The sequence below is a fragment of the Tachysurus vachellii genome, chromosome 26 (assembly GCF_030014155.1).
Source record: "Tachysurus vachellii isolate PV-2020 chromosome 26, HZAU_Pvac_v1, whole genome shotgun sequence".
Lineage (NCBI taxonomy): Eukaryota > Metazoa > Chordata > Actinopteri > Siluriformes > Bagridae > Tachysurus > Tachysurus vachellii.
The window spans coordinates 9,352,192-9,413,139 of NC_083485.1; the positions used below are offsets into that span (position 1 = coordinate 9,352,192).

At 37.4% G+C, this 60,948-nt stretch overlaps 4 protein-coding genes across 6 annotated transcripts; 2 read left to right on the top strand and 2 right to left on the bottom strand.

The window, feature by feature from the left end:
• Positions 1-23,277: 23,277 nt before the first annotated feature.
• gig2o (grass carp reovirus (GCRV)-induced gene 2o) lies at positions 23,278-24,248 on the bottom strand. Its single transcript, XM_060863129.1, is given in 3 exon segments — positions 23,278-23,740; positions 23,742-23,827; positions 23,830-24,248. Coding segments are annotated over 3 exon segments (639 nt in total). The 5' UTR covers positions 24,184-24,248; the 3' UTR covers positions 23,278-23,541.
• Positions 24,249-25,910: 1,662 nt separating this feature from the next.
• pou2af2 (POU class 2 homeobox associating factor 2) lies at positions 25,911-33,049 on the top strand. Its single transcript, XM_060862929.1, has 5 exons — positions 25,911-26,066; positions 28,617-28,717; positions 30,000-30,042; positions 30,193-30,494; positions 31,775-33,049. The coding sequence occupies exons 1-5, from the start codon at positions 26,054-26,056 to the stop codon at positions 32,192-32,194; spliced, it is 879 nt and encodes a 292-aa protein (XP_060718912.1). The 5' UTR covers positions 25,911-26,053; the 3' UTR covers positions 32,195-33,049.
• A 257-nt stretch (positions 33,050-33,306) lies between these two features.
• stk36 (serine/threonine kinase 36 (fused homolog, Drosophila)) lies at positions 33,307-46,350 on the top strand. Of its 2 annotated transcripts, none has more exons than XM_060863333.1 (20): positions 33,307-34,473; positions 34,575-34,715; positions 35,145-35,222; positions 36,410-36,540; positions 36,837-37,086; positions 37,614-37,707; positions 37,843-38,009; positions 39,150-39,322; positions 39,520-39,661; positions 40,881-41,006; positions 41,213-41,380; positions 42,210-42,301; positions 42,578-42,641; positions 42,765-42,875; positions 42,982-43,056; positions 43,164-43,281; positions 43,392-43,518; positions 43,616-43,790; positions 43,896-45,356; positions 45,700-46,350. In XM_060863333.1, the coding sequence occupies exons 1-20, from the start codon at positions 34,387-34,389 to the stop codon at positions 45,823-45,825; spliced, it is 3,906 nt and encodes a 1,301-aa protein (XP_060719316.1). In that variant the 5' UTR covers positions 33,307-34,386; the 3' UTR covers positions 45,826-46,350. The 2 variants fall into 2 exon arrangements, with proteins under 2 accessions (XP_060719316.1, XP_060719317.1); XM_060863334.1 differs by having other exon boundaries at positions 43,619-43,790.
• A 1,700-nt stretch (positions 46,351-48,050) lies between these two features.
• atf5a (activating transcription factor 5a) lies at positions 48,051-57,923 on the bottom strand. Of its 2 annotated transcripts, none has more exons than XM_060863302.1 (4): positions 57,596-57,923; positions 51,917-52,162; positions 50,351-51,569; positions 48,051-50,036 (listed from the first exon to the last, which is right to left on the bottom strand). In XM_060863302.1, the coding sequence occupies exons 2-4, from the start codon at positions 52,056-52,058 to the stop codon at positions 49,850-49,852; spliced, it is 1,548 nt and encodes a 515-aa protein (XP_060719285.1). In that variant the 5' UTR covers positions 52,059-52,162; positions 57,596-57,923; the 3' UTR covers positions 48,051-49,849. The 2 variants fall into 2 exon arrangements, with proteins under 2 accessions (XP_060719285.1, XP_060719284.1); XM_060863301.1 differs by lacking the exon at positions 57,596-57,923 and adding an exon at positions 53,774-54,090.
• Between the last annotated feature and the right edge of the window lie 3,025 nt (positions 57,924-60,948).

Consider the following 60,948-nt stretch of genomic DNA (forward strand, 5'->3'; position numbering starts at 1 on the left):
AAAACGTGATCTTCTGCAGATGTAGCCCAACCATCTCAAGGTTTGACATGTTGTAAGTTCTGAGATTCCTTTCTGTATATTGTGTTTGTAAAGAGTAGTTATTTAAGCTACCATAGCCTTGATCTTAACTAAGAACAATTCTGGGCATTTCTGCACAAAGAACCACCACTCAATGGACATTTATTCCTTCTGTGTAATCTCTAGAGACTGTTGTGTATGAAAATACCAAGAAATCAACAGGTTACATTACATTACATTAATCATGCTATGATTAAAGTCACTGAGATCATATTTTTTGATCATATGTGAAGATTAACTGACCTGCATCTGCATGATTTTATTCATCAGCTGAATTAATAATTGTATGAATAAGGTGTACAGGTGTTCCTATTAAACTGGCTGGTATGTACATGTGCCAACTGTGATATCATTTTGGTTGAAGCTAAAAAAAACTATAGTCTCCTCTGAAGGAATGGGAGACCAAAGGTGGGAGACCAACAAAAGTATTTGAATAGATTTGGTTTCATATGCCTTGTTTGCAATAAGGGGGGCACGGTGGCTCAGTGGTTAGCACGTTCACCTCACGCATCCGGGATCGGGGTTCAATTCCAGCCTCCACCTTGTGTGTGTGGAGTTTGCATGTTCTCCCCGTGCCTCTGGGGTTTCCTCCGGGTACTCTGGTTTCCTTCCCCGGTCCAAAGACATGCATGGTAGGTTGATTGGCATCTCTGGAAAATTTTCCATAGTGTGTGATTGCGTGAGTGAATGAGAGTGTGTGTGCCCTGCGATGGGTTGGCACTCCGTCCAGGGTGTATCCTGCCTTGATGCCTGATGACGCCTGAGATAGGCACAGGCTCCCCGTGACCCGAGGTAGTTCAGATAAGCGATAGAAAATGAATGAATGAATGAATGTTTGCAATAAATGCATCAAGCCAGAGAGTCACTTTCATCACCAAACTACTGCATTCTTCTTACATAATGCCTTTCCCAGACGGCAAGCTTCATTTAGTTCTTCCTTAAGTTCCCTCTTCAGGATGTTAAATGCTGCTCAGCTGTGTTATGGTCTAGTGATTGACTTGGTCAGTAAAATACCTTCCACCGATGATGTTCTTTGTTGTGTTGGCAGTGTTTTTGAATCACTGTCTTGCTGCACTGGCTTAGGGTCTTCTATTTCTTCTATTTCCGTTCTTTCAATTCTCACTGCTGATGAGTGGTTTGCATCTTGTTGTATCTGGTTGTAGTCTTAAAACTGTAGATTGTGATACCTTCACCGCTGTCCAGTTGATGACATCAGTAACAATTGTTTTTTGGCTTTTCTTTACAGCTCTTATAATGTTTCTGTCATTAATTGTTGCAGCTGTTCTCCGTCTGCCTGTTAGTACACCAGTGGTTTCTTTATTTTTCCGGAGAGTCAAGATTCCTTTTTGTGCAATGGCTCTGATAGATTTTCCTTCTTTTCTCAGCTTCAAAATGCTTTACTTTCATGCTTTGCTTCATGTTTGATTATTCTTTTAACACCTAACAGGGCACACCGTGTGAACAAGGAATAGCTGTCAGTCACATGTTACACATATTTGATGACTTGCAAAATGTCTGTGTTAAAAGAAAATACGCTATGTCCTAAATTGCTGAATACATCTAGACATAAATATCAGGAAATAAGGCTGAACTACTATTTTTCATATAATATTAAACTTTTGAAACAACAACCACATATAGCAAAAACAAAATCATTGACCTTGCTGACCTGTACCGTGTTTGTGGTTTTGTTCTATGCGATTTTTTTAGCTACGATGAACAGGTTTTCCATAAGGCTTTGAAACACATTCAAACAAGATCTATCCTATCCACAATCATAATAACGTGACACTGCCAATAAGCATTACTGATTTACATTTACTGAAGTGACCTTGGAAACTTTATGCTTTGTCTTCCAAGTCTACAACACAGAACTAAAGTCATAAAAATAGGCCATGCTGTTCGAAGGGTCCTAAAACATGCTGTATCACTAATGGGAAACACTGATTTTCAGTTCTTCAGAAACTCAGGGTTTCTGGGAAGCAAAACTTGAAAGCAGCCAGACTGGAATCAAAACAGTTGATGTTAATACAGTGCATAAAATGATATACTGATATATAGTAACAGTGTGTAGTAACAGTAACTAGCAAATATATTACTGTTATTATGAATATGAATATACATATATACAGTATATACAGTCCGTAATGTATTCAGTTACATATTTTTGTAACATAAAATACATTTAGAATACATTTCAGAAAGCAAATATAAAAAAAAATATATAAAATATAAATAAAAATATATATTATATAAAACACTGTATCAGTATAAATTACTGTTATTGGCAATGATACCAAGGGGCAGTTATATTACTGAATACATTTATGTGGATTCTGAATAAAAGATAAAACACTAAAACATTTACCAAATATCACTACACAATAAGTTTCCCATTTAACAGCAACAGTTACTTGGAGTGATAACACAAAATATATATATTCTTTAAAGGCTGTAGTTCTTTATAAAACTGGGTCCAGGCCTTTCATTTTAAACGTAAGCAAACACATACTACATAAAACGTAAAAGTAAAAGTCAAGCATTTAAAAGTAAACTTAAGACTGTATACAAAAAAAATGAATGACTAATTCGAATTGTCCAAATATGGACTTCATTTTAATTTTAAGGACCCGTATGGTGATATTTATCAAAGTATCTGTATACTATGTTTGGGGATTATTACGGTATAAATTAAATCCACTATTACTAGTGTTCTGTATTAAAATGAGCCTAATAAATGCAGTATATGTTCTGTAAGGGGGAAGGCAGGACTAGGCACTTAATATTTAAATGTTAAATAGATACTATGTCAAGCTTTATATATAAATTATAAAAGAAAATTAAAAGATGTTGCCACTGGTGGTAGCAATTATGGTAAAAGCGAAGAAGCGTCCATAAACTAATGAAAATTAATGTAACCGTGAAACCAAAAATCACATGAAGCGTTGCAGGATGACCTAAAAGCAGCGTGAACACTTGCATTCCTACAGCAAACAAAAATGCTGCTGCAAAAGAAATAAGCATAAAACAAATAAGACCTCTTTGCAACAATATAATCTGATGAGATGGAATAAAACCTAATAGACCTCTTAAGTATTTGAAAAAAAGTCATGAGATATCTATCTAGCAACTGTGGCTACATGGAGACTATAAGAACTCTCCTGTTGGGCTGTGACATATTAGGCAGATCAATGCTGGGCCACATGGCCTCCTGTAGCAGACGAATATAAATCACTCTGTACAGTGTGCTCGACAGGTACCAACCTCTTGCCACCTGTGGAGCAAACGTTGAGGGACATGTGCCTGTGTAAATCGCACGTTGTATAACTTTACTATATAATAACTTTATATTTTTGAGTTAAATGGAATGTACAGTATAGCAAAATTCAAGTATACAATTTGTAATTACTAGAATAGTTTTAAAAAGTCTAAAAAGACTAGCGGTTGCTTTCTTTAAAGTAGGCCAGCATTTAATTTTTTTTTTAACCCTAGCATATTTCAGTAGACACACTGCAACTAAGACTGACATTATGAGATATTATTATCTATACCAGCAGTACTCATCTGGCAGACCGCAGCCCGGATGCCGACCCAGCAAAATCTGTTTCAGTGAACCAAACTATGTACCTAAAAAATACTGGAGCAGAGACGATAAAACTATGACAAACCAGCCAATGGTTCAGTGACTTTAATGTTCTATATATGACCCAGCACAGCTTCTGCACGAGATCTTAAAGACATTAGGTCAGACCAGGAGAATTCAACAAGTGCTTTTTTTTTTTTTTTACCTCTCTGGGTAAATGTGAAAAAATTGACAATAAAACCAGACTGTACAGTAAAGTTTTTAGTCCAAAACAAAGATGTCAACACTGGAAAGCAAAACATCAACACTTTCCATCCTCATGATTGTATCTATAAATTTTTAATGAGATTGAAATGCAATGCAACCTTTTAGCATTTATTCATGGTGGTTGCTTATCTGGACTTTTGTAAGCAAAGATTTCAGATAGAAGAATATCAGTTACATTTACATGTCCCAGCTTATTAGGAAGTTGAGGTCAGAGTGCAGGGTCGGTCATTCACCCCTGGAGCAAATAGGATTAACTGCCTTCCTCAAGGGCACAAAAGTGGCTGAGTAAATCACCAATCTTTCTTTGGAAAACAACTAAACACTAATGAAAAACCAGACAAATAATTTTTTTTATAGCTCTTAAATTTAAAAACTAGAAAATATATATCTCAGAAGACTTCAAAAATACTAAAAGGTATCATGGATATTTCATTCATTTGTCATCATTTCCTTTTCACGGAAAAATTATTAAAATTAATAATCGGTATGCCTCAGATCTGGATACTCAGATGTAATTATACATTAGGCCGGAAGTTGATGATTTAAACTTTTCTTTGGAATCTAGTCGTACAAACTGTCTAATTCTCTTGAAATGTAATGCTGGGAAATCTTTTGAATATTTAAACTTTCAGCCACAATTCCCCAAAGCACTAAGACAATGCAGAATACAGATTCAAAGCTAGTCATGACACACTAAGACACATGCATGTTGAGGAATACAAAGTTACTGCAATCATTTTAGTCACAGTACATTCTCATGCTGTGTTTAGGCTTTACTACTTTCTCAACCCATTTTTGGTTATATTTTCTATGATCCCCTGTTACAACTTGCAAATCTAAGGAAAGGACTTTATAAAAATGAAGTGGAGAACTAACTGTAAATTAGCACAGTATTGTCATTTCTGTCTAGTACAGGGTTACAAGATGATGCCAGCAATTTCTAGCCATGATTCTTTGGGTTAATGTGCAGCCACATTATACATTATATCATAATATTAAAACAGTTTGCGCTTTTTTCAGCATATAAATGGAACTACTGTGCAGTCCTCATGCAACTACCCCAACACGGAGGAAATATTGTGCAATTCAAATGACAGGCCAATATAGTGTCCAAAATGCAACTTAGAAAACACAGCAGGACATGTAATGTTCTGTAACAGTTAGAATGAGCACATACTTGTTTTATTTCCTAGTTTTCCACTGCATTATGAGTGTTTGTGTGTGTGTGTGTGTGTGACTGCCGGTCTGTCTGTCTGTCTGTCTGTCTGTCCGTCTGCCAAATAGGGTTCCAGGGTCGCGTGCCTTGTCTCCACAAATAGCATTCAGCATGGAAGGCATTTGTTTAAGTTAGCCACTCACATTATCAAAGACAGACACACAAACACACAGTTAACGAGACAGACGCACATTTTTATGTCTGTACTCATTTACTCACAAGAAAAACACAGACTTACTTTTTCCGTATACATTCATACATGTGCGCGCACACACACACACACAGACAAACACACACACTTGCATCTCCATATGCACATAAACAAACCTGCAGCCAGGAGCAGACAATATTTAACGAGAAGCAAAACAGGTCACCCCCTGTGTTTGACAGACATTTCCCTCTTTCCCAGAATTCTACTAGATATCAGGAAGAAGTTCCAGATTATGGCCTGTATTACCACACTTGACACACCTCTTATCATTCTTGAAATTTGATATATGGAGTATTTATGATTGCATGCACTACCAGGAAGTCTTTTTTTAGCTGTACAGGGAAAAGGTTTTATACTGTCCACACCCTTATTTTAAAGACTACTGTGGCCCTATATATTACATACAACAGTTTATTTCATTTAAATAAATATTTTGTGTTCATTTTGTGCAGTTCTGATATTATATGAAATGACATTAGACCTCTGTCTTATATCAAAGTCTTATACTGTAATTAATAAGGAATGATGTCATTTTGTGTCAGGAGTATAATTGGCAAAATATTTTATATTATTAATTTTATGTAACTGATTTAAATAATTTTCTTTTTTTTTTTTTTAAAGAAAGAAAGAAAAAACTTCTAGGTTATTAAAAGGGGACTCAGCCTTTTGTTGAAATGATGCACAAGTGTTTGGAAACATGAGAAAAGTATGTTAATTGGAGTAAAATTTAAAACCCGAACTCAAATAAACAAATATAAGGTCGCACTTAAAGGCAGAAATAGAAGTCCAAAATGCTTGATCACTAAAAGCAGATTTTATTTTCGGAATCTGGCAAGTGGTACATCTGTTTATTTTCCTCTAAGCACACTGAGGCACTGAACAATTTGTACAAAGTCACATCCTAGATATTTAAAATCAACGCAATTATTAAAGAAATTTTAAATATGCATACAAATTCATTTGTTTCACATGTACTTACCATCACTGGACACCTCTGCAACTACTTATTTACACAATCATTTCATTATCCAGACTGATGTTATTCCTATCCAGACTATTTAGTTTTGGTGAGCCTGAGCCTATTGTAGCCACAGGTTCCTGTTCTTGGCTGACAGGAGTGGAGCCAGAATTCTGCATTTGGAGCTCATCCACCTCAGAGTTATGCATATTGTGTTAAATGAGTTGCTTTTCTGCTCACCATGGTTGTTAAGAGTGATCAGTAGAGCTAACAACAGTTAGCAAATCTGCCTCTAACTGGATGTTTGGGTTTTTTTTTTGGTTTGGTGTGGTTTTTGCACCATTTTGTGTAAACACTATCGAGACTGCATGAAAATTCCAGTAATTTCCAACAGTTTCTGAAATACGCATCTTCAACAATCCCATCTTGCACCAACTACCAGGCAACTGGGGTGGGGGAGTTTTCCTTCATTCTGATGTTTGATGTGAATATTAACTGAAGCTCTTGGACTGTCTGCATGAACTGCCACATATTTGGCTGACTATATAAGTGCATTTCTAAGCAGGTTAATAGGTGTTCCTAATAATAAACTAGGTGGTGAGTGAATACTGATAGACGAAGCTTAGTCTATGATCTGGTCATCATCTTCCAAAATGCTTGCTTGTGCTAAGACATCATATACCATCCTTCAGCAGACCACTAGGAACAGCCTGACTGAAGAGTGATGGGGAAAATCAATTATCAGCTGTCTTTGTTGGATCCACATCACATGTAGCTGCCACGTCCTCTCATCTGTGCAATGGAAGCCAGCACATACCACAAGAAGTGATGTTCCACATATTATTTCTCTTTTTTCTCTTTGTCTGTGTCTTCTATTGCTGTCTTCTGCCACTAAAAATGAAACATTTTATTGAGTTTGATCCATGTTATAGCAATGTTGCCAGTACATAAAAAATGGCCTGTCTGAGTGTTATATAAGTCTGTCCTAGAACAAGCATCAACAGGGGAACACCAAAATGTGTCCTTAACATTTATTCACCTGGGATGCAGGAGTTCAGTCCTAAAAAGACTAATTGAAATCACCGTGATAGCTCAAAAAATGTGTGTGGTAAAAATAATAAAAGAGAGCTCGGTGCAATTTAGGGTTTGCAACCAAATGCTTTAATAATACCAAAATACAGTTTATGTCTTAATTCATATTTTAAATAATGGCATAAAAAACTAAAATGCAACAAGAAAAACTCATAAAAATGTCAATTAATTATCAGTATATAAACTTGCTTTGCCAAATCTGCTGTAAATATTTAGTTAAATCTGTAAATATCTTTCAAATATTTCTTTCTTGTTTATATATAAAGTAAAGACATCCGAATAAGAATGTCTTGTGCCCACTGTTCCAAAATGGTTTAAATCAATTCAGTTTTATTTGTGTAGCAACACCATTTTACAACAAAACACATGGTCGCAAAGCTGCTTTGCAGAAATATTGATGTATATTTAGATCCCTAATGAACAAAGCAGGAGTGAGAGTGGCAAGAAAAACTTCCTGTGATGACAAGTAAGAAATCTTGAGTGGAACCAAACTCAAAAGCAGTCTATCCATTTCTAGGTGACAGTGGATAGTGGGATTATATATATATATATATATATATATATATATATATATATATATATATATATATATATATATATATATATATATGTACACACACATACACACAGGTATATAAATATTCTTTATGATCCTGGCCACAGTACATATTTGTCCACTGAAGAAAGAATAACTCTTGGGCATAAACTGTTTTTTATTGGAAGTATTTTTTGAGACCATCCACAGCAGCAGATGGTGAATTTACTGACTACTAATTTAGCAATCTTCCAAAATACATACTGTAGACACCACAAATTTTGAACTGATAACTCCAGGTTGACCTAATTGTGTCTTCGTTATTGCTACAGCATGAAACGACGTTACTTATAATCTTGATGAACTTGACAATCCTACAATAAGAAGCAGTTTCTACTATTAATTCACTTTTTTAGTCTGGTTCCTCTCATGGTTTCTCCCTCAAGTGTTCCTACTGGCATCCCAAACCTCAGAGAGTTTAATCCCTTATGTAGCACATCTGAACATCTTTTCAGGAGCAGTATATGGCTGGTATAATAACTGGTTCCTTAAATCTAATAAACTAAATAAACTTGAAACCGTGCAGAAAGGCTCACAGGGAGATTCTAAAGAATAATAAGAACAGAAAAAGAGGGTTGAGGTCACTGTTGATTCCTGAGACATGATGTTTTTCTTCTTGCTTTTTCTTCTTGTTTTTTTTTTCAATTAGCCTTTCCAATAGGACCCTTTACAGCTGACTAACTCATAGAACCACATGACCTCATGCCATACACTTTGTAAAAGAACCAAAATGGGCTATTTAATATTGTATTGGTCAGTTAAATGCAAAAATAGAAAAGAAGAAAACCTGTCCACTATGCTGCATTTTGCAAAAAAGCAATTGTCTCAAACACTTTTTGAGACAAAACATTTTATAATTATTTATTTGTATAAGTATTTTATACAACTGAAAACCATGATGAATTCTGAAAACAAAAAGCCAAATGGCTTTATTGTTAAGTCTCCGAGCAGTGCCAGAGTACCACCTGCTGTCTGAACCAGACATCACACAACATGTGCACAGTACTTCAATCTCACGAGGCTGTAATAAAGTGCAAAGGTTTGCACACCTTGTTGTTTCTGGGTCAAAAAAAAATGGAAACATATCATTATTTAACAATTTTGCACCAAAGAAACTGAAGCCCAAAGTATAAAAATATGGTAAACCAAACAGAATATTTGATTTGAGTGTCATTCAAAATGGGAGACATAAGCTTTTAAACAACTTTTTTCCATGATTATTTATTAACAAACGCCACTTTTGGTCCTTGTAAGAATGAATGATTCTTGAACATGAACATGAAACCGAAAGAACGACTAAACAGACAAAACTGAAGCATAAACAAATCCAACATTTATGTAAACCCATCTGTCCGTTTTAAAGATAATCCTATTTTTGAGAGATTCTATCACAAATTTTCTGCTCAAATTTTCTGCTCATGCATCTGTGACAAATTACTTAAAATGCTGCAGCTCAAGATCATATCTGATCAAATGACTCAAAATGACTAATGCTAATGATCTAAATAAAAGTATCATTTCAAATGTGAGTCATTTCATGCACTAATAAAATATGTGTCCAGATATACTGGAAAGTTTCTGTTTACATGCTGTAAAACAGACCCACGGCACAAGATAATGTCATAGTGTACAAGAACATTCAGACATGAACACACAGAATACTAAGATGTTTTTGTGGTGAGATGAGGGCAGCAGCAGAAATATAGCTGTCCTTTGGGTGTCTATGCCACAGGATGGAATGGAGACCTCTTGATCCACTATTCAGAAGAAACCAGAGCTGTTCTGTAATTGAGCATTAAAAAAAGCCCACTGAGTGACCTTTCAGCAATGCCAGTTTACACGGCAGAATCATTTAGCACATTCCCCTATCTGGATTTGGATTTTGCATCCAATGGGACACGTATTCTTGAGAGTGTATCAGAGACTGCTGATAATCAGGAGACTAACATTATCTAAATAAGGTTCACTAACCTGTGACGTATGCCTTCGTGCATTCATCCTGGGAGTATAAGCCTGTTTTATTCTTAGCTAATGTAATCGGTCACCATTTATTCTCAGCAAGATCTGTGTATGTAATACACAAGCATTATTTGATGGACGACACCAGACAGGAACAGCATCGCTTAGTAAGAGCTAGGAGTAGTATGTCTGATCCCAAGTTAACTTGCAATTCACTTTAGATGCTCCATACACACTGAAGAAAGAAGTACTCCCAGTTAAATCTTGTGCTTGTTCTACATATGCTACAAAAACAAGAAGAGATTGCACCTTAAACACATACTAATATAGATCATGCCTATGAGTGTTTAGTCGATATTAGCATGCAAAAATATGAGTATTCTTTGGATTCTTGTGAAGAATTTTACTGACATAACTAATAGAAAATGTCATTTTGATTTGCATTTGTAGCATTTAGCAGACGTCCTCATCCAGAGCGACTTATACAGTATATATCTTATTTATACAATTAAGCAGATGATGGTTAAGGGCGTTGTTCAAGAGCCCAGAGAGAGCAGATTGGCAGAAGGGGGATTTAAACACATGTCCTTTTGATTCGTAATCCAAAAATCATATCCATTTCTTTACCTTCATCTACCTTATCCACTTAACTACCCATTCGTTTATTAATTAAGTAATTAATTATTCAATTGGTTGATTAATTTACTGATGTTATGACTACACCTAAAGCTAACCTCAATCTAGTGTTGGGCCATATGACAAATATGTCACATCATGACATTTAGTATGTATCATGGTATGCATATTAGCTAACAAAACGAAAGTAAAACATGGCATTTAAAGGGTTTTTGGACACAATGTAATCCAAGTTTAATACCAATAAAACTGAGTGCTGTGTGTGATTAGAAGTGGTGTGGAATAGAAGGTGGCTCCAAAGTCCCAGCAGATGATTGGTAGGGTGGTCAGGGATCTCTGTGCATCTTTTTATATACTTTTCAATATCTCTTTGCATTGTGTTCTGTCAGAATTTGTTTTCCACTAGGCTTTGGGTGCATGTGAGGGACCCCATAGATTACCTCCGTCTTTCTTGTGGATCTTGGTACAGATGTTTTATCCATTGGATATGCTGGCAGTGTGAGGTCAATATACTGTCCCCTCCATTATTAGGTTGCATAGGAGCAAAAAAAAAGACACATGTATAATTGATGCTGGTGCTTGGTGAAAGTGTGGATTTTGATAGATACACATAAAGGAGACAGCCTTGAAGTTCTTTGAAGCTGGTGGGTAAGTAATTGAAACGTTAAAAATGTTGTGTCAAGAAATTGGCCCACCGGCTTGGTGAAGGTTGAGTCTCTTGGCTGTCTACTCCATGATTTACACTGTTTTGTAATCAGTCATGATGACAAAGGGGTTGTTTGAGCCACCTAGCCAGTGTTTCACTCTTCAAGAAGCAATTTAATGATGAGTATATTTTGATTCCTAGATTGCCTTCTGTGTTGCACTTTTGAGGGTTAACTTGTCTTTGGGAAAGGATTGCCCCAATTCTGGCCCATCCACTTCAACCACAAACTTCTGCTCAGGATCAGATTAGTGGAAAATAAGGACCATAGTAAATCTTTGAGTGTCTGAGACATGAGACCTTTACCTAAACATGTTGAGTTAACCATTAAGCAGGGATGATGCCATGGATAGAGTGTTTTTAGAAGTTTGTGAAGCCCAGGAAGTGTTGTATTTCCTTTATCATCTCGAGTTGGGGCCAGGAAGTGACAGTTTCCACCTTATCCTGGTCCACTGTCACCCCACACTTAGGTACTTCACATAACTTAGGTACTTCACAGATGGTTGGTAAAACTACTAATGTTTTTTATAGTAGTTATTGAGCATGGTCCATACCTGGGTGATATGGCCCCCTCAGTCTTGAAGCAGATCAAAATGTAGTAATGACGTGTGTTCATAATGAATGTAGTCTTCCACTTTCTTTGCTTCTAGGGGGAGTCATACATGCCAGGAGTTCAATGTGTCTGTACTTTCTGCATGGTTGGATAGACATGGGATAAACAGATCATTTTAACAGGATTTCCAGGAGTTTCAGGTCATGAGCTCACCCCATTTTCCTGAGATCACTGGATCATGAGCAGACAAGGAGACCTTAGGGCTATGGAGTGAATGCGTGATTACATGATCATGAAAAAGTGTTTCCCTGTGGGGAGAGTGTTTACATTTGGAACATCACCAAATGCAGTTGGCTCTCACAGCCCAAAACTTCATGTTGAACTAGAGCAATTTCCATGGGCCCAATAACTGCGTTGATAGTCAGTGAGTGAGTGATAAGGTGGACATTGTGGACTGAGCAGATTCTCAGTTTAAATGATCAGTGGCATGAACTAGTTATGGGACAGTGTGTAGTCCCTGCATGCCAAATTCACTGAAGCCTTGCTTGAATACTGTTTTTTGCAACAAGGGAAGGCCTGGATGAAACATCATTTGAGCGTGCCGTTCCCCCGTTGGGGTGAAGAACTTCTGAGGTGGAAACCATTTGCTGAAGGTTAAGGATCCAATTATAAAGGGTTTATTGACACAATGTGCAAAGAAAATGAGTTCAAAACTAGGATGAGAGTGCCCTCTGGAGGTCTGGAGTGGGATTGTTCAGGTTGGATATTCTTCTTTTTCTTTCAGCTTGTCCCTTCAGGGGTCGCCACACCGAATCATCTCTCTCCACCTATCCCTATCTTCTGCATCCTCAACACTTGCACCCACTAGCTTCATATCCTCATTAATTACATCCATATACCTCCTCTTTGGCCTTCCTCTTTGCCTCCTGCCTGGCAGCTCCATGTCCAACATTCTCCTACCAATATTCCCTCCTCTGAACATGTCCAAACCATCTTATCTTATCTTATCATAACTTTGTCCCCCAAACGTCCAACATGAGCTGTCCCTCTGATGTACTAATCATGTTCAATCTTGTCACTCCCAAAGAGAACCTCAACATCTTTAGCTCGGCTACCTCTAGCTCTGACTCCTGTCTCTTCTTCAGTGACACTGTCTCTAAACCGTACAGCATGGCCGGTCTCACCACTGTCCTGTACACCTTCCCCTTTATTTTCCTATCACACAGAACTCCTGACACCTTTCTCCACCCACTCTGAAAATGGTGTCACCATATTCTTCAGTGCCTCCTAACAATAATCTCACTGACCAAAAGTAAATATAAAACCATTAAATAAATAACATGGAAAAAAATTGGAACTAATACTGAATAAAAGCTATAAGTAAAAAAATAGGTTTCTTCAAAGGGAGCAGTCAAAACTGGAAGATATCAACCATCAAGATGTAAAAACCCACAGATATGCACACACACAAACAAACACACACACATACACACAGTCACACACAAACACACACACAGTGTAAACGAAAATGACAGAAATCCCCAACCCTTTTAACAATGGAAGAAAATGGCCCACAAAAAAAGATCTTCCAGGAGATCCCACTGCAATGTTCTCAAACTTGATCTTATGAAAAATATCTGTTTAGGGACTAATGATTCAACAGGAAAGCAGACAGCTACAAACACATACTCATACAGACAATGTTTTAAAATCCTTTGCCAAATGGAATAAACAGATTATTGGCAACTCCATCAAGCTGTCATGCTCAATGATATACGTTTAGGAACACACATACAGATGCAGACTGTCCTGAAGCACTCTCAAATTGACCTGAAGTGGCCTATTAACATAGGTCAGGATGATTTAACAAGGCCAGTTTAATACCTCATTGAGAAATGGGCCAAAAAGTCCTGATTGCCTTTAACTACATAGGTACACATTTCATACTTAAACGTTTAATCCTGTTGGCCCAAGGGTTTTAGCACATCACTGCATTTGTGGTCAATATCAGCTGCCTGAGACATGCTAGAACAAAGATGAAAAGCAGAAAATGGTCAAGGTATTTTTGCCTGATTCTAGATTATATGAATGTATCTTCTTTTTCTTCACCTTTTTCTTCTTCCAGTTTCCAAGAGACTCTGCCTTTCTAAAGTACCGTACTGTGGCCCATGGCTCTGCCTGACATTCAAGCATTTACCGGATGCAGCTGGTGCAGAACTGACATCTGTCCTTGGCTGGCCACTCTGTAAAGCAAATACTAAAACTGAAAATCATGTGCATTTTATAACTAATAAATTTTCCACAGTTTATAGACAAAAGGCAAAATAAATTAAACTGACTGCTTCTTGTCATCAGGTACACAGAAGAAAGCACCTCTCCTGATGAGCCAAAAAATAGCAAAGCTTTATTTAATCTACAAGGAAAGAGTGTTGTTTAAAATCTAGTAGTGTTTAGGGCTTTATGTTGTACATCTTTAAGTAACACTTTACTTGCTTAATAGGGTTACAGAAAACCTACATAAGCTGCTCAGAGCAACTGACATTATTATACATTTCAATAAGTATCTCACACTGAAGCTTATTTATTTGATTTTTATGTCAAGGAGAATATCAAAATAAACTCCCAGTCCATTTTAATAAGAACGCCTGTATGTCTGCTCGTTTATGCCGTTATTTAATGAGCCAATCATGTGGCAGCATCACAATACATACAATCATTTGACACATATAAGTTTCTAGAGTTTACGCAGATTAGCGCAAAACACAAAACGCTGAATGAGCAATAGTTCTGTGGGTGGAAATCCCTTGTAGCCAAGATGTATTTTTGTTTTTCGCATTATTAAACCTCTAGAGCTTGTTGTGTCTGAAATTCTCAGAAAATGGGTTTTTGCTGAAATACACAAACCCACCCATCTGGTACCAACAATCATTCTGTGGTTAAAATTGCAGAGATCACAGATTTTCCCGATTCTGATCTGAACATCAAATGAAGCATTGTGCTGCTGCCACATGATTGGCTGATTGCACAAATGCACAAGTGTACAGCTGTTCCTATTAAAGTGGCTGGTGAGTATATAAGTGAGTCATTTTGAATCATATTATCATATAATTATTATCATATCATCATATAATGTTGGTCATGTGACATAGCATGCCAAGTGGGGGTTCAATTTGAAAAGTCAAGCACAGTTGATGTTTTTTATCATCATTCAGCCTGGGAAATGTTCTAACACAGTAACAGCTGTTTGGTGATATTAGATGAAAGGATAAAATGTAATATTTATCAATATTTCAGCAATGAAACTATTAACTTTGAGCAATGAATTACAACATGAGGTTTCATTGATGGCATTATGTAAATGATGTGGAGCAAAAAAGGACAGATAGACAATCGTTTCGAATTATTGTTTGAAGCTGTTTTGGTGTGCTTTCTCTGAATAACAATCATTGTAAACAGAAAAATCCTTTAATTCAACCAGAAACACTTAATGTACAATTATGTCATCTGTCCTTTTGAGTACTTTGATCAGACAATGCGTGGTTGAGCCTGCATTTTGTTTGTCCTCCAAAGGCATTTTGGGGATAAAAGGAATGATTAACCCTCCTCGTTCACATTCATTACCTCTTCATGACAATTCATGTGTGCCTTCTCAATCACTACTGATGGTGTGTTATGGATGTGTCAGTGTAGTGGCCTAAAAAATATTAGCTAAAAAGAAGACGAGAGCTATGCCCCCTTTCCACCAGAAAGACTGCGTGCTGGTTCAGAGTGCTGGTTCAAAGTTGGTTCTACTAGCGAGCCTTCTAAGAACCGGTTTGCCTTTCTGTTGGCTAGAGAGCCTTAGTAGAAAAGGGGCACTAGTGAGTGTGGTATAAAATTATATTTCTATCACTGATGAAGCTACAGCATGGACTAGCGTGAATTCAGCCCCAGCATTTCTTTGCCATTCTATTCCGTGTTTCTTTCCATGTTTCTATCTGTGTATTTGTCTTTCTTATGACCCTTGGTGGTGTTGATGTACTTGGTCTCACAAAGGTTCAAAATAATCAACCTTGAGACATTTGTTAACAGCAAATAATCTGATGCAGGAAGCCAAAAATGAAACATTATACTGATGTCTTTTTATCTTTGACAGACAGGGGGCTTAACCCTGCTGGTCCATTTATACCAGCTGCCTCTGTCATAACATAAGCTTTATGTCACCACAAGTCTATCTCACTTTACATGAGTGTTCTGCCAGCTTGATGTCAACATAAATCCGTCATTAAGACAGCTTATCAGCTGATGCCTGTTGAAAGGTTTCTAACTTTATAAAAAAAAAGTTTGTGTAATATTGTTAAAAGCAGCATGTACAGGTGACATAATCTTAGAAATATTACACTGAAGTAAAGTGGTATCGCTATATCCTGCTTTGGTTTGGTTTGGTTTGCCCGCAACCTCACATGCCAAAACCAAATACTGACCCAAGTGTAAAGGGTCAAAGGCCCAAAACCAGCTCCAGAACATTCTGAGCCCGGGACACCAACTTTAGCTGGCTGGGCTCCTTTAAAGATCATTTAAAGCCACACCCATGCTAACTATATTCACCATTCATTACCATTCTAAACCACAAACACATAAACAGCCCAGTGTTGGTGAATAAAAAAACACTAAAATTATTAGCAGGGATAACATCATGATTAAGAATAGAGCCATGGTGGACTGCCACACTCCTTCTGGTTTTGGCTCACATACATCCTGTTCTGTGCATGTCAAAGGAACAAGAGGTCATTTTATATATAGTAACACCACACAGACACACTAACAAATTATTGAACATTAAACCTTCAGGATTTCTAAATGATAGACATATGCAATACATAACATACAACTGTAAACATTTTTGTCACCAGGGTTGTCAGAGAACCTTTTTGCCCCTAATTGGGTTATTTTTGAACAAGGTTACAGGAAGAGTGAAAGGAAAAACTAATTAAAGAAATCAGGGACATCAGGAGGACATGAGGAAAGATTATAATATTGATTTTCAAGTCAGATGACTAAGATAATAACCTGTGTTTTTTTTTTTTCAACCAGGAAACAAACATGAAGTATACATTAACATTAAGCTTTTTATTGCTTAAGTATTTTTTTGCGGTTTTTGGCATGTATTTTTTCATTCAATGATGTGAATCAGTACATTCAATAGAAATGAACCTTTAAAGTTAAATTGTCCAGAATTTGGCTTAATTATGTCTTTATTTGTCCAGACTTGTACAGACAGCTATAGACAGAATATAGACAGCTAATCAAAAAACTGGTTGTCAAGGCCTGGATTAAATCTTTGTCAGCATTTTCTGAGACAAAACTTTTATTTAGCCTAGGCAATAAAAAGGCCCAGCAGGAGATATGCTACTCCCTCCAAATAATGGAATGAAAAAAGATTTATGTTACACACTGTTCTCATATTTATGCATAATTATGTTTGCTGCTGGCAAAAGCACAGGTTAATCCAAATCATAAAAAAATCACAGCATTTAGATTATCTTTATAGCATTGTTGCTTGCAAGTATTTGGCAATTAAGCAAGTTTCCTAAAAACATACGAGTTTTATTTTTTATGCCTGTTCATACTCAGTAAATGACTATGAAATATTCAAAAGCTGGAGCCTGGTGAAAAAAAGCTAAAAGAGCTGAAGAATTGCTCACTGTGCGTGCAAACAAATATTAATGTTGGCATCTTAAGTGGGCAACATTAGTACAGAGACAGAACATCCTGTAAAAATGCCATTATCCTAACCTAGAGTTGCATTTAGGGTACACTGTACTACCCTCACTAGCAAGACTTTATTTCGAGCTGTAGTAATATTCTCCGGGTTCCAGATCATATAAGGCCTGCGATTCTTCATCATCAAGAAATGATTAGATGCTTCTTCTAGACTGCGGAGCCAAAAGCATATTGTATACAAAGAAGCAATGTTTACAGCCTGGAGTTTATTAATGTCTAAATTTGGGAAAAATAGTGAATTGTGACATGAATTAACTGCTCTCTAAGTCCAGATCACCATTTAGTCTGTACTGATGCATGTTATTGGGGTGCCAGAGATTCGAGTCTAACACAGCAATATAATCATTCACAACACGTCATGTCAAGGTCATCTCATAAATGAAGATAAGTGATTACACAGACCAAAAGAAAATCTGGCAAACTTATATGCAGAGTTATCATCATGGCACACTGTAATCTCTTTATAAAAGTTCCTTGAATGCCCTGTGAAAGCTAACGTGTGTCTGGTTCTGACAAATGACGCAAACTGTTGAATCCAGATACGAGGCAGCTGATTATCTTGTTGGCCGGCTGTAGCGGAGGCCTTTGGTCATCTGAGCCAATTTCTCCACTTGACTTACAATTGCATTCCACTACTACTTAAATCATGCACATGTGATAGGCTCTCCTTTCAGTTGTTTCAGGAACTTTGGTGAATTGGCAAACAAATAGATAACTTCTATACTGTCGCTGCAAAATGTGAAATACGTGTTCTTTTTACAGACGATGCTTTGATGTGAGTCTTTTAATATGAAAGACTGCACTGTCCTTTCAAGCATGATTAACCAGAAACCATGTCAACAATTGTAGTTCATTCATTCATTCATTTTCAGTAACTTCTTTATCCTGGTCATGGTTGTATTCGACCTGGAACAAGACTTGATCCTGGAATGTACCCTGGACAGGACCAGTCCATTGTAGGAAACACTTTTCTCCCACTCCTTTCTACACACACTTTCTCCCACTCCTCACTGCATGATCATGCTGCCCAACTGTAGTTCAAAATGACAACATATTACATGTAACATAAAGCATCCATTGTATGTGAATGTCAGAAACTATATTTTGCATGAATGATGAAAATGAGGCTGATGTTTCATATGAATTTGCAGCGCGCCCATGTCCACCTTTACATTAGGGTTCAACTAAGGACACATTATACTATAAAATATTATATATACTATACAGTAAAAAATGGGGTAAAAAGCCAAATTATTTCCTTTCATTTACTGGAATTAAGGTTAGAGGTAGATTTTGGTGTGTGTGTGGGGTGTGTGTGTGTGTGTGTGTGTGTGTGTGTGTGTGTGTGTGTGTGTGTGTGTGTGTGTGTGTGTGTGTGTGTTTTCTCTATAAACCTGCCAAATAGCAACTGAACAGTATTCTGGATGATTTCAGTTCACAGCCAGTTCCGTTGGTCCTTCATCAGAAAGCGCAAGATATTCAGCACCACATCTGCCAGGGCTATGTCTGCACAAATTCACCCTTTTTCAGCCTAGGATCTTACACAAAGAAACAATAACTGGAAAACAACCATCTGGACTCATGATTTATTATAAGAACTACACATGCTGTTAAAATTAAATTAACAAACTTAAAATAAATGAAGACAATCCTTAAGCCCTTTGAGGATTGTATTTGTTTCATCTTAAGGTGTATATATATATATATTTGACACCATATTCATAATCTGAGTAGCTGCAGATTTTTGTCTTAGGTATGCTTTTTACAGTATTTAAGCACATAAATCATTTGGTACATATAAAGAAAGTAAATAAAAGAGAAGTCTAAAGCAAACAGTATTTTCTCAAAAGTGCCCTGCTGCTTGATCAGCCTCGTGTGTGTATGTGTGGTGGAGGGACAGTGCCCTCATGTGGTTAATATACTGTACTGCATGAGTTCAAGCCTTAATTCTCACGACACTGCCCACATTTCTTAATATGTTTGCTGGAATGTATAACTTTTCATATTCTAATTTATTGCACATCAGTTCATGAACCTTCTTGAATATAGTCATATAGTCATCTGGCATCTTATTATATGTCTGATTATACACTTACAAAAAACAGATCTGTAATGTTTAAACACATTATATTAAACATGATTTTTACTCATCTCAGGTTGTTTTATTGGCACATAATATTTTACAAAGTAATTAGCAAAAGCATGCAAAAAACTATCTTTCCCTCCTTTATTTTATTAATCAACAGAATGCATTGTATTAATAAACAGCAATCCATTGTAACTCCATTTATTATGATATTTAAATCACATTTAATAAAGGCATTCAAACATTACAAAAGTTAAAAGTACTTTTATATCACAGCGTATTTTAGTATGAAACGTTTTCTTATGTTATGTATAATGGATGAAGTAAAGAAACCTTGTGCTAGCAAGACATTCCTCTTCACGAAAACCGAATAGTTCACTCTGGCCGCCTCACTGAAGCATTAATTCTGGAGTGTTGGGGCAATTACACTAAAAAAACTGGAATGAATTCACAAATGCATGGAGTTATTTTATTGTGCTATACCAGAACACAGAACAGAACATCCACTAATGAACTAACAGAACACAGATAGGTTGTAGAATTGCCTACAGCAGAGTGAGGAAGATGAAATTTGTTGTACAATTCTGCTGTGAAATTGGAGCAGAATGAAATTGGAGTGAAATGGGAGCCTGCATGTGTGCTCCTTGCTGAACATACAACATTCATAACAAATGTAACTTTCTAAAGCCTCATGTCTTGGTTAAAGCTCTGTATGGCACTCACAAAATTCCAATACTCTTTCAGCAAACTTTTGACTTCTGTCAGCTCGCCTACAGCTTCAGCTCAGTGTTCAGTGCCAACATAATGTACTGCACCTACCACTCTGTTGGAAACCAAGGTGCAATACTAGCATGACACACTGACTTACCTACAGTACAGTCAAGCCTTTTTTCATTCTCTAAGTAGAGCTGTCAGCATCCAGAGCAGATACCTGACAATAGCGCAGAAGGCACTGAAAAAAGGTGATTATTGCCCAGTGAAAATTTCAGCAAGACACATAATTAAAAAAGGACATGAAGCCTCATCTATCACATCTAGTCTTCAGATCCTCACATATTGGGAATTGAGATAAACGTACTAATGATTCGATTAGCAAATTATTCCCTTTGTATTTGCTGACAGAAATGCAACAATTATTTTAACATCAAGTATAATATTTAGAATTAGATAATAATCTTTGAACCTTAAGTTAAACCGAGACCTAGTCATCAACTTATAGCTAGCTAGCTAGTTACCTAATAAAAGATACTGATGGTTAGTATATTACGCTTACTGTAAACTAATCATTCAGTGTGAAAAGACTGTTATGTTTATTTCAAATAAACATAACTACAACTCAACTACAGACATATTTTGAGCTTAATTATAATATTTAGGAGAGATAATCTCTCCTATTGTATCTAATAATCACACAATTATAACACCGTATAAAATAACTGATATAGATGTATTCATCGAGTAACTGGAATTTTATTTTCTGCTAACTCTGTTAATGAAAATAAGCTGATTATCTTCAGAAAAGAAGTCTGGCACACCAAGTAATCAACTTCAACTACAGATGTGGCTATCTATACAGTATACGTAATTTAGAACAAATTCTGGATTATGATTATTAAATTAATAGACCATGGTGTTTTGTTCTTATATCACCAGCTGACAATGAAGCTCATCATCCTGTACTGCACAGAATTTCAAGAAACCTTTAGTCATGAATTTAATTTACATGTTACAGTAATTAATAGGGGGGGCACGGTGGCTTAGTGGTTAGCACGTTCGCCTCACACCTCCAGGTTTGGGAGTTCGACTCCCGCCTCCGCCTTGTGTGTGTGGAGTTTGCATGTTCTCCCCGTGCCTCGGGGGTTTCCTCCGGGTACTCCGGTTTCCTCCCCCGGTCCAAAGACATGCATGGTAGGTTGATTGGCATCTCTTTATAATTGTCCGTAGTGTGTGATTGCGTGAGTGAATGAGAGTGTGTGTGCCCTGCGATGGGTTGGCACTCCGTCCAGGGTGTATCCTGCCTGAGATAGGCACAGGCTCCCTGTGACCAGAGAATAGTTCGGATAAGCGGTAGAAAATGAGTCAGAGTGAGTGAGGAATTAATAGGTCAAGTCAGTGATCAGGATATTCCCATACAAATACACATAATTCATAACTTAGGCTATGGTAGCCATTGCTACAATTAAATATCTTGATATATTTTTTTAGATTTCAGCCAGAATTGGAAGTTGTCTAGACTGGATTTTTTTTAATGTAATCTCTATTATTATGCCCTTAGAAACACAAACATGGTATGTTGAATAACACACTTTTATTCAACTCTGAACAGATGCTCAGCTTTTTCAAACCAGTCTAGAACTGGTCTCAACCAGATGGCCTGTGGAACTTTCTATGTGTCTAAGCCTAAATAAGGGAACTATGTATAAAAACATGAAAATTTCAAAAATAAAATCTTTCAAAAATAAAATCTTTCAAAAATAAAATCTGTCATTTATACAATTGTAAACTGTTGTTTAAAGTAGACGTGATAATCTCTGATAATTTTTCGTACGTTACTATTTTTCTGATTCATTAAATACAATCTGGGGGGCACGGTGGCTTAGTGGTTAGCACGTTCGCCTCACACCTCCAGGGTCGGGGTTCGATTCCCGCCTCCACCTTGTGTGTGTGGAGTTTGCATGTTCTCCCCGTGCCCCGGGGGTTTCCTCCGGGTACTCCGGTTTCCTCCCCCGGTCCAAAGACATGCATGGTAGGTTGATTGGCATCTCTGGAAAATTGTCCCTAGTGTGTGAGTGTGTGATTGTGTGAGTGAATGAGTGTGTGTGTGTGTATGTGTGTGTGTGCCCTGCGATGGGTTGGCACTCCGTCCAGGGTGTATCCTGCCTTGATGCCCAATGACGCCTGAGATAGGCACAGGCTCCCCGTGACCCGAGGTAGTTCGGATAAGCGGCAGAAGATGAATGAATGAATGAATGGATTAAATACAATCTTCTTGGTCTGTGGACACTGCACAGAGTGTGTAAACTACGGAATAGGTACTTTATAGTAAATAAAATCATATTTGATTTGTGAATTTCTGGACAGTTTTTTTTTTTTTACCAGGACCTTAGAAGGTATGAAAGCAAAACTCACCTCACTTCCATTGAGTGGTTTTATTTTATTAATTGTTATTTTATTATTTGCATACTGTGTGATTCTATTCACTATGCACAGCTCTAGTCGCAACCATATGCTTTGTGAACCCCGATGGCAAGCCTTCTTGATGTATTCCTACGTCCGTAGGCTATAGGTCATAAGGTTAGTTTAAGAATCCCATCAATTATTACAAACAAAAGAAAGAGATTTGAGACAAATAACAGAAACTTTTAAAGATGTAAAGACATTGCCCATATATATATATATATATATATATATATATATATATATATATATATATATATATATATATATATATATATATATATGGGCAATGTCTTTACATCTTTAAAATAACATATATATATATATATATATATATATATATATATATATATATATATGTACACAAATATAAGTGTTTATTTACACTGATACAGTACAATAGTGTTTATCATTTTTACTCTTATTATATCACATGGGAACATGGGTACGAGGTATCTTTAAAGGGGTTACAGTGTATTAATTACTTTTAATGTAACCTGACTTTTTAAAATATTTTCATGCACCTTTCTATTTAATAAAAAAGACACAAATATGTAATCTTGGAGGTATCCCCTAAGCCACAAGTCGTAGTAGCCAAAATGTAGTTTACAAATCCTGGGGGCCAACAGTTGAACACACCACATGGTGGATGTAGGGAACTATCCTATAACTGGCTGTTCCCTTGTGTCATACACACATGCTCTCTCTCAAACGGACAAATTCTGCCCCCGCATTCCCAGCAATCATGCAACTCGTGTGGTAATGTCGGTGCGCTCTGGCGGCATAATGGACACTCGTTGTTGCGCGTGTGTGTGCGGATGAGATCACGCAGCTTGCGCCGTTCGCTCTCACACGCGCAACACGTCGATCACAGTGATGCGGTCCGGGTCCCAAACACAGTCCTCCTCTCGGCCAGATTTGATTACAGAGATATTGCTGTTTGGAGGCACCCGTGTGTGTGGTCATAGACGTCGTCGTGCCAGGTCGTGCGCAATGGATGGTTGTCTATGTCAATTTTGATCACTTTGCCGACGTTGACTTTGAGTTTGAACACGACCTGATCGCGCTTGTCGGTTCGGAGCGGGTAGCATTTGGCCTTCTCGATGTTACGGCTGACGTACACGCCTTTGCCCAGCATTCCCTTTGTGGACGGCTTGAAGCCGTTGATGATGATGACTTCGGCGTTGTCGACATGTGTGCCATGATACATGGTGTAAACTCTGCCTGGCTTCGGCTCCTCATTCTCTGAAAGTTTCTTGCCTTCTTCAACAGTGCGCCAGCCTGCAAAACGCACAGTGCCGGCCATGAAGTCTGTTTAAATAAAAACACACAAAACAGAGAATTCAGTCACTTCCAGTCACTTCTTTTTTGTTTTGTACTCGACGCGTTTGCTTTCGGTTTAGTGCAATGCAGTCAAACAAGAAACTTGCTCTTCACATTCTGATTAAGTATCAAAACTGAAACTATTTCTTAATGAATAACTCAGTCAAGATCTGTGTCATCTGTTTATCTGTATGTAATACTCATTAACTAATATAATGTTTTATATATATATATATATGCCACAATGTACACATATTGCAATGGACTCTTCCAGCATGATAATCCACTGCATCACAAAGCACAAGTCATTTCAAACTGGTTCCATGAATATGACACTGACTATAGTGTACTTCCTCACTCACCAGATTCCAAGAAAGTACCTTTGGATCGTGATAGACCTGGAAATTTTTGGCATGAGCGTTCAGCTGACAAATATACAACAATTGTGTGATGCAGTTGTGTCAACATGGACCAGAAACTCAAAGGATTTTTTCCAAACACCTGTTGGAATCCACACCAGAAAGAATTAAAGCTGCTTAGTATCCAAGTATCCACCTAGTATCCACCTAGTTTACATAAAAACAAACCCCTCCTTAATTTAACACCTGATGTTTTCAGACTGTAATATAAAGTCAACATATCCAAGTTGACAGGATAAAATTTAGTTTTATTGTAGAAGGGTTTGGTGAACAGAGTGGACTGTGGCCTATACAAAGCACAAAGGCTCTGGGTTGCCAGCAGGGATAGTGGGATGAAAGGTACTCACAATGCTAAGGGCCCACAGTCCATAGGGGCCAAAAAACTCTAGTATTCTACATGGTTATGAAAGATTTGTTATATACCTAACAAGTTAATGTAAGCTAGCTACTTAAGAAATGAATTTTAGCAAAAATGGACATTTATGCTAACTCTCATTAAAGAGTCTAAATTGTGTGTGTGTGTCTGTGTGTGTGTCTGTCTGTGTTTGTCTGTGTGTCTGTCTGTCTATGTGTGTGTGCGTGCGTGCGTGTGTGTGTGTCTGTGTGTCTGTCTGTGTGTGGATGTCTGTGTGTCTGTGTGCGCGTGTGTCTGTGTGTGCGTGTGTGTATGTGTGTGTATGTGTGTGCGCGCGCGCGTGCGCGTGTGTGTGCCGATAGAAACTAGAAAGAACATGACGGATAAATATAAATATAATTGTAAATTATTTTAGATCATTAAAAAGAAACAATGGGATATCTTGAAAAATATTTAACAAAAATAAAATTATCTGTAGCTAAATTATAATCCTACTCTATCCAGCACCCAAAAGCGATGTCTTTAACGCCTGCGTAATAGATCCGATCTCCCGTAGAAATGGGTGTTCAATCTGGCAACCCGTGTGCGAGACAGCAGCAGCTACATTGCGTAGTTTGACAGGAGAATTGTGCCGTTGTTCACAAGAGGAAAATCCCCCGTCGTGTGTGTGATCATGGGGCTTTTTCACGGAGACTGTCTTACATCTGTTTATAAATTACTGTTATAAATGCTGAAAATTAACCTCGACTCCCATGTCTGCCGTTCCTTATCAGCCCAACACGTGTGTCCCATTTTTCCATTTTGCTGCAGCACACGATTCGTCCTCTCCTAATCTAGCATGTTAGCCTGGGATGCAAATAACCGAGAAACGTCCTGCAGCCAATTATTTGCATGTACACAAATCATGAAGGCATGAGCAGGGCCACCAGGAGGGAGGTATAAATGTATGGGTGCGCTCACCTGGGCCTCTATGAGCATGTCTGCATATGGCTTTTAAATGGCTCACTGTATCACTACTGCTGGACTAGAAAGCCAAAGTGACCTCCTGCAAGCACACTGTAGCCCATAAGCCACAAGTCATGATGGAGACAGGTGAGAACTCACTTTATTCACTTTATCTTCTTTCCTATGTTCATGTAATAACACGTTCTGTGTATAGTATTATAATCAGAGACGTATTCTGTAAAGCAGGGACATTATATAACAGATTCTGCTCGACTGAACAAGCTATAATATTTATTGCAGAAAACAAATAGTACTAAACTGAAGCTTTCCTTGTCACAGGGGCAAAACCCCAAGGGTTCACTTTCCTTCTTTAAAACTTTGAACTTTTATCCATATATATATATATATATATATATATATATATATATATATATATATATATATATATATATATATTTTAAACTTTTAACTTATATTCATCTTTATTTTTGCATCTTTTAAATTAATTAATTAATTCACTGCTTAATAAGACTGCTTAAAGCTAAAGCTAAAAAAAAATACTTTCTAACAAGTGATACGTAGTAAAGGTATGACAAGGTACGGACCGGTTTTAGACTATTTTTTATGACTATTTTTTGTATGATTTTTGACTATTTTATGTATGTTTTGTGAGCATTTAAAACATTTTAAATGTTGTTTATGGGGTAAGAAAATATATGATGGGATTCAGTGTGACAATTTTGTCCTACAAATTTACACAAATCCCTATATAGGATTTAACAACTGTATTCCTAGTTGATTTAGGTTTCAAAATGAATAACGCAATATCAGTGAACAAGAAACTTAACTGAAGTAGGAAATTATATTTTAAGGGCCTTAATTATTTTTCATAGCTTCCTAGCAGTCTAAAGCCATGGTTTTTCAAAGGCTTCTCAGAGCTTCCTTACAGAAACTACACAAACACACACACACACACACACACATAAATTCACACACAAACATGCGTCAAAGAATCAAATATGCATAAAAGCTGATTCTACAATGTTCATATATATCAATCAACATTGTCAAACAATATTTGACAATGTGTGGTGTGTATGTATTCCTTTACATTTGACTTGACAGACAACAGAGCTTTGGCCATTGCTTTATGTCACAATTGCACGATTGAGCTCTAGCAACCACGTAAAGTATAAATCCTTTAGAATTTGGTTATTGACTGAATAATAAACACTCTAGATTCTATTAAGCCAATATATTCTGGCATCAACAATTAAATTGTATAAAACATATCCTTATCTATAAGGAATTATTTATTAGAAGTAGTCTTAAAAACTTTTTTTTTTTTTTTAAATTGCTGGCAACTGGACAACAAATATATGTTTGTGACTCAAGTTTCCCACTGTAAGGGGTTTGGAGAACAGATGTTTGGCAATATGTGTCATCATTCTCTTTTTGCTTATAGTCACACTTATGAAATAAGGGCTAGCTCTTCTCATGAAACCATATATTTGTGGTCATAGAAACATTTAGGTGTATATACATAAATCTTTTTCTTTAAATTAAATAGCCGATTATGTTAATTGATCTAAAGAGTAGGCTTATTAATTTTTTTAAGTCTTGTGGGATCTCTTCCATGATCATTTTAGCCGTGTTACCAAACCCAAATGCAATAACAGAGTGTAATGTGTCAAAGCTTGTAGTGTTGTTTGTGTTTATACATCACTGCATATAAATAACAGATTGGCACAATACTTTTATATGTTTTTTTGTTATTTTACCTTATTTGAAGTCGTGTGTATTGTCCACTGCTATCATATATACAATTTTCCCAAAGTTTCACTGTGTGTGTGTGTATATGTGTGTGTGTGTGTGTGCATGCGTGTGCTTGTCTGTGTGTGTGCATATATAATTACATCCTAATAATAGAATTTTCATGTTGCATCCCCAGTGTTTTATCCAGCTAGTTATTTCTGTTACCTGACTCACTGTTACCACAACCAGGAAAGAATGTTACATATTATCATGATTCCATGGAACACTGTGCGAGACTAGCGAGTGGTTTCTCTAAAACAAGCGCAAACATATAAGATCACATCATAAAATGTTAAACTGTCTAAAGTTTGACTTTGCCGTTTCAGTCAGATTCCCCTTTTTCATCAGGCATTAACTGGGAAGAAGGAAGTAGCTTTTTTCATGGATTGGTTATGCTGAAAAGTCTTTTTTTTTTCTTAAAAAATATTAACCTGGTCATTTAATCTGTTATAGCATAGTGTTCTGACCTTTGTGTTGCTAACATACATAACATCTAAATATCATTGCTATCCATATAAAAAAAATATCATTTTACGGTTAGAAAGATATATCTTTTCATTCTAAGACTAGAAAGAAAACTGATCTTGTTGATACCGAACATTATTAAATGTTTCGTTAAACACAGATCATATGAAAGCTTCAGGGTGAACAAACGTAATAATAACCTGTTAAGGCTTCACCACACCTTGTGTGTTAGTGCCAAAGAACAACAATATAATTGCGGGAAAAAAACACAGTTCTGGTCTCAGCCTAAACAATGTTGATCTTCTAAATGACTTTACTGTTTATTTACTTATTCTCGTAATAACCAGTTGATCATTAATAATTTTAAGGTGTGGCATAAATAATAAAAGTACTAAATAGATGTTTTGTGTTCAACAGAGTATTCAAAGAGAGTGTACCAAGGTGTGAGGGTCAAGCACACAGTCAAAGACCTGCTAGCTGAGAAACGATCAAGGCAAACAAATGTACCACGATTCAGCGTAAGTTTTCATTATTTTCTATTCCTAGCAGAGACCTTTTATACGTTTATACATGCTTATTTATATGTAGTATTTTTACATTACTGATGTATACAATCACGTAATCCTGACATGTAGAGTAATATGTAATATGGATCTCAGACAAAAATGTCTAGTAAAGTAAAATGTTTGATTCTGTATATAAAATCGAAAACTTTGGGAACATGTAGAGTATCATCTATAATATAATGTGAGCATGTGATGGATGAGTTGGATGTCTCTTGTCACGGCTGAGAGATCGGTATCAGATGCACCTGCCCGCACAAGCACAAGTCTTCCTGAAAGGGTCCAGATAAGTAGTGCATTGTTGTAGACAGACGGTTAAATGTAGCATTAGGTCACTGCCGAGACCTTAACCTCAACCAAAGACAAACAGAACAGATCATTCCTTGTGCTAGGCTTGCTGCTGCGTGTACACACAGACACCCCTTTTCCACTCCCTTCCCCCTCCTTACTTTGTACTAATGGCCCTAATCGAGCTTCATGCAAATTTCACAGGGGCAAGCGCATGGCACTAGCACACAGTCCTGCCAAAGTCAGCACCGGTAGCGAGCTTCTTAAGTATTTGGTTTCATTTCATATATTACTACATCATTTAAACATAAAGTACATGTCTCAGTCTTTTCAAAAGTGTGAATTAATACTCACCACCGGTACTATGTTATAGAAAAGTTAGCATAAAGTATAACTATTTAACTATTTACCTCTTAACACATATATCAACAATACACCACCCCCACCCCCACCACCCCCACCCCAAGTATTATCTATTGGGACATGCTCCCAGTCATCTGATCATTTCTTTAGACCCTCAAGGAGCACACAACACCGGAGGCAACCGTGCACACACATACACACACACACAGACACACACGCACGGGGTGGTGCTATTGTGACACTGGCAAATCACATTCAAATATCCTACCACAAAATTTGCCTGGCTTTCAACAGAATCAGCTTGTGTACTAGAGCCTTCCTGTCTTCGACTCTGTGTTCGCACTGGCTTTGTGAAAGCAGAGTGCCACGCCAGGGATTTCATACTAGTGCCCCACCAAAAAACTCATCCACCAACGTTTTGTAAAGTTTTGCAACACCTTTATTGTTTAAAGCACATCATTGTCTTTTTTGAGTTTATACACATTATCAGAAATTTAATAGGTTTAATAGGTTTCTGTATTTTTCGTGACTAACGCGCTGCCCTCAAGCAATTATAATTACATCTATAAATTTGTGTGGTTTTCAGGCTGCAGCCAGTTCCTCCCAGCCTTCTTTTGTACAAATGCCAGGTGAGTTCATCTTGTCCTTCATCACCAGATAAAGTTCCTACACACCACTGCCTAATTAAACATGTCTAAAACCTGACGGCTGGAAGTGATGACAGAGCTAATTCACTGACATTCAGTCCAGTAACTTAGACTTCCTGCTTCCTCCTGTAGGTGCTCACATGCTTCCTGGATACTACAGCATGCGCAGGCCTTTCCTTCCTGATTCCGAGCTGTGCCACCCAATGAAGCAGTACTCCTCAGACTCATACTCTTCTGCTCTGGGCACCAAGGCCTTCTCTTACGAGCACTCGTCCAGCTACCCCTCATTCATCGACAGCTACTACCAGCCAGATTCGTTCGGAGATTACAGGAGTGCGACTGCTTACACAGCTGGCGGAGGGTCACTGTTTTCCCCGTCTGCACTGTCTACACTGCTGCCTCTGTCCGGCGAGACATCATCACATCTGCTCCTGGTATTGAGCTGTTCATTAAAGTTCCAGTCACATTAAAAGTGAAAAAGCATAAAAGTGTGTTAAAAAGAGGTATCACAGGCTGTGTTAACTGATATATAAACCTACTTTTATTATACCCTTAGTATAATAAAAATGTATTATCCCTGATTAGTGTTCTTTTATGTCAGAATTATTATAATTACACAACGATGGCATGGATGGTAAGCTGTTAGAAATTCTATGGAAACGCACACAATGACATGCCATCATTCAGGCAGAGTGCCATAATTATTAAAGAGTCAGCGCTGTGCTTCATTTGAACATATACATATACAAATAATGTCAAAGCCTCACATTATACCCAGAAAATGATTATTAGAGCTTTTTGGAACTATTTGTAGTGCAGTTTTTTTTTTTTAGTTTTTGAAGAGTTACTTGTCAGTTATGGAATATTCTCTCTAGAATTGTTTATGTATAAACCTCTCATTTAAAGTATTATATTAATTTAAAATAATATATTTTTCATATTTAGCTACTTCACTAAGCTACTCTAAAGTTTGTTTAGCTTTGTGCAGGTTGTCACGCATGTAATGACTGCTATTGGGTAAATCGGCTAAACATTTCTACCTTCTGTTACTCTGCCTTCAACGTATAGAATCAGATCATGGCTTTTTCTGGTTCTGCTTGTTTACAGTGTGACATCATTCACTGTCGAGGTTGCACTTACAGAAAACATTTGCAACACAAAAGTTGCGAATGTTTTTTGCAAATTTAACTAAAAACATGATTAGAAACAATAACATTAGAAACAATAACTAGATTGATCTTTTAATTCCTAATTAATAACCCACTTGACACGTTTCCAGATATTTTGTGTCATTTCTCATCATTTGGAGCCATTTTCATAGATTTATATATTGATTAATGGCTGTAGATTTTTATATTATTTTCAGTTACTTTGTGTCTGTCAGTTTTAGAAAAGCAGAGATTTTTGCCCCAAAATAAAACTGGTACATTAACAACAGTTAACATTGAAATCTAAGCAGGAGAATCACTGATGTATTATGTTTTTTGGCCTTTAGTTTCAATCTCAGCTTCTTATTTAGTTTTTCCATCATAAAATATGAGAGGTCTGTAGTTACAAAAGTGGATTCAACTTGTGGTGGATGTTTAAGGGGTTAAAAGTAAAGAAACATAATCGTCCAAGAGAAATATTGTGTAACACATTCTCAGGTGTTCTATCCCAAGCATAACCTCATGCTTCCTTTGTGATATGTTTTTCCCCCACTAATCTTCCACAGAGAGATCCATGGGAGCAGCCTTCAGAAGATCACGTCAGTCAGCCGGAGGTTCTTTGCCCTGAAGGCACAGCCCCGGTGGCAGATTCTCCGTCTCTGGGTGCTGATTCGGGCAGTTCCTCTCCATATCGGCTTTCGACAAGCCGCAGCAGTGGATCTGTCCCCTCAAGCTCCCAGCCTTACACTCTGCAAACGCTGGAAGATGTCCATTACCCAGCAGCCAGCTACAGCTCAGCCTCCAGCTACTCCTGCCCTCCATACATGACTAATCCGGGAGATCTGACCGTGGTGAAGATGGCGTCCGTGTCTTCAGATGAGGCTGGTGGTGGTGTAGCATCTCTCAGTGACACTACTGCTCAAGCCTGGGCCAAAGATGATGGAAGCAGCTCGTGGATGTCCTATGAGACAAGGCGGGCTTTTTAAAAAGGCATTGAAGCCTTTAAGCGGATGTAGAACTGAACTCATGAAGAAGTTATAACCTGAAATATGGCACCCAAGAACTGGTGGATTTTCAGCTGAAGTTTGCATAAAAGCCTATATTTAATGAGGTCTATAGCTGTGAAAAAGCTTCAATCTTGTTGTTGTTGTTGTTTTTTTTTTCTTTGTAGAGATTAGTAAATTGATTTTAATATGACTTCAAATTAATACAGGTTCCTTTTGGATTCATTGACAGTTATTATATGAATAGCTCTAGCAAATAATTTGTGGAAGGATTTAATAATCAACAATCTTTCATTAGTCTTTGTCTTTTAAGAATGGTACCGATATATTAAACATGTTTCAGACTAGACATTTTACACCAATATGAAGGTTAAGAGCCTTTGCTGGAGATATTTTCTAATATATGCTAATGCTGACATTTTTGATTTATTTCAATTTTACATTTTAGATGATAATAGATCAAATTACACAGGCTTTGCAACTGCTGTAAAACTACACTTTGTCTTTCCAAATACTGCATTTTCTCCTTCCGTGGACAGACACGAACATCTGAAACTTGGGTTAATTATTATATAATTATTTTTATATTATTTCTGTCAATACATATTTGTCGAGCAATAATAGTAAAGTGGTGATGTGAGGGTAAAAACAAAAATTATCTGCATATGTTCTAGTACTGTTGTGCATCCCCACATTATTAGGGACTTCATAGGACTGGTCACAGGTAGTTAAGGAAGTAGAAACAGAGATAGGTTTTGCAGTTCATATCGTTTGTCTTATGTTCTTGTGTCAAGAAAACTATCCGAGGAAAATAAAAGACTTTTGTTTAGTCACAAATGATGCATGTGATTTGTAGGCACTTGTTTTCTCAGTACCAGACATATTTGCATGTTCTGTTTGCCGGGCTTATGATCAGTCTTTATTTTTATTAGGTTGTCTTTTTTTTTTTATATTGTGCTCGCTGTCAGAGTGGGGTCAAGGACCCAAAGAGACTGAGATTGTCTTTATGTATTTATATTACCATAGTGCCACAATTATCAAAGTCACTTGATTTGAATGTGTTTAATCAAAATGTCAAAAAAGTCAAGCCTTATATTAGCTAGACAACTAACCAGAATTTTATTGATAGCATCAGATTCAGAATGAGAATCAGGTTTATTGGCCAAGTGTGTTGACACACACAAGGAATTTGGTTCCAGCTGTTTGTGACTATCAAAAGTACAGACATAAATAACACTATACTATACAAGATAATACGGACTACAAGTCAATGCAGATGTGATACAATAGACATTATGAGTATTAATTATGAATACAGAATATATGACATTCTGTTACATATTTAAACTATTTTATTGATGTTTAAACCGTTGGATGTTTATAAGATAATTGCAGTTAAAAGGTTCCCGGCCACAGACAAAAAGAAACACTGCCTTAAGGAGCCATTTGGCGATCAGTTTATGGACATGACCTCTACTAGGTGGGCGATTCGTTGCTATGACGCCAAAACGTTGCTAAGCTAAGGCCCCCGTTGTCAGCGAGCTAAAATAGTAAACCGTATCATCGCCTGTCCTAAACAGTTATGTTTTATCGTGTTTATTTTATAAAGCAAGTGAAGTAGCAAGAGATTAACCCGCTTTTAAGAAATTAACATTTAAAACTCCGTATTCCGTTTCTCATGCCATTGGAATATTAGTTCTTTTTTGCTTGGAGTACACTTTCTAAGAGGGCTATTGGATGATCTGTTACTAAAGTTGCTAGGCGCTGTTTGTTTTTGTACCTGGTTGAGTTGTACGATACAATAACGGAACTTTTTCAAAAGTTTGCTCAGCTTTGTATCAACAATAATCTGCGGACTAGAAAACGCTTCACTTTAACACTGTTAAACTCGGTGGTGTAGAACCTGTTAATGGATAATTCACACTTATTTAAAAGTTCTTTAAAACAATTAGCTAGCCACATCACAGTGTGGCTAGCTAACTGTTAACCGGCTAACCTGAGGGCTTATTAATGTCTAAAACTAGTTGTTTATTTCAGTTTATTTAAGTTTATTGTCTTCGCGTTTGTTGTAACGCAGCACAATGAGTGTTTTTGTAATCTATTCTTGCCTACTAAACCTGACAAATTAATAAAATTAATTGTTTAGAAGGTGTTGATATTCCTCTGTAACTCTAATGATGGAGCAGTACCATGTTTTGGAGCTGATAGGCGAAGGCTCATTTGGTCGAGTGAAAAAAGGTCGTCGAAAGTTTAGCGGCCAGGTTTGTGCTAACAGTTACAATTCTAAACATTATTATAAAGGGATTGTATAAGGAAAGCTACCGGTCATATTTAGGCAAAACTGACAGGTAAATATTTCCAGGTTGTGGCTTTAAAGTTCATCCCTAAAGTGGGTCGCTCTGAAAAAGAGCTTCGGAGCCTGAAGAGAGAGATTGAGATCATGAGGGGACTCAAGCATCCAAACATAGTTCTGCTTTTGGACAGTTTTGAGACACAAACCGAGGTAATATGTTGTATTTTCTTTAGGTGGTCGTGTATTTATATATTCTACACGTATTAGAGCTATTTGGCGGAGAATCCAGTGCAACGGCTCAAACGAAAATCGCTGGCAGCGTTTCCAATTTTCCCATTCAAATCTCTTGGTAAATTACACTGTTAGGCAAAACGTAATCGTATATTCAGACGTTAGCAGAAGGAAAAAAAAAATCTCTTTAGCACCGGAGGTCATTTGGCTAATTATACTGCAAAAAAAAAAAATTCTTACTTAATAACAGCTCTAATAACATGGCGTTAATGTACAAACAGAGCTTTCAAAAGGTCAGGATTCACATCTGGATTTCTGGGATGAATGGCTTAGAAAACCTAAAATTGGAAAACTGCATAAGTATTTTTACTGTGCACTAAAAGAAGGTCATTTGTGTTCCCCTGGCAGGTGGTAGTTGTGACTGAGTATGCAGAAGGTGAATTGTTTCAAATCCTGGAAGATGATGGATGTTTACCTGAGAGCCAGGTACATAAGGGATACATACGGTCACTGATAGTCATCAACATCCCTGATCACTGTTATGGGGTTTCTTATGAGACTTTTAGTTTTACATGTATGCATAAAAATCTGAAAAATATCAATATTTAAAATATTTGCCATTTTCATTAAGACAGGAGTTTTCAGACTTCTTTAAGCCTCAGAACCTTACATTCAAATACAATTCGATTATTCGGTTACTATATAATAATTCTTACTTATATATGTATACATATATATATATATATATATATATATATATATATATATATATATATATATATATATATATATATATAATTCTTACTTATATATATAATCTAATATAATTTTTTTAGATGCCATCAAGCATTTATTTTATTCCTAAGCTTTCTGCTGTTAAAGGCTGCTTTGGGAGGCAGTGAGGTTTGGATTAAACCCCCAGTCACTTCATAATAATTCTTACTCCCCTAATAACTTAATTGTTTAAAGTTATATATATATATATATATATATATATATATATATATATATATATATATATATATATATATATAATTTTATTTAAAAAAATTTAATAGATGCCATCGAGCATTTTTTATATTCCTGAGCTTTCTGCTGTTAAAGGCTGCTTTGGGAGGCAATGAGGTTTGGATTAAACCCAGTCACTTCAAGGGACCAGTCAAATCTTTTAATAACTGTTCAGAACTCAATACTAAATGATTTGGATAATAATTAGGATAAAAATTGGATGTGATTTCTGTCAATGTAAAAGAAAAGAAATCACAGACCCCATAGTCAAGCTTGGGCTGCATAGATACTTTGGGGTCTTGAACCCCACTTTAAGGACCTCAGCAAGAGAATATGTTATAAATATGCATATTTGAGAAATAAATGGTGATGTAGCAGGCACATGCTCCGGTCCTTGTCCTCATTTCATTACATCATTTTGTTGTGCCCTCTTCAACATATTCACAGTGAACAATTGTTGACATTTTTGAAATTTACAATTTTGCAAAACATTTGGATGGAAGCAGCTAATTATCGGCAAAGTTAGTTCCAATATATGTCATACTGATGTCAGAGTTGCAATAGAGTACACATGGATGACAGAATGACAGCCAGCTCAACTGAAATAGACACCTGGTTTCTGCGAATAGCCATCTTTCTTACATTCGTTGTTTTGCTGTGTGTAGGTGCGAGAGATAGCTTGCCAGCTGGTATCGGCCCTGTATTACTTGCACTCCCATCGTATATTGCACCGCGACATGAAACCACAGAACATCCTTCTGGGCAAAGGGGGTGTGGTGAAGCTCTGTGACTTTGGGTTTGTACTGCACAAGGTGCTATGTAAAGTAGCAGCCATACTGTAAATACTACTACTCAATCTTATAAGTTTATAATAAAAATCCTAATGATAATGATAATAATATTATAGGATTTTTGTCAAGTTGTTATGTAGTAATGTTTTTTTTTTATTTATTCGTTTATTTAAAAAAAAAAAGTCTCCCTTTTAGAATCAAAGTAAAAACAATCCTGTATTTAAAACTCATTTGACTAGATTCTTTGCCGTTGTGACAAACCCAAATGTTCACCGCATCACTCACCTTAACGTCCTTACAGATTTGCCCGGGCCATGAGTGTGTCTACGCTGGTGTTAACCTCCATTAAGGGGACTCCTCTGTACATGTCTCCGGAGTTGGTGGAAGAGAAACCCTACGACCACACAGCTGACCTCTGGTCTTTGGGCTGCATTCTCTACGAGCTCCACACGGGGGCGCCGCCGTTCTACACCAACTCCATCTTTCATCTTGTGCGCCTGATTGTCAAGGACCCGGTCAAATGGCCAGAAAATATGAGCCAGGGCTGCATGGTACTGAGTTTCACAACAACACAAACATTATCTCTCAGAATGATTTAAAAATGGGTGTAGAAAAACATACAATAGACATAACATGACATAACAATCATGGCAATAGTCTTGACTGGAGCTGCACAATAATGACTGCACTGATTTGTAGTCATTATTATGAAATAGTTTTATGTATCATGACAGAATTGATCATTTTCAAAATATATGCCTTATGCTGTTATATGCTACATTATAAACCTTGTTTGTTTTTAAATTTAGTGTGAGGCTGCCTTTGTCCTGTAAGATTTTGTTCATATTTTAAACCCTGAATATGAATTAAATTAGACTTTAATAATTTAATGTGCAAGCAAATAATGAAAAAGCAGAATTTAACGCACCAGGGTCAATAAAATGATTTCTAATGTCAGTAATTTTCACATAAATTCAAAATCATGGTTGCCATATGTTTGTCATGAAAAATAATGTGTAATTAAATGTGCCTTCGAGTTAATCTGTAAGATTATTCGCAATCCCTTAATGTTTGACAGAGTTTTCTGAAGGGTCTGTTGAATAAAGACCCACAGAAGAGGCTGACCTGGCCTGGCCTTCTTCACCATCCATTTGTAGCAGATGGAGTCTTAGGTGAGAGCAAAGTTTATAAGCTTTTAAGATTGCTCTCAAAAATAAAGATCAGTTTATTAACATATTAAATTCTGTGAAAGATGTGTAATATACTGTGAGTGGTAGTAAAACAGTCACGTTGTTGTGTTTGGACAGTTTTACCAGACGAGGGATCGTGCAAACCCCTGACCATAATGCCCACTGCAGACGTCCAAGCCATGAAGCAGCAGCAGGTGGCAGAAAAATCTGCACCTCGCTGTGGAAAGGGCAAATTAATGCACAGAGCCAGAGACCTGCATGACAAAAAGCAGAAGAAAAAACAGGTGAGTTTAAATACCACACAAGTTTATTACACAGAATATAAGATGAGGTTCATGAATGGAATGGTGTTATGAAATGGAAAAATAAATTATTATTTCAGAGTCTCATAGCGGTAGTTTAAAATATGTAACCATATGAATCTCAATTTAGCACAGTTCCTTAAAGTCCTTAAATTTTTTTTTAATTAAAGGCCCTGAGCCTGCTACTGTAAACAATTTTCTGCAATTTCTCCTTTTGTGTCATGTTATTTATGTTTTATACAATTCAATTGAATAATTTTATAAACAAACTCCACTTCTCTCACACATAATGGATAATACAGAGTCAGTTGCATGATGCAAGTGCCTGTACTAAACTGATGCTAACGTTAGCTACACAGTCGTCAATTTGAGGAAATGACAAATTCAAGTCAAATACTCTTACTGGTTTCTCAGTCTATTTCAAAACTCACTATACGCTGCGACATTATACTTTTTAACTTTCTTTCATGAACTGACCTCTATGAAAGAAAAAATGTTTTTTCTTGCAATACGATCAACATAAACTCTGTGTGTGTGTGTGTGTGTGTGTGTGTGTTTGTGATTTTTGAAAAGAATTAGGTTTTAAATTTCATTTTTCTGGGCATTAAAAATTCTTAAAAACATACCTGCAGATAGACCATATATGACACTCTGTACTGGTTACTGTGTTGTGATAATCTTATTTTTCCGTATATTGCTACCGGATGCTTGATTATCCTCCGGGATCAAAAAATGTCTGTCTGTCTTTCTCTTTATCTAATGTATGACAGAGTATTTATAGAATATCCCCACACCCTGCTGTTTAATTTATTTAAATTTCAGAAAAAAACCCTGGTCTCTTTGATAAAGGTGTCTCATTACAGAAATCAATATATATATATAAATATATATATATATATATATATATATATATATATATATATATATATAGTAATATATATATATATAGTAAAACATATAAAATATATATATATATATATATACACAATCAAAATTTGTCCTACGTGACCCAGTAAAATATCAGCTATTCAGTTTCAAATATAGTCTAAAGTTTATTTCGAATAGTATGGGGTGCTAAATCTGAAGAGCTTTATGTAGATGTGGTTTGTTTTGATTGTACAGGACCAGTTGAAGATCGTGAAAGCACTTGTTAACAACCAGCCTCGCACCAAAACTGCCCCGGCTGGAGAAGCCCCCACCAGCAACCATTCATTGGGCAGCACCTTTACAGTGTGTCGAAATTCAGCTCATTCACCAGCCAATCAGCATCAAGCCAATGACATTGGTGTTGCCAGGTAGTATTTGTGCTCCGAATTTGAATGTAACATGAAAAAAAAAATTGCAACTCACACCAGAAACACTGCAAAGACATTTTTGATCATATGAAAAGAATCAAAAGTGTAAAGAATTACCGAAAGGCTAAAAACTGTACTCTGTTAAAATATGCTTCATACACAAAGTTGTGTGTGTTTCGTTGTTGTTGTGTTTTCAGTGTGAGTCCGGCTCCATGTAAGGGCCAAATCAGCAGGGACTTTGAGAGAGAGTTTCCTTCGGTGGAGGTCGGGCCAGGGATGATGGTCAGACGCTCCAGACCTGGACACACCAACTTGGCTTCTGTTCGGATGGACAGTGATGTTAGTAATCATTGTGGAATTTATTGCTTTTTCAAGCACTTGAGAGAAGAAAAAGACGTTTGATTTATTGTATCGGAAAATGAATGATCAATTACGTTGGTTATTATGAATAACATCAGTAGATGATGATCCTGCACTAGAGCCAGAAGATTCAGATTGTTTCATGTCATTCTAGCATAAATCTTAAATAAGCAAATGTAATTGACCCAATGACATATATATACACATACACACACATACACACACATACACACACACACACACACACACACACAGAAATATCTTTAGGTAACATATAATAATTATTTAGTAAAAGTACACTCACTGGCCACTTTAATAGGAACAGTCCTGTAATTATCCAATCAGCCAATCATGTGACTGTGGTGCATAAACTCATGCAGCTACAGGTGAAAGGGCTTTGATTAATGTTCATATCACACATGAGAGTAGGGAAACATATGATCTCGGTGACTTTGTCTGTAGCAGGGATGTTGATGCCAGATGGGTTGATTTCAGTATTTCAGCAACTGATGATCTCCTGGGATTTTAACAAACAACAGTCTGTAGATTTTATGCAGAACGAAGAGGAGAAAAAACAAAAAAAACATCCAGTGAGTGCCAGTTCAGTTAGGAAACACCTTATTGATGAAGGAGGTCTGACCGGTTTGATTTGGGATGACAGCATCTCAGATAAGCACTCTTTACAGCTGTAGTGAGCAGAAAAGCACAACATGATGAACTTTGAGGAGGATGAGCTATTACATATAGCTGCTATATTACATCTGTTTCCAATGTTGCCCGGCAAGGACAAGAGGTTGAGGCTTGAGTGGAAACAGACTCCCCTAAACTGGAGAATTGAATATTGCATAAAAACACCAAGCAGTGTTTTTTTTCTATTACTTTGTGCATACTCTACACACCGATGTGCTTGGAATACTCCAATCAGACTGTCTGCCACTTACAACAATGCCACAAAGTTACAAAAAAAAAATATATATATTTTTTTTATACTCATTACGATGTTCATTGCAAAGCTCTTGTATCATCATGACTGTATGCATTGTACTGCTTCCAGGTTGGATACATGCATGAAAGAACAGAAGGTGTTTCTATTAAAATGGCAACTGAGTGAACATCACTTAAGTGCATTTGACGGAACTGCAATAAACTTGTAAACAATACCTCACTTCTATAACATGTCCCTCTGCACTTTGCCCAGGAGCAAGATGTTAACAGTGATGAAGAGTGGCAGCGTTTGGCTGAAGTGACGGATCACATGTCTATGCTTATGGATCCTCACATCCATCAGAAACTGAAGAACAAGCTCCTCAGATGCAAGGAGCAGGCAAACCGAAATTACTCTTTGTGTTTTAAATTAAACGATAGTCTTGTTGGTTAAGCGTAATTATTATCAAGGGCTTTGTTGTAAATACTGTGCTGTAGTTGTTGCTGCCTGAAGCCGTAAGGTATGTGTAGTAATTGGTCAAAAAAAAAACCCACGCAGTGTTAAATGCATTAGAGATTAAATTAAACACCTCTTTCTTTGCACAGCTCCTCACTGGAAAGTTAGAAGAGCCTTCCACTATGCTTCACCTCCTCAAGATCCTCACTTCCATTTTCCTCACCCCTGATGTCAAGAGAATCGGCAAGGAGATCGATGTGCTTCACCTTTTATTTAGTCTGATTGAGGTGATGTTTAGCAGTCCTGAAGTATTAAAGGTAATAGTACTTATATAACTATATAGCTGTCTTGTTTATTAACAAACGGTCAGATACGAATATCTAACTACTTACGATATATACTATATGTATACATACATACACACACACAAACGCCACTTTACTGGATTTATTATTTTCTTATGAGGCATTTCCTTTGCCTTAAGTTTTACTGGAGATAAATATACCTGCTTCTAATCCTTACTTTATTCTTAGTAACTAAAAATTTGATTCCTGTACATTTTCTTAAGTAAGAGGTGCAATTCTTTTGTATTAAAAATGTTCATTATACAGAAAATCATCCCACTCTTAGTTCAGGGTTGACTCACACTGGTGCTTACAGAACAAATACATAAGCGAGAAATAAAGTTATGATTTGCAGTACAATGATAATTATTATTATTATACAATAATGGTTTGTATTACCAAGCATACATGAAACATTTACCACAATGTAAGTACACATTAATCTTTGTAGGGCCATTAAAAACATATCATAATCATAAAACTTTGGCCATGAAGGGTTTTTTTTTTAGGTTTTTATAAAAGATTGTTAAATCAATAAACATATCATAACTTGAGGTCTATTTTTTAATTTTTTTCTGATCGAATTTTATAAAGATTATTATTCATCCAGGATTTGGGGTTTTATTAAAGTTATTCTCAATATTAATTATGCTAATGAGTAGATTTACATTCATCACTGATTCAACACTTTCTATAAAAGGAGCTGACATAATTAAGTCATTGGTTAATGCCGATCTTGATATTAATCATATAAATATTCAGTAATAAGACTGATTGCTCGTATAATTTGTTGTGACTGCAGAAGCCATGGAGCGAGAGGGTGCTGGCAGAGCTGACGGCTGTGCTTCTGCCGATTTGGGAGAACCAGCCTGACTGGCAAATGAATGAGAAAAGGTCTGATTTTATTTACTCTCAGTAATTTGTTTCTTCTTCTGCATCGATATTTTTAATGATTATTAATATTAATAATATTTATACCATTTTAAGATTAAAAAAAATCTTTGATCATATATTTACCAGAATAATGTCAAAAATAAATTGCTGAAGAAAAAAAAAACACTGCTAACATTTTTGCAGAGCGCATATAATTGTTTATTTGCACACATGGCTATGAGTAATTGGATTAACTAGTTTATTTGTTATCTTATATATAATTACTTCTCTCACTAGAGCTGAGGATTTGTGCCAGCTGTTGATATCATTATTACTCCATCCAGACCTAAACGCTCTGGCAGTAAGTCCCTGTGTTGTGCAACAGTTTCACCATATTTTTTTTTATTACTGATGCCGGTATCTGATTAATAATTAAGCCAGAGCTTTATGGATTGGTGCATTTCTGGGTTTTTATCTAATCCAGCCACAAGCAGCTGCAGTCCTGAGTCTGTTTGTTCACTACGGAGTGTGTGTTAACATCCACATGGACAGACTTACGGCACTTCTTGAGGGTCTACTGTCAGGACCAGAGGAGGTACAGACATGAATTTCTACCATCCTATTTAAAGGTCATGCTTATTTATGCTGCGATATTTGTAAAAGTCCTGGGAGTCACAATGTGTTTGTTTTCTCTCTCTTAGCCTCATTACCCTTTGCCTCCTGGCTGGGGCATGTGTGACGGTGTCCTGGCATTAATTCTTTATTTTCTCAATGAGGTAATTTCACTCAGTATATTTTGTGAGATTTCGTCATGTAATTATTATGATTGTAAACATTTTAGAAATTCTGCATTGTAATAAACTGATTTTCTCCTCAATTGCAGAGTGAAAGCAGTGCTCTGTATGATTCTTTGAACTCCGAGGTTTGGTGTCACTTGTGGACTAAAGTTGGCACTATTCTAGAAAGCACAGAAGCCAAATCTGATTTTCTTTCAGTTGATGGTAAAATGTAAAAAAATAAATAAATATTTTTTTCAGAATACAAAAATGATGTTTGATATATACCATGAACCTCAATTTAATTCTAGTCAGTTTTTCTTTGCTCCTCCTAGGTCTTTCTGTCCTTTTATCCATCACTCTGTTTGCTTTCTCCAATGAGCCTCACGACTGCCTTTCCCTGTTTTTTGACGACGACAAAAAACTTATCCGCATCCTCGTTCGTCTCTTGACTACAGATAGGTCAGTTGACCTCCAGACTTTTTACTTCTCCTGGTAGGATGAACTTAATTTTAGACATCATGTTAATTGTGACCCGCCTCCGTGCTCTCATTCTTAGCAGCTCAGCACCACTTAAAAGGGGTCTCCTGTGGGGTGGCTCTGATATGAATAGTCTAGCCGTGATGAGCTGCCAGTTGCTGCGCTTTCCGTTTGCTGTGGAGCTGCCCCAGGAGAAAATGGAGAAAATTCTCCACTCGTATCAAAGCCTGAATATAGTGGAAGGCTTAGTTCAGGCAAGTCAATACATCATTCTACAGCCAGAGTTTGTAAGGTGTATATCTCTATATATTGGTTGAATATAATTCCTTGAAATGTGTCTACATGTATGTGCTTTTCAGGTGATTCAACTCCAATCCCCTGCTCTCTTAGAGCTTCCTCTTTCTCTCTTGCGCCGTCTTTGCCTTTTCTCCCCTAAGCATGCAGTTCCAAGCTTCACCACAGCATCCCAGGACTGTGGGTTTCTTCCCCAGTGTCTATCATCAGACCATACCCTAAATAACCTTAACCAGTCTGAGAATGTAGCAGAACAGCCTAGACTTATTGGCACTCCTCATAAAAAACAGTTAGAAATGGGCAGAATTGATTGGGATCACTCTAAGAAAACCAAAGACATAACAAGAGTCAGTATAAATAAAAGTAAGAACACAAGGGATCCTCCTAATGTGCACTCCCAGCTATCCAAAACCAAGTCTGCGAATGTGAGGGAAAAAGACTTTAATTCAAAGATCAAACAAGACATAAAAACTCTCAGCATAGAACACCTTCAAGATTGTATAGAGCAGCACGATGAAGGTGTGGAGGAGCTTCTAGACAGCCTGGAGTTTCACGAAGGCTTCTCAGACCATCTCAGACATCCCACAGCACGGCACAAGAGCAACAAAAGCTGGTTTATTGACAGTTTAGAGCAGCCCAAGAACAGCGTAGGTCCCACTAATGTAATTAAGGGCTGTTCTAATGCATCAGATGTCAAAGGTCAATCTCCTGATATTAGGACAGCAAGTTCTCTTTTGTGTATGCTGCTGCAGAATGAATCCCTGTTTGGGTGTGCAGTGCAGCTTCTGTCTCTGCTGTGTCAGGCTTGTGCACCTGGCTCGGCCTTCTCTGCTGTACCTGTGGACCCGGTTGTGCTCCGAGCTGCCGTACTCCACCATGATGATGGGATCCGAGCTGCTGGCTGCAACCTCTTGGCTTGCCTAGAACCAGATTTCAGACAGACCTCCTCCAAATTAAACGCAGGACCAAACTGGACCATCGAGCCAGCAGTGTTCAAGGACTTGCTAAGCCGCTTGTCTGATTCTGCGCCTTCTGTACGTAGGAGTGCATGTAGGGCTGCAGTAAAGTGGCTAGGCATGATGAAAAAGACAGAAGTCACATCAAAGCGGAACCAGCATTTACAGGGGACTGAATGCAGAAGGAGAACCATCAGCCCTCCAGCTGTAACAGGCAGAGGAGGAATGGGGTCAAGGGTTGAGGGTACCAGACAACAGATAAATGCCGACTCTGGCTGTCCTTTAGGTTCTACAGGTACTTCTATAGCAGCAGAGGAGTGGCTCAATGTCGCCATGGGAGCAGCTTCTCCAGCAGTTTCTCTCCTCTCAGATTCTGATGCCATCATTCGACATCAAGTCTGCATCATCCTAGAGAGCATGGCCACCATTACAGGAGGTGAAAGAGCACTGATGAGCGTGGATGCTCCCCGTCAACTCCACTGCCTCGTCCGCACCGACTCCCATCATGCAGTGCGGCGGCAAGCCTTGGCGGCCCTGTGTGCGTTTAGACAACAGGACTCATTGCAGCAGGTGAGAGGTGTGGGGTTTTTCATGCTTGTATTGCATAATTATTACAAATAAAATTGTAATTTAATACAGTTTTGCATTTTAGCCTTATTATGGGGCAAATATCCAGTGCCATAATTTCATGTGCAGTAGCAATAAAACGCACAACACTATTGCGCTATGATCAGTGCAGCCCCATAACAATTACACTTACCCCTAGAATGTTTTAACGAAACAAACAGTGTGCAGACACATTTGAGAAATATTGCATCATTTTGACAATTGTGCTGAGGGACTTGGAGAACAACAAGTGAAAACTCCTTACCAGCATGTCTTACTCTGGTATTCTAACTGCTTTCTCCACAAGGCTCTGAAATCCATTGAAGCTGAGCTTAAACTCCACCACATATCCCAGCGTTCTTCACTTCAGAGCAATTACAGACGGATGGGTCAAGCAGAGGGGAAACATAATGTAGAATCAACACCAAGATAAAAAAAAAAGGGCAGTTATTATAATGCTAGTTTAATTATCAACATGTTATTGAGTTATTTTTTGGGTGCCAGGCAGTTGTTATTCTTAACTACCATATTGTTAATTATTAAACCTGTACAGTTTGTTTGTTTGTTTGCTTGTTTTTTATGGAAGGGTGGGTTTGAACTTTGACAAAGATTAAAGCCTGTAACCTAAGCAATTCCAACAAAGATGTGATTTAGACTGAGACTAGCCTGATGCTGTGCGTGCACAACCTACATGTATAATAGAAATGATCAGTTTTGTACAATTCTGTAGAATGTTCATATTTATAGTAAGTAAACTCTAAGGATGCTCTGTTTTAAATGACACTGATTTAAAAAAAAAAAAAAAAAAGGACATTATTTTTCAGACCTGCTTGTCCAAGAGACTCTAATCTTTATTTCTCTTGTAATGATATTTGAATCATTTTTATAGACGGTTTATTGCAGTAAATTGCAGATGTCCTGGAAGTTTTTGTAACCTCACGAACACTGAATAAATTATTTGGACAAAAGATTCTTTATTTATTTATTTATTTATTTATTTTGGATTTAACAGCAGCAGCGAAAGAAACAAGCCTGTAGTTTTTTTTGGAAAATGTAGATTTTATAATATGCTTATTAAATATACATAATATAATATATATCTAATTTTATTTTATTTAGTTTTTATTTTTTTAAAGCATAAAGTATGCATTCTCGCTTACGATAGAAATAATTCATTGAAAAACACGACGCTGTGTTCTTCGAGATATTTCTGTATATCTCTTCCTGTATCAAGCTACTTTAAGCCTATATAAATTCGATAGTTTAAAATTATATAACGCTTGAAATAATTTGTTTAGTTTAAAACACTGTGATTTATGGTCTTGTGTTCGGTCAGACTGTAGACTTTTAGCCGTATTTATTAAAAAGACACGTGCCGCTTTCTGAGGTGATTAGTTTACTCTTCGGATTCGTCTGATATTAAATAATACTAAATTATCTGCTAAAATAAAACTGGTTCAAACTGTAAATGCCGGTCGGTGTAGACAAAATTTTGTCGTTTGGTTTTGGCCGAGTGGATGTTATATTTTTATTTTTTTTAGTTATTTATAACAATTGCTCAAAATATCTATCTATCTATCTATCTATCTATAAAAAATATACAAAATTAATTTATTTTAAATAAATAAATAACTATTCAGTGTGAGGTTTCAGATATTACGCTTTTGTTTAAAAACAGTGAATATTATACGCTCGGGAACCTGGTGATGTTAATTAAGGCTGCAGCCGCTTTAAGCAGCTTTTATTCACATCAGTGTTTTTATTTTTTTTACGCTACTAGTCATTTATTCAGGTTGATATTAAAAGGAAAATATAGGCTATTTCCACACTGCCTATTTTAAGAGCGGAGGGTGGAACATTTTGCCGGTGTGCTATTTCAGTTCCGCGCGCGCGCGCGCGCGCGTGTGTGTGTGTGTGTGTGAGAGAGAGAGAGAGAGAGAGAGAGAGTGAGTGTGTGAGTGTGTGTGTGTTTTGATAAGAGAGAGAAACCCGGTGAAGCCGTTAGAAGATGAAGACTGAAGACTGTGCAGTAATCACACTATAACAACTCAAACTGTCAGTAAAAACACTCCACAATCTGTTAGGATAAACATCCAGAATCTCGTTCTCCTTAATATCGTACAGCCTAATTAGTATTTGGATTGATCAGAAACCCGAAAACTAACAGTCTGACGAGGGATTAGAAATATTTTCGTTCGTATGTGACTGTGGGTTTATTAGAAGCTGCCTCACAAACTAAACGCAAAAATACCGAATGTATTTAGTGCTCAATTTTAATTCATCTTCGGCTTGGAAATTTGGTAGAAGTATTAGGTGACTTTTTTTTTAACGTCTTCGGGTTGTTTTCCTTGAAGACGAACTGCATAAAATGTCTAAAAATAAAATGAATTAGCCTACTTAAAGCTAGCCGAACCTTCCGACTAAAATGTCCGACTATTTATTACTGGATTATTGACAATTATTTAAACATTTCTTCTTATTATTATTATTAAGCCTTAAAAGTTATATAACATTTTTTTTATTTTTTTTAATATTCTTTAGTGCAGCAGTATGAGATTTTAAGCATTGTGTGTAAAAACCCCTAGACCCCAAAAAAAACAACAACAAAAACAACAACAAACACCGGAGTTTCCCCTCATCAGCTTCGAGATGCATTACTGCTTACACAAGTCACTTTTATTGGAATAAAAGGAATGACAAGAAAAGACAAAGCAATCAACTAAAAAATAAATAAATAAATATTAAGCATTGAAATGTCTGGTCTTGGTCTTTCAGCTGGTGTGAACGTGTGTAAAAGAACGTAGCTCATGAGTTCCAACATTTATCAGCTTCACAAGATGACACACCACAGTCTGCTCATTTCGCACAAACATGATTGTATACCGCCAAGAGAAAAGCAGATTTAAATTCTTAAATAAGGCGCTTAGCTCTCTCAATATCTGTGCTAGGCTACGTATTCAGAAGGCTTAAGAAAATAAAGAAAGGTATTGCTAGGTTTTAAGGTACACATGAAGCTTCAATTAAACGTTTAATGTGTAAACTAAAAAATATGACCTAGTTACCGTCTAAATTTTTTTTCCTGTTGTTCCATATGTGCACACATCAAATAAAAAATGTCACCAGATTGCTTAGCTGGATACATAAATTTGATATATAGACAAAATTTCAAAATAGAACCCCTAAATTCATGTTCGTTGTACGCAACTCTAGTTGCAATTGATATTAGATTACATGAAAATGTTGAATAAATATTGCTAGGAAGGACAAAAAATTTGAGCTACAGCTAAATAAAAGTTTAAAAGCCATCTCAAGCACTCTAGTGGAAATATAAAAAAGCTGTTGAGCTATAAAGATATTTTTTGTTGTGCTACCCACTAGGACACCATTTTAAATCGGATCATACAAGCCTTATAAAATCACAAACCCTGATTGTTTTCGCAATTACAGCAGAGACATTGGGCCAAACAGTAGTTTGTGAACTCAAAAATGCCACTCGTTCTATGAAATGACTAAGCAAAGAGGATATATAACAGGTCTTTAGTAAGAGAGATATGCTGTAATGTTTAACATCTCGTTCAAACCAAAAGAAAGAACAAAGGCATTAAAAAGCCATGAAATCTTAGGCATGCAAGACTAAAACATAATGAACTCGACACACATAACATTAGGCAGTGCCATATCTTCAGCATCAAGTTACAAACTGACATACTTCCTTGACTTTGGACATAGATAGCATACCTGAGCTGCAGGACTAACCTATATTGGGGATGTAATGAAAAGAAGATTCAGGCTGTTATTCCTGAGGGAATATTCATTTTCAAAAGAGTAATTCCCCTGAAAGTCAATTGGTTTGGAAAAACATTGCTTACTGATATTAGTGCTTATTCAGTTTTGATGGAAGAATTATGCTATTGCCAAGTGCTACAAACCTCGAAACTGTTTATAAATAATTTTAACAAAAAAACATTAAAATTCTCTGTTTTAATAAATTAAAATTGGTGCAGGTCATGATACTAAGTTATAGCATTGTATAAACTAAAAATAATGTGCTTTCATTTGATTGTGTGTTCAGTGTTAACATCAATTCCGAAAAGGACATGAAAATAGGACCCGTTTTATCTATTCTTGGAAAAAAAAAAAAAAGGAGGCCCACACAAAAGCCAACTGTCATTTAACCCATGACAGAATCACAGTGCATATTTATTTGACTTTGCGTTGGAATTGAAAAAAGTGGAAGTTTGTGCTGCAGCTGTTGATGGACTTGTCAGTTTGTAACGAAAAATAAATAATTGGTTAACATAACGTGCAAGAGAATACCCTCCCGCCCCTATCCAAAAACAAGAGGAAAAAAAGACATTCGATCAGAAATCATTCCAACTTAAATTCCGATCCATATTTAGAGCACTATCAATTCTACTTGCAGAACAATCATCAATTGTCAGGCTACCAAGTTCAGCTCAGGCGCTGGCCTCTTGTTTTAGGCGTTGACTGCGGGCCTTGTACACCTCGATCAGAAGGTCTTTCACATACTGGATCTCTCGCTCCACCGATTCTGCCTTGTCCCGAAGTTCTCGGTTTCTTCCCTCCAGCCCATGAAGCTGCTCCTCCAATGAGTCCAACTCTGCTCTCTTCCTCTGCCGATACCTGTTGAAGAAAGTCAAAAGCTAAAAAAATTGCTATCACTGTTTTTTTATTTGAAGTCTACGACAGAGTGTGGGAAGTGCTTTCTTTTTTGCATCAAGATTCATTTGTTAATTTTTTTAAATTTAAGAAATTTAGTAATTTAGCTATGAAATGCCTGTTATACAACCACATGCCCAGCTATCCTAACTTTTGGATTAAACTGTTTTTAAAAATCCCATTTATTAAAACAAGACCTCCAAGATATACCTGCTCATAAACCTAGCATACAGCACTATTAATTTATGGTACTGCTTTCTGGTGGGAAAACACTATACCTGTGAGCTGCAGTCTTGTTCTGATCTCTCTTCTTCTGTTTACGTTCACCTTGGTTGTTTTCCATTAGGGAACCATCCAGGTCTGATTTCACAATGCAGGGCTCTTCCTTCAGTGCACAGACACCTCTGGGGCAATGAGCACCTATTTCGTGTCCGTGTCTGTCTCCGCTCAAGCAGTCAGGGCCTTGACCATCCAGAAAGCTGCAGTGATAGTCATTATGTTGACGGTGCATCTCAACACCTTCTGCTTTTATTGGCTCGTTGATGGACCCTAGGAAGTTGTGGTAGGCCTCATCATGGGGTCTTCCTTGAATATAGCACCCTTCGTTGGATTCGGACTTCCAGGGCATGTTAGCCTTGACCACATCGCCAATGGATGTTTTGCCTTCGCTCATCATCTCTATCTCTCCAGTTCCATCCATTCCATTCATGTTGACTTCTCTGACACCATACATCATCATCTCTTCTTTTTTGTGTGGGACTTGAATGGACCCCCCAAAGCCATAACTGCTGCTTACGACTTTGCTTATACCAATGGCATCATCTGAGTAGCGGCAGTTCTTTTCTTCTTTTGGTAAAATGGCGCATCTTCGGATCTCCACCGCACTACCCAAGCAGTACCCTTTGCCCACCACCCGTTCATCCTCCACACAGCTGTAGCTACCATTATGCGCAACAGCTGAGTTACCTGAGGTATTTCCTTTGGAACTCCAGATGCCATTCTCAAAGCCTTCATTCACCTTCACCCCATCGGAAACTCTCTTTCGGCTGCATACGTTGGCATTTGGACGGCTGCAACCGTAAGGGGTGTGTCTAGGCATCTTTGATCGGCCAATGGGACCCCCACAAAAGCTCAGCAGGTCTAGTTCCCCAGTTGCTAGGGTAACAAGTAGGGGGCTAGATTCTGATTGGCTAGAAGCAGAATATGATGCATAGGGCAACTGGTAGTATGATGGGGGGCCCACTGGTGGTGGCCCCTTGTCGCATTTGCCCAGTTTGGAGACTTTCTCTGGGAGCGGGTCAGACAGGAAGTAATCCTCCAGCTGAGCAAGCTCTTCCTGCAGTAGAGATGTCATGACCTCCAAATCAGAGGGCACCTGGATGTCATGCTGGAGGGGCGAAGGGGGAAGGGATGCATTGGGGGAGGGAGAGGAGTGAGGGGTTGGGAGGTACGAGGAGAAATCCACTTCTTCCGTCATCCAGTCACTGAGACCATCACCTATTGGGAAAGTGAATAGAATCAAAACCTGTAAATTAAATGCATAATATACAAGAAATTTTAAATTACAAGAAACAAGAAAAAAACAGTATCATGTGCGCTGTGTAATGTTTCTTATTTCAAGATTTTGTTAAAAATGAAACCGCATGATCAATAGAGTCCAGAAATACAAAGCATTAAAATCGATAGCATTATTTTTCTCAAAACAGTTCACATGTACACCACAAACATTTTAAAACAGACACACATTGGTAGTTTTACTCACTGTTCAAGGAGGAGAAAATGTGCTGCAGTGCGGTGCCCACCTGAAACTGGGAAAATAAAAAACTGTACTCACTGCAACTCACCAATTAAGTGCTGGCTCTCCTCTGGCCCCTCCCCTCTGCGCCTCTCCAATTGGCTGTGGTTAGCCTGTGGGTGAGAGAGAGCGAGGGGGTCTGCCGGGCATCCAAGTAGAGCCTTCCATATGGGCGCTGACATTGCCATCATTCTGTCCGATGATTTTACGATTTAACTGTCCGAGCTTGTGATGCACGATAGCGGCGTTAGTGAGTTGAGCCACAGAAAACAGGGCTGGGTACGCATTATGAAACCTAAAAAAAATAAATAAATTAAATAAAAAAAACAGAGAAGATGGATCAGAGAGGACTATTGAAAAACTTCGCATAATTTTAGACGACTAGGATGAAATCACATCAAATTTCTTCTGTAAAATAAACTTTGAGAAAATGATGAAGAAAAATCCACTGATTTAAAAGGGCTTTCCTTTTCCGACTATCACAGTGCTGTCGAGATACAAAAAGCCTTTGATGACACCAGTAAACAAATTTTTGCATCTTGTAGAAGCACATCCATCACAATTACACTAGACGTTGATGAGGTAAATGACCCATTTCATTTCAGCATCACTCAGGAAACATCTGTGATTGTCAAGGGACCAATTTAGGCTACCGCTAGACCTGTTCCATCCATCTCAGTCTCCTGTGCCCACTTAATAGTCTCAGCTGAGATCCCAGTGAACCAAGTAGATGCTCAATCTGTGCCAAATAAACCTACTGCTCACTCTGTCTCTAACACATACATAAAGAGCTACTTTAAATGACATTATCATCATCATTAAAAGATAAGTTACAAAAATCTCCAATTAATCACAAGTTCCTACTGAAACACAACCAAGCCACAATCAGACACAGACACAAGAGCCTAGTATTAATGAACAAACTAATGAACATAATCAGATGCTCTACTAATACTGCATGAAAACACTTCTCCAGCACTCTCCATAATGCATGTGTTTACACTTCTAATCCAGGAACCAAAATCACATGCTTGCTGTTTGTAAACCGGACAAGAGCAGTCATGTAAAATCACAGCATCATTATGATCATGAATAGACACCAGAGCCAAAAGGAAATCTCTCAGGAATACCAAGCACGCACAAGTCACTGAATTCTAGGACCAGAAATACGACGTGCACGTGGGATGTAATCAATGACGTAATGCAAGGTGTCAGTTGTTCTAGCATGCTCTTAACTTCTTTCTTTCTTTTGTTTTCGAGGTAGTCTGCCTCAAGCAGCAAAAAGAAAACTTTAATACACATACAGCTGGACACCTACGTGAAACAAAGTCACTCTAAAATGACTGTACATCATGATAATAGCTTATTTTTAAGGAGAAAAAAATGACATGCAGTGGCAACACTCAAGTTTATTATTAGGAAGCATTCCATACATACAGTGTCATCATTTCAGCTATTAATTATAACCACGTTTTTAATAACTGACGCTGTTTTAAGAGATAAAAAAAAGCTTTACAACTCATTAAACAGAGCCCTAAAATATTTTCCTGTTATCTGTTCCTAAGCAGTGTCTAACGTCGTAGTGTTGTCATTATAATTACACACTAGCATAAGTTAATTTCTTACACAAGTCACAAGTAACATGATGATCTGTTGTTGTACTATAAGTTACTTTAGACAGAGAGACATTATTTTGGCAACAGTTTGAATGAACAGACAAAGTAACTAAAGTACCCAAAACTTTCTCCTTATTGTATCTCTGAAACTCGCACTATAACAACATGGAGCTACAGTAAGACACAACTCTATGTAAACACATTACTGCAATCCCTGTGCTTTTACAGCAGCTGCAAAAAAAAACAGACCTAAAATCAACTCCGCAAAGTAACAAGCAAGTTTCACTTACTCCATTATGTTTTTTTGAGTTTGAGGTGCGTTGCTACAGCAAAGCACGGCGCTTGGTGAAGAGTCGACGCGATTGCTGAATCAAAAAGCCATGTCTCCTTCGGAGTGAGTGGCCAGAACAGAAGTGGAGCTGCTCTTGCTTTGTTGTGATGGAGTTGATGACTGAGAATAAGCTTAATTGAGTGAAAGCATCATCATCAGGTCATCCACACCTAGCAACCGGCTGCGTCATGCGCTCGTGTGCCGGTCCTAAAGATCCCTCCGCCCGGACTGCACACAGCCCTCGCAGACGTTCCGCCATAGTAAACAACGCCTACATCAAATGTTCTTAACTATTCAGACCTTCTCTATAAGTGAACAAATACTTAAACATCTTATGTGTGCTCTTGTACACGTTAAACACCAGAAGTCTCTTCAAAAGTGGCATCATTCCTAAGTACACATATACACTCTGTGATATAGTTCTTAAACATGGATTTTCAAACAAGAGAGAAACCAGACGTAATGACGACGTATGGATTCAACGGGACTATTTAATTTGCTACGCCGAGGAAGAACACTTTCTGCTACCCAGGAGATACAAGGCTATTGTTGCAGCTTAGTTGCATCAGCGCTGCGAGCTGCGTGTAGATTGGATAGGTCTGCTGAAACAACCGCGTTCCCATTGGTTAAATTCGTGCTCTGCGCTTCTCTGATTGGTTGGCTCGAATGGGACGTTTCATCCAACTGGTTTTTACCTCCGTGCACATGTTCCACGTAAACATCCCGAGAGTAAATCAGCGAGGAAGTTTTACACTCCTTTGACTCAACTTTTTTTTTTCCAGAACTCGATTTTATTGTTTCTCTTTAATTTCATTCGTCCTGCAGTTTATTTTCATTCCTATAGCAATGTCCATATGCTAGTGCTCCTAGTTCATGTGTAACGAGGACATGATTTTAGGTCATTCATGCCGGGTGCATTTTATTTGCTTAGGCTAAAAAAAACAACAACCACTACTTATAATTTATAAATTAATAAATAAACACACTTAAACCGGATTTAATATTTAGAAAATATTTCCACATGAAACAACCCAAAACGAGCTAATTATTTTATTTTATGTTTTTTCCCCCATACTTTAGCCTAACAGGTGGAATCGCATCAACATCTCACCGGACAATCAAATGCCATAACCCCGTGAAATATGTCGAAAGTTAAGACTTCGGCGTTAAGACAGCGTTTCCGACGCGATGCCTTCTGCGCATGCGTGTAAATTTTAACAGCACGTATTACTTTAAACGATAATAATATAACAAACTACGATTTCTTGGGTCGATTTAGAAACGTTGCCTTTTTAAAAAGAAAATAATAAAAATTGTGTGATTTAGACTGTGTGCAGTAGACTAATTTCCCCCTAATAGTAGTGTATAATATAATTTGCACTAGTTACATGTTTGTGTCAGTTTTGCCTCAGAATATGTCACTAAATGGCCCCCAGGCTGTGCCTTTGGGGTCGTCGGGTCAAATCAAGTCTGTATCCTATTAAACGTTTTAATCGCGCTTAATAACAAAGAATCAGTCTTTGTTTTTCCAGCCTCAGCAAATCCTAAAGCTGATTGAAGGAGCTACGTCTTCCTGTTGCTATAGCAATAGCGAACACTGCCCCCTATTTTAGACCTGTTTTCTGGTTGCTGTTGCCATGGGATTTGCGATGGGATTTGCTCCCTCTCCCGGCCCGTGTTTCTAACAGCTTTGCCTCTCAACTCTGAGAAGTGTCACTCCCTGAAAAAATGTCTTGTTTTCCCCCACGTTCACAGTTGCATTGCAACAAGTAGACTCTGATAACTGAAAGCTTCCTTTGTTTACAAAGAATAGGATTCCAAACATATTTATATTCTAAATAATATAATCAGACTGATAGATCAGACCAAACTTGTGTTAGTAGTCAAGGCTAATGCTTTAAACTGACAGCAGTAGCTCACAACACATAGCCTTATATCACAGCCTAATCTCTGGGCGCTGGAGTACACTGTATCCTGCACATTTTTACTGCTTTCCCCTGCTCTAATATAGCAATTCCATTGAGTTGACTTGTTGAACAAGATGTATTAGCGCAGGAAAAAACGCACAGAGATACTAAAGAACCTGCAATTTTAACCTGTGGCTGTATAATGTATCATCACCTTTGGCCAATACAGGTAGAAGGAAGCCTATAATAACTTTTCAGTTTCATATACATCACATATCTGACATCTGTCTTTGACAAGTGAGAGTACCGGTTTTACTCTCTCGTTCTTTTGAATGTAGTAAAGACAACATCAGGCTAAATCTCAGACAAACTAAAAACCGATTTGCAGATTAAATGTCTTAAGATGACTTAAGACTTAACAGGTGTTAGAGCTAAAGTTTGAAAATCCAAGATGCGTTGCAGGTTTAGCAGCAGATTTTATGCTTTGGTTGCCCATACTTTAAAGCAGTAATCTGATAGTTATGACTGATTCTGGTAGTGTTGTGGGGTGTAAGCTATACTGTTGTGTACATGCGTTTTTTTCCCCCCGTGTATCACTGTATACAAATCATATTCTGCACAGCAGTAAAATGCTGAAATACAGCAGGAATAAGAGAAACCACAGAATTAGACCCATTGTATTGGAGTATTCGCTCCTATCCTGAACTTTTGAATGTTTTCTCTGCTCTGGTCTTGAAGTGTTAATAAACTGAACTGATCTCTGTTCTCACAAGAATCAGAAAGTTAAGTTCATCTTAAGTGATAGAGAAAGTGCTCTAACTGATGCTCATTTGGCCATTTAATGATGGTTGTTGTGTTTCTTTGGGGAAACTGAGCCCTGATTAGCTGAATCAGGTGCGTTAGGGAAAACACTAGAATATGCAGCACAGGGGGTAGACCAGGATGAGTCTTGGGAACCTGTCTAGCCTATTCAACAATATTTGAGAATATTTTGGGATACACACAGCAAAACATTACTGCAAGACTATCCAGCAATGCAATGACCGTCTGGACACCCTACACTCTGAGAAATTACTTCATTCTGTAACTTGCAACCACTTTGCACTTTTTTTTGGTTAGGGTTCAGCACAACAATCTTGGGCACAACTCACCCCAGATGAGATGGCAAGGCACCACACACACATTCACACACTCATTCACAATTTAGTATAGCGAAGTAGGTGAAAACTAGAGAACAGTGAGGAAACCCATGCAATCACAAAGAAAACATGTAGCTCAGCACAGACAGTAACCCGAGCTCAGGATTACAGGGACCCTCCGATATAAGTTACCAGACTGTATTTTTTTGTCGTCGGGTCTTGTTTTTCGTGTATTTTCTTTTGTTGCTTGGGTGGTTTTTTATTTAGTATTTCTTTAGCTGGGAAGGTGCATATGGTGTACCTTTAAATATCCTTTATAGAAAATGGTTAAAGCTGAAGCTTAAGGTGTAATCATGTACCTCAAGTTACACTTACTATCTATTATTATTAGGTACAAAAACACAAGGTTCAGAAGAGAAACCTTTGTATCACCAACAGAACCCTACATTTTGGTACATTTTCTTCTAAGATTGTAAGCAAAGCCCTCCTGCTAAATAACATAATGGACTTCTAAAAGCATGTTTAACATTTTTGACATTTGCAGCAGTCTTTCCAGGCTTGATGAGACGGTGCTTCTGTTTTCAGCAGATTGCTGGTGGCAGTATGAGTTTGCTCTCTTTCCATCGCGCCGTCTCCAGGATCAAAAGCGGCGCGCTTCTGAAGATAGTGTGATACAGTAATTCCTCTCATAATTCGCTTCTCCGGCCTTGGAGATGTAAAAAAGAAAAGCCAGACCTGATGCAATCTTCGCGAGTGCGGTCGTAACGTGGTCGGGAGTGAGATAATAATGGTTGTTGAAGTGCGGGGATCTTCTCCCAGGAAAGCGCTGACTCTCCCATCTCGCCGCGCGTTAATTGGTCCGCCGGGGCGCCCTGTTTGCGCAAAGCGTGAGAGAAAGTCAGCAATGCACACATGGGTACCTCAGTCACTGACGGCTCTAAAGTTCATGCTGTGGATGCATCAGTCATTGTGCATTGAGGTTTTTCCTCACTTTCAATCTCGTGAAACAATAGCTGATGTTGCACATGAATCCACGGATGTACAGCGCCCGCAGGCCTGCTGCTCTTCACAGCTGATTAATTAGACAGTGCGAATTAAACGCGCCCTTTAGATCTCTCTCTCTCTCTCTCTCTCTCTCTCTCTCTCTCTCTCTTACACTTATTACGCATACGAGCTTTGAGATTTAGGTTTATGAACGCGTTTAATGTGAACACAACTCCATTTCTCCAAAGCAGACCTCTGGTATAGATAGCTGTAGGAGCGATAAATAGACTAAATGAAAGGCTTAAACGTCGACAAGAGCCCGATAGGAGCTCTTTATGTATGGTTTGTTTGTGTTTTTTCCTTCTGGCCAATCAGAAGTGGCCTCTCCGACGCGCAACGCGGAAGTTGAGTACGGGGCGAGGGCGCGCGCGCAGCACGCAAACTTCATGTATGGCACATGTTAGTAGTGGTTACATCACGATTTCATCACCGTATGCCTCGGAATTCATTGTTGCCTGTGCGTTTCCCCCCTCTTTTCTCACTCCTTAGCACATACGATCAAACCATTTGAAGTTTGAGAAAATTACTTGACAATGTGTTATCAAATGGCTAGCCATAACAACGTGTTTAAGACAAACAGGGAGAAGGCTGACAGAAATCTCTGCACTATTGCTTTTATATCATCTTTATTTACGCAACTGGTGTTTCTGGGGAATTTCCACAAAATACACAAAGCAATACGTCTATCTGCTCTGTTTTGTCCAAACAAAACAGGAACAACTCCAATTAGTCTGTTTAAACACTAAAGCTTATGATAACAGCTAATTAACTAATAGGCCGTCTGTTGCATGGAAAGCAGGCAGGACTAGTTTGCATGCAGACATTTCGCTGATTTAACACACTGTTCCTGAGAGAAAGCATTAAAACTTGTTTGGGAATGATCTCATTAGTCTCATATTATAATGATACACAAAGCAGAGAGGAAGACATTCAAGAATGGGCTTATTATCTATGTCTTTTACACATTCAATGGTGTTTAGGTATACAGTTATTATTGCGATAGCTAGTAATAAACCATACGGTTGAGCATGGCTGTCATTCTGTCTGCTGTTTAGACATATAATACCTGCTGTGCTTATATTATGCTTATGTGTGTTTGCCTACCTTTGAGTCTGCCAGGTGTTTGGCTGCATATACATGTACAAAGCCTTGCTTCATACCAACAGGATTGTCAGTTACTTGAAGACATCAAAGTTGGGCAGACTGACTCCCATGTGGCTACCAATGTCAAGCTAAACTTCAGCAGCTCAGCAACTGTCATGTCAATTCCATCATGAGATTTTGAGGTGTTCCCTTGTGGCTGAGATGTGACTCACTGAGTAGGCCTGTGTCACATAATTATCCAGACTAATTCAAAAAACTTTTTTGTAGTCATTTTTACTGGGTGCATTATGGCCAATACAAGAAGTTCTGAAAAAATATTTGGACACCGAAACCAAAAAGTATCAAGGTATTTGGAGTAAATAAATCATCAAATCAATGCTTTAAATCTAACCCAATAAGCCCGAGACAGCAAAAGAATGAAGTTGACCTTGGAGTATTCAAACATTTGGAATATCTTTGTAGTATTTGTTTTGCTCTAGTGCCTATTTTCTGATTCTAGTTGCAGATCATGCACAAGATACATCTTAATTGTAGCCTTATAGTTTTGCAGCCTTTTTTTAGTTTCTCAAGATCTAAAATTGTAATCTGTCAGCCAGAGAAGCAGCCAAAATTTAGGAATGCCAAGAATAACTTTGAGATATCATTAAATAAAGCCTCAGTGAGCTCAGCAAAGATCAGCAAAGACGAAGATAGAATGCTAGAAAATGAATTTCTTTTCTGAAATCAGACAGATTTGGCAGACTGTAGGTAGAAATGCATTACAAGAGAAAACTATCATGGAGCCAAGGACTGTGGGTTGCTCAGCCGTGTAGAGGATCAAAGTCAGAAGTGTGAGGCAACTAGTATTTCAGTGATGGAAAACAGTGTGTATAGAGGAAATGGTAAAAGTTCACTCACAATTAACATATGATGATATGTTGAGAGTATCAACTTTAAAATAAGTATCAGCATGATTAATTAAAGTCTCATAATACAAAAAAAAAAAAAAAGGAGGAAAAACACTTTTCAGAAACACTCCCTGGCAATTGATCTAATGAAAGTATTGTTTTGACTGGCCAAACAAATTGCTAATTTTCACAAGTATAAAGTATATAATACGTGATAGGACATTATATTAATGACAGGATATTAAATTCACCACAAATGTTTACCAAACACATAGGTGCCCATTGTAATCATAAATCTTATACATAGAAGAATGTGGTTCTTTGGTAACCACATCAGAATATTTGCTACTATACATCTGAAACACATCACATGAAGGGATTGACACTATGCACCTGAAATACAGTTGCAGGTGTAATGAACACATATAAGGTGTATTATTTACTCTATCATCCTTTTTTTCCTGTCAGAATCCCTCTGGGAGAGAAACAAATCATAGATAGACTAAAGCACATATTATCCAAATATCCAAGTTACACAAAAGGACAGATTGCAGAAATGTATGGGTTTTTTATTTGTTTGAATGAAAGCATTACATGGTTTATTTACCGTGTTTTGTATTCAGGGAAGACAAAACACAGCATGAATGGACATGAAACACATGCATGTGTGTGCAGGCATGTGTGTGTCTGTGTGTAATAGTTTTCTTTATGGCATCGAAGAGACCTTGAGATAGTCTACAGCACATTGCTCACCTTTCGTAGTTTTATTGTTGATCCCTTCTCTGTAACATAACAAACAGCCGTCAATGATCTGTAATTTAGCTCAAACAGTCATAGTCAAAGTGCATAAAAGCCAAAACACTATTAAAATATTACTGTGTTAGCATTAGCCAGTAATGTAGCAGTTAGGTGTGGAATATGATCAATTCAAAACATGAGAAATCTACAGGATGATAAGAAATTACTGCATTAAAATTACTGTAAAAACATTTATTTAGAGCTGGGTTTTTCTAGGATCAGATTTTTAAAAAGAGAGACAGAGACAGACAGACA

Coding starts and splice junctions, on each gene's coding strand:
- pou2af2 (XM_060862929.1), top strand. Junction 30,043..30,192: donor TTCTTTTGTACAAATGCCAG/GTGAGTTCATCT, acceptor TTCCTCCTGTAG/GTGCTCACATGCTTCCTGGA. Junction 30,495..31,774: donor CATCATCACATCTGCTCCTG/GTATTGAGCTGT, acceptor AATCTTCCACAG/AGAGATCCATGGGAGCAGCC.
- stk36 (XM_060863333.1), top strand. CDS start 34,387: ATGATGGAGCAGTACCATGTTTTGGAGCTGATAGGCGAAGGCTCATTT. Junction 34,716..35,144: donor GTTTTGAGACACAAACCGAG/GTAATATGTTGT, acceptor TTCCCCTGGCAG/GTGGTAGTTGTGACTGAGTA. Junction 41,381..42,209: donor GCAGTCCTGAAGTATTAAAG/GTAATAGTACTT, acceptor TTGTGACTGCAG/AAGCCATGGAGCGAGAGGGT.
- atf5a (XM_060863302.1), bottom strand. CDS start 52,058: ATGATGGCAATGTCAGCGCCCATATGGAAGGCTCTACTTGGATGCCCG. Junction 51,570..51,916: donor GGAGAGCCAGCACTTAATTG/GTGAGTTGCAGT, acceptor CTTTCCCAATAG/GTGATGGTCTCAGTGACTGG. Junction 50,037..50,350: donor AACAAGACTGCAGCTCACAG/GTATAGTGTTTT, acceptor TTTCTTCAACAG/GTATCGGCAGAGGAAGAGAG.